This window comes from Ornithodoros turicata, chromosome 3 (genome assembly GCF_037126465.1).
Source record: "Ornithodoros turicata isolate Travis chromosome 3, ASM3712646v1, whole genome shotgun sequence".
Lineage (NCBI taxonomy): Eukaryota > Metazoa > Arthropoda > Arachnida > Ixodida > Argasidae > Ornithodoros > Ornithodoros turicata.
This window is the reverse complement of record NC_088203.1, coordinates 30,897,830-30,964,322: the sequence shown is the minus strand read 5'-3', so window position 1 is coordinate 30,964,322 and position 66,493 is coordinate 30,897,830. Positions and strand designations below refer to the sequence as shown.

General features: G+C 46.5%; 2 protein-coding genes across 3 annotated transcripts; one reads left to right on the top strand and one right to left on the bottom strand.

The window, feature by feature from the left end:
- The first annotated feature begins 45,517 nt into the window (after positions 1 to 45,517).
- LOC135388378 (uncharacterized) lies at positions 45,518 to 52,985 on the top strand. 2 transcript variants are annotated; one of them, XR_010421343.1, is made up of 6 exons: positions 45,518 to 45,590; positions 45,660 to 45,689; positions 45,766 to 45,790; positions 46,937 to 47,043; positions 52,427 to 52,713; positions 52,775 to 52,985. XR_010421343.1 is itself a non-coding variant. In XM_064617917.1 (5 exons), exons 1-5 carry the CDS (start codon positions 45,569 to 45,571, stop codon positions 52,555 to 52,557), a joined length of 315 nt encoding a protein of 104 aa, XP_064473987.1. In that variant the 5' UTR covers positions 45,518 to 45,568; the 3' UTR covers positions 52,558 to 52,985. The 2 variants fall into 2 exon arrangements, 1 of the variants encoding a protein (XP_064473987.1); XM_064617917.1 differs by having other exon boundaries at positions 52,427 to 52,985.
- A 1,939-nt stretch (positions 52,986 to 54,924) lies between these two features.
- On the bottom strand, positions 54,925 to 55,593 carry LOC135389256 (UDP-GalNAc:beta-1,3-N-acetylgalactosaminyltransferase 1-like). Its single transcript, XM_064619321.1, has one exon. It carries the CDS (start codon positions 55,591 to 55,593, stop codon positions 54,925 to 54,927), a length of 669 nt encoding a protein of 222 aa, XP_064475391.1.
- Between the last annotated feature and the right edge of the window lie 10,900 nt (positions 55,594 to 66,493).

Below are 66,493 nucleotides of genomic sequence, written 5' to 3'. Positions count from 1 at the left end.
TGTTAATAACCATCCTACACCCGTTTCTACACATTTTAACCTTCCTGGACACGCTTTAGGTACAGACCTCAAAATCGTTATCCTTGAATCGGGTTATAACAGTGACATGAAGCGCAAAAATCGCGAATCCTTTTTAATTGCAAAATTCCAGTCTCTGAAGCCTCATGGTTTGAACATCCACGCAGGCCCACTACAATTATTGAACCCGTAAATATAATTTTTCAAATAAAAGAAGATAATGATAAACACACACACACTACTCTCCAACTTCCACATTTTTCTTCGTTTGTCTCTCTCCTGAGACCACCTCCGTCTTCACTTTCTCACGGTCCACTGGTCACCTTTGTACTCCGCACCCGTGTCCTCATTCCGTCGCCATAACCCCCCTTTTTATCCTTAATTCCTCGAACGTCACCAACAAGTGTTCTCGTTTCCTGTGTATAAGCCCTTGGGCTCGCGTTGTTTCGCTTCTGATACCCCTGCTTTTGTATTTATGTTCTTGTGATTTTTATCTGTTGTTTGCATCCTTTCCATCAACCTGTTACCCTCTCATGCCAGAACTCCCCCTTCAACTGTATATATGTGCCTGTACCATGTTTACATTTTTGTAACCTGAAGAAGTGCAGTCTCGTGCACGAAAGTCTTGTTTACCATGTGTAAATAAATAAGTTGTTCCTACCGTTTAATATCACTCTTTGATTTACTCACCACCGGCAACTTGACATCGCCTATTTTTTCTGCCTTCGTATCTTCTTGTTCACCATGTCAAGCCCGAACGGAGTGGAACATCTTCCCCGAATCGCCATAATCGGTAACTCCCTAATCAAGCTGGTACCCAAGTTCTTCAGCTCGCAAGACGTCATGATCAAAGCCTTCCCGGGAAGAAAGATTCTGGATTTCATCACCGTCGTGGATAGCCTCCCCCAAGATTTGGACGTAATTATTCTTCAAGCTGGTTCCATCGATGTAGGTGAAGCATCAGTGTTCTCTTGTGTGGAGCATTTTGACCTGTTACTTTCACACATCCAATCTTCCCGACCACACCTTTTCGTGGTATTGTCAAGCGTCCCTCCTCGACTCCCATCTTGGTACGTCCACCAGGACCAACGAGCCTTTATTCATGAAACCAACTACAAAATCCAACTCCTGAACCAACACTTTTGGTACCTGTCGATTGTAAACAACCATGTAGGCTTCATCCGGCACTACACCTTGGATCAGTCCCCATGGGATCTACTTGCGTTGGACGGCCACCATCTGAATTCTCGAGGCGCGAAAGTCCTAGCTTCCCACTATAGGAGTGTAATCAGGCTGCATTTTCCTCCCACCGCTGACACCTCAGCAAGCCCAAACCGCAACTTCAACAGCTCCAGCGGCTTTCACTTCCGTCTCGAAGATTTCCCTCCCATCGGTCAGCCGTCTGCTGCCCCTGCTGCACCAAATGGGAGCTCCAACCCCAGTCAACCATCCCCAGAGGGTAACAGTGCAACGACTACGGAGAACCGCCCAAACTCAGCTAGCCCACACCGCAACCTCAACAGCTCCAGCGGCTTCCACCTCGAAGAATCCCCCCCCTCCATCGGGAACCGTCCTAAGTTGCCACCTTCGTCTACACGGTCACCTACCCGGCGAAATGCTCCCCGTGATCTTTGTGCTACCCAGTCCACGTCCTGTGCCAACCCTGTGCACAGCCCTCATCCCCAAACGCCCGGAGTAGCCCCAAGCAGAAGCCCACCGTGTTCACCTGGCAGCGCGGACGTCACCGTTCGGACTGACACTCCTATCGCCGCCACGACTCCCTCGGTCCGGACACGCCAGCCTAAGAAGCAACGACGTGCGACACGGAGGTACAACACAAGGAGCTCTCACTGACTATGTGCGGACAATGTAAACTCTACAACGTTCCTTAGGGCACGTAAGTTATTAGACAGAAAAACTAGATTTGTTTCTCACTTCCATTTCTACTCTGATTGTATAGCACAGAATGTTGTACCCAAAGGTTTAATGGTTGACGTTCACCCAACATTCAATTTCCACTCACCGCGTAGTTCCAAGAGATGGCGTAACATATTAACGCATGCTTCTATAGAACTGATCAGAATTCTGCGAACAGAAAGTTCTTACATAATCAAAGACATAGACAACCAGCTCCGTCAACTAGCTCACGCTCTAACGCCTAAGAATTGCTCACACTCAATCGTTTTTCTTCCGATAAGCTCGCCCAATTACAGCGCACGAAGTGTAAGAAAGCTTGTCGTGATAATATCCACCTTACAGACATCACCAGCCTTAATCTTTGTTCTGTTTTATTAGACCACCCACAGACTTCTGTAGGTCCACCACTAAGTGTTGTTTTTAACCTATCAGGCGTTACGCTAGGGAAAGCTGAAACCAGCGTTTTATCCAAAGGACTGAGCTTTGTCCCCACTCCCCATGGTGTTGATGAATTTGAAATTCTAAATGATCTCCAAAATTTAGGTAGACGAATGCACTTGCAAACATTTTTTCACGGCAGTGCACGCACTGAAGTAACGCCATTTAAGAAACCTTCCGTCTGGACCCCTGACCCATCAAAAACTAGCCCTATGATCGACAATTATATTAAGGCAGTATCCAATGACATCAAAGGCCTTCTTAACACTTTTGACAACCGGGGATCATTCAATTTATCTAAGCAAGAAAGGATAGCACTACGGAATCTCAAGTCTCGTGATGATATCATAATCAGGCCCGCTGATAAAGGCGGAGGAATTGTCGTGATGAATACTTCAGACTACGTCAGCAAAGCAAATGAGCACCTCAGTGATGCTAGGTTCTACAAGCCTCTTGACTCTGACCCCACCCCACTATTTTGTCGCACAATTAACCAAAAGATCAGCGCGCTAATCGCTAACGATTCTATTCCACGTAACATTGCGGAGTTCATTAGACCCAAAAATGCTACTCCAGGTTCATTTTACCTATTGATTAAGGTACACAAGGAAAATAACCCCGGCAGGCCTATAATATCAGGAATAAACACACCCACCGAAAACATTTCTCTCCTTTTAGACCATTGTATCAAACACGTTCCTCCGCTTCTGCCCTCTTACGTAAAAGACACCAATGACTTTCTCCTCAAAGTCGATTCGATTAATAAGCAGAACAGCGAGTTGAGCAACGTCATCTTGGCTACTATGGATGTTACATCCCTTTATACAAACATACCACACGATGAGGGTCTCGATGCGGTGAAAGTTTTTCTTGAATCTTTCCCGTCTGAATTTCTCCAGACATCAGCTGTCCTCTCGCTCCTTGAGCTTGTGCTCATGTACAACAACTTTATATTTAACGAAAAACATTTTGTCCAAATTCAAGGTGCAGCAATGGGGTCACGCGTGTCTCCCAACTATGCGAATCTTTTCATGGGGCAATTCGAAGAAAAAACATTAGCATCCTTCCCGATCAAACCTTTAGTCTTCTTAAGGTACATTGACGACATTTTCATCGTATGGTCGGGTGATGAACCATCCTTAATTGCGTTTTTCGAGCATTTTAACTCCGTACATCAGGCCATCAAGTTCACGTGTAATCTTTCCCACGCATCAGTGAATTTTCTAGACGTGACTGTCTCTATACAGTCTGGTAAGCTGGTCACGAATCTATACAAGAAACCCACTGACAAACGCCAGTACCTTCATTTTAACAGCTACCATCCTAATACTCAGAAGAGGAACATCCCCTTTGGTCAATTTACACGTCTAAAACGCATATGCTCTAACCCAGAAGATTTTGAGGCATGCGCTGAAGAAATGTCCAACGATTTTAGAAAGCGAAACTACCCTCCCAACCTTATAAACAATGCTCTCTCCGCGTGCAAATCTCTAGATCGGGATAAATTACTTTCACATGAACCGCGGCAGCAACAAAACCCCTTATCCTTCGTTACCGCCTATAACAAAGCACTGAGTGGCGCAGGGTCCATCTTCACCCGCCATCTCAACATACTTCACAGCGACGAAAAACTTAAAATAATTTTTCCTGCTCCCCCCAATATCACATTCCGTCGATCACGTAACATTCGTAACTTACTAGTTTCATCCCGTCTATCCCGACCAAATCCTGGGTGTTCCCCTTGTGGTAACAAACGCTGCCAAACATGCCATTTCATTAGCCCATGTACATTTATCTCGAGCACCTCAAACTCTTTTATTTTCGAAATCCGACAGGGATTGCACTGCAACTCTTTTAACGTATGTTACCTCATTATGTGCACGAAATGTTGTATTCAGTATATTGGAGAAACCTCGAACACCATGAGGGAAAGGTTTTACGGCCATAAATCCGATATTGTTAATAACCATCCTACACCCGTTTCTACACATTTTAACCTTCCTGGACACGCTTTAGGTACAGACCTCAAAATCGTTATCCTTGAATCGGGTTATAACAGTGACATGAAGCGCAAAAATCGCGAATCCTTTTTAATTGCAAAATTCCAGTCTCTGAAGCCTCATGGTTTGAACATCCACGCAGGCCCACTACAATTATTGAACCCGTAAATATAATTTTTCAAATAAAAGAAGATAATGATAAACACACACACACTACTCTCCAACTTCCACATTTTTCTTCGTTTGTCTCTCTCCTGAGACCACCTCCGTCTTCACTTTCTCACGGTCCACTGGTCACCTTTGTACTCCGCACCCGTGTCCTCATTCCGTCGCCATAACCCCCCTTTTTATCCTTAATTCCTCGAACGTCACCAACAAGTGTTCTCGTTTCCTGTGTATAAGCCCTTGGGCTCGCGTTGTTTCGCTTCTGATACCCCTGCTTTTGTATTTATGTTCTTGTGATTTTTATCTGTTGTTTGCATCCTTTCCATCAACCTGTTACCCTCTCATGCCAGAACTCCCCCTTCAACTGTATATATGTGCCTGTACCATGTTTACATTTTTGTAACCTGAAGAAGTGCAGTCTCGTGCACGAAAGTCTTGTTTACCATGTGTAAATAAATAAGTTGTTCCTACCGTTTAATATCACTCTTTGATTTACTCACCACCGGCAACTTGACATCGCCTATTTTTTCTGCCTTCGTATCTTCTTGTTCACCATGTCAAGCCCGAACGGAGTGGAACATCTTCCCCGAATCGCCATAATCGGTAACTCCCTAATCAAGCTGGTACCCAAGTTCTTCAGCTCGCAAGACGTCATGATCAAAGCCTTCCCGGGAAGAAAGATTCTGGATTTCATCACCGTCGTGGATAGCCTCCCCCAAGATTTGGACGTAATTATTCTTCAAGCTGGTTCCATCGATGTAGGTGAAGCATCAGTGTTCTCTTGTGTGGAGCATTTTGACCTGTTACTTTCACACATCCAATCTTCCCGACCACACCTTTTCGTGGTATTGTCAAGCGTCCCTCCTCGACTCCCATCTTGGTACGTCCACCAGGACCAACGAGCCTTTATTCATGAAACCAACTACAAAATCCAACTCCTGAACCAACACTTTTGGTACCTGTCGATTGTAAACAACCATGTAGGCTTCATCCGGCACTACACCTTGGATCAGTCCCCATGGGATCTACTTGCGTTGGACGGCCACCATCTGAATTCTCGAGGCGCGAAAGTCCTAGCTTCCCACTATAGGAGTGTAATCAGGCTGCATTTTCCTCCCACCGCTGACACCTCAGCAAGCCCAAACCGCAACTTCAACAGCTCCAGCGGCTTTCACTTCCGTCTCGAAGATTTCCCTCCCATCGGTCAGCCGTCTGCTGCCCCTGCTGCACCAAATGGGAGCTCCAACCCCAGTCAACCATCCCCAGAGGGTAACAGTGCAACGACTACGGAGAACCGCCCAAACTCAGCTAGCCCACACCGCAACCTCAACAGCTCCAGCGGCTTCCACCTCGAAGAATCCCCCCCCTCCATCGGGAACCGTCCTAAGTTGCCACCTTCGTCTACACGGTCACCTACCCGGCGAAATGCTCCCCGTGATCTTTGTGCTACCCAGTCCACGTCCTGTGCCAACCCTGTGCACAGCCCTCATCCCCAAACGCCCGGAGTAGCCCCAAGCAGAAGCCCACCGTGTTCACCTGGCAGCGCGGACGTCACCGTTCGGACTGACACTCCTATCGCCGCCACGACTCCCTCGGTCCGGACACGCCAGCCTAAGAAGCAACGACGTGCGACACGGAGGTACAACACAAGGAGCTCTCACTGACTATGTGCGGACAATGTAAACTCTACAACGTTCCTTAGGGCACGTAAGTTATTAGACAGAAAAACTAGATTTGTTTCTCACTTCCATTTCTACTCTGATTGTATAGCACAGAATGTTGTACCCAAAGGTTTAATGGTTGACGTTCACCCAACATTCAATTTCCACTCACCGCGTAGTTCCAAGAGATGGCGTAACATATTAACGCATGCTTCTATAGAACTGATCAGAATTCTGCGAACAGAAAGTTCTTACATAATCAAAGACATAGACAACCAGCTCCGTCAACTAGCTCACGCTCTAACGCCAGAAGAATTGCTCACACTCAATCGTTTTTCTTCCGATAAGCTCGCCCAATTACAGCGCACGAAGTGTAAGAAAGCTTGTCGTGATAATATCCACCTTACAGACATCACCAGCCTTAATCTTTGTTCTGTTTTATTAGACCACCCACAGACTTCTGTAGGTCCACCACTAAGTGTTGTTTTTAACCTATCAGGCGTTACGCTAGGGAAAGCTGAAACCAGCGTTTTATCCAAAGGACTGAGCTTTGTCCCCACTCCCCATGGTGTTGATGAATTTGAAATTCTAAATGATCTCCAAAATTTAGGTAGACGAATGCACTTGCAAACATTTTTTCACGGCAGTGCACGCACTGAAGTAACGCCATTTAAGAAACCTTCCGTCTGGACCCCTGACCCATCAAAAACTAGCCCTATGATCGACAATTATATTAAGGCAGTATCCAATGACATCAAAGGCCTTCTTAACACTTTTGACAACCGGGGATCATTCAATTTATCTAAGCAAGAAAGGATAGCACTACGGAATCTCAAGTCTCGTGATGATATCATAATCAGGCCCGCTGATAAAGGCGGAGGAATTGTCGTGATGAATACTTCAGACTACGTCAGCAAAGCAAATGAGCACCTCAGTGATGCTAGGTTCTACAAGCCTCTTGACTCTGACCCCACCCCACTATTTTGTCGCACAATTAACCAAAAGATCAGCGCGCTAATCGCTAACGATTCTATTCCACGTAACATTGCGGAGTTCATTAGACCCAAAAATGCTACTCCAGGTTCATTTTACCTATTGATTAAGGTACACAAGGAAAATAACCCCGGCAGGCCTATAATATCAGGAATAAACACACCCACCGAAAACATTTCTCTCCTTTTAGACCATTGTATCAAACACGTTCCTCCGCTTCTGCCCTCTTACGTAAAAGACACCAATGACTTTCTCCTCAAAGTCGATTCGATTAATAAGCAGAACAGCGAGTTGAGCAACGTCATCTTGGCTACTATGGATGTTACATCCCTTTATACAAACATACCACACGATGAGGGTCTCGATGCGGTGAAAGTTTTTCTTGAATCTTTCCCGTCTGAATTTCTCCAGACATCAGCTGTCCTCTCGCTCCTTGAGCTTGTGCTCATGTACAACAACTTTATATTTAACGAAAAACATTTTGTCCAAATTCAAGGTGCAGCAATGGGGTCACGCGTGTCTCCCAACTATGCGAATCTTTTCATGGGGCAATTCGAAGAAAAAACATTAGCATCCTTCCCGATCAAACCTTTAGTCTTCTTAAGGTACATTGACGACATTTTCATCGTATGGTCGGGTGATGAACCATCCTTAATTGCGTTTTTCGAGCATTTTAACTCCGTACATCAGGCCATCAAGTTCACGTGTAATCTTTCCCACGCATCAGTGAATTTTCTAGACGTGACTGTCTCTATACAGTCTGGTAAGCTGGTCACGAATCTATACAAGAAACCCACTGACAAACGCCAGTACCTTCATTTTAACAGCTACCATCCTAATACTCAGAAGAGGAACATCCCCTTTGGTCAATTTACACGTCTAAAACGCATATGCTCTAACCCAGAAGATTTTGAGGCATGCGCTGAAGAAATGTCCAACGATTTTAGAAAGCGAAACTACCCTCCCAACCTTATAAACAATGCTCTCTCCGCGTGCAAATCTCTAGATCGGGATAAATTACTTTCACATGAACCGCGGCAGCAACAAAACCCCTTATCCTTCGTTACCGCCTATAACAAAGCACTGAGTGGCGCAGGGTCCATCTTCACCCGCCATCTCAACATACTTCACAGCGACGAAAAACTTAAAATAATTTTTCCTGCTCCCCCCAATATCACATTCCGTCGATCACGTAACATTCGTAACTTACTAGTTTCATCCCGTCTATCCCGACCAAATCCTGGGTGTTCCCCTTGTGGTAACAAACGCTGCCAAACATGCCATTTCATTAGCCCATGTACATTTATCTCGAGCACCTCAAACTCTTTTATTTTCGAAATCCGACAGGGATTGCACTGCAACTCTTTTAACGTATGTTACCTCATTATGTGCACGAAATGTTGTATTCAGTATATTGGAGAAACCTCGAACACCATGAGGGAAAGGTTTTACGGCCATAAATCCGATATTGTTAATAACCATCCTACACCCGTTTCTACACATTTTAACCTTCCTGGACACGCTTTAGGTACAGACCTCAAAATCGTTATCCTTGAATCGGGTTATAACAGTGACATGAAGCGCAAAAATCGCGAATCCTTTTTAATTGCAAAATTCCAGTCTCTGAAGCCTCATGGTTTGAACATCCACGCAGGCCCACTACAATTATTGAACCCGTAAATATAATTTTTCAAATAAAAGAAGATAATGATAAACACACACACACTACTCTCCAACTTCCACATTTTTCTTCGTTTGTCTCTCTCCTGAGACCACCTCCGTCTTCACTTTCTCACGGTCCACTGGTCACCTTTGTACTCCGCACCCGTGTCCTCATTCCGTCGCCATAACCCCCCTTTTTATCCTTAATTCCTCGAACGTCACCAACAAGTGTTCTCGTTTCCTGTGTATAAGCCCTTGGGCTCGCGTTGTTTCGCTTCTGATACCCCTGCTTTTGTATTTATGTTCTTGTGATTTTTATCTGTTGTTTGCATCCTTTCCATCAACCTGTTACCCTCTCATGCCAGAACTCCCCCTTCAACTGTATATATGTGCCTGTACCATGTTTACATTTTTGTAACCTGAAGAAGTGCAGTCTCGTGCACGAAAGTCTTGTTTACCATGTGTAAATAAATAAGTTGTTCCTACCGTTTAATATCACTCTTTGATTTACTCACCACCGGCAACTTGACATCGCCTATTTTTTCTGCCCTCGTATCTTCTTGTTCACCATGTCAAGCCCGAACGGAGTGGAACATCTTCCCCGAATCGCCATAATCGGTAACTCCCTAATCAAGCTGGTACCCAAGTTCTTCAGCTCGCAAGACGTCATGATCAAAGCCTTCCCGGGAAGAAAGATTCTGGATTTCATCACCGTCGTGGATAGCCTCCCCCAAGATTTGGACGTAATTATTCTTCAAGCTGGTTCCATCGATGTAGGTGAAGCATCAGTGTTCTCTTGTGTGGAGCATTTTGACCTGTTACTTTCACACATCCAATCTTCCCGACCACACCTTTTCGTGGTATTGTCAAGCGTCCCTCCTCGACTCCCATCTTGGTACGTCCACCAGGACCAACGAGCCTTTATTCATGAAACCAACTACAAAATCCAACTCCTGAACCAACACTTTTGGTACCTGTCGATTGTAAACAACCATGTAGGCTTCATCCGGCACTACACCTTGGATCAGTCCCCATGGGATCTACTTGCGTTGGACGGCCACCATCTGAATTCTCGAGGCGCGAAAGTCCTAGCTTCCCACTATAGGAGTGTAATCAGGCTGCATTTTCCTCCCACCGCTGACACCTCAGCAAGCCCAAACCGCAACTTCAACAGCTCCAGCGGCTTTCACTTCCGTCTCGAAGATTTCCCTCCCATCGGTCAGCCGTCTGCTGCCCCTGCTGCACCAAATGGGAGCTCCAACCCCAGTCAACCATCCCCAGAGGGTAACAGTGCAACGACTACGGAGAACCGCCCAAACTCAGCTAGCCCACACCGCAACCTCAACAGCTCCAGCGGCTTCCACCTCGAAGAATCCCCCCCCTCCATCGGGAACCGTCCTAAGTTGCCACCTTCGTCTACACGGTCACCTACCCGGCGAAATGCTCCCCGTGATCTTTGTGCTACCCAGTCCACGTCCTGTGCCAACCCTGTGCACAGCCCTCATCCCCAAACGCCCGGAGTAGCCCCAAGCAGAAGCCCACCGTGTTCACCTGGCAGCGCGGACGTCACCGTTCGGACTGACACTCCTATCGCCGCCACGACTCCCTCGGTCCGGACACGCCAGCCTAAGAAGCAACGACGTGCGACACGGAGGTACAACACAAGGAGCTCTCACTGACTATGTGCGGACAATGTAAACTCTACAACGTTCCTTAGGGCACGTAAGTTATTAGACAGAAAAACTAGATTTGTTTCTCACTTCCATTTCTACTCTGATTGTATAGCACAGAATGTTGTACCCAAAGGTTTAATGGTTGACGTTCACCCAACATTCAATTTCCACTCACCGCGTAGTTCCAAGAGATGGCGTAACATATTAACGCATGCTTCTATAGAACTGATCAGAATTCTGCGAACAGAAAGTTCTTACATAATCAAAGACATAGACAACCAGCTCCGTCAACTAGCTCACGCTCTAACGCCAGAAGAATTGCTCACACTCAATCGTTTTTCTTCCGATAAGCTCGCCCAATTACAGCGCACGAAGTGTAAGAAAGCTTGTCGTGATAATATCCACCTTACAGACATCACCAGCCTTAATCTTTGTTCTGTTTTATTAGACCACCCACAGACTTCTGTAGGTCCACCACTAAGTGTTGTTTTTAACCTATCAGGCGTTACGCTAGGGAAAGCTGAAACCAGCGTTTTATCCAAAGGACTGAGCTTTGTCCCCACTCCCCATGGTGTTGATGAATTTGAAATTCTAAATGATCTCCAAAATTTAGGTAGACGAATGCACTTGCAAACATTTTTTCACGGCAGTGCACGCACTGAAGTAACGCCATTTAAGAAACCTTCCGTCTGGACCCCTGACCCATCAAAAACTAGCCCTATGATCGACAATTATATTAAGGCAGTATCCAATGACATCAAAGGCCTTCTTAACACTTTTGACAACCGGGGATCATTCAATTTATCTAAGCAAGAAAGGATAGCACTACGGAATCTCAAGTCTCGTGATGATATCATAATCAGGCCCGCTGATAAAGGCGGAGGAATTGTCGTGATGAATACTTCAGACTACGTCAGCAAAGCAAATGAGCACCTCAGTGATGCTAGGTTCTACAAGCCTCTTGACTCTGACCCCACCCCACTATTTTGTCGCACAATTAACCAAAAGATCAGCGCGCTAATCGCTAACGATTCTATTCCACGTAACATTGCGGAGTTCATTAGACCCAAAAATGCTACTCCAGGTTCATTTTACCTATTGATTAAGGTACACAAGGAAAATAACCCCGGCAGGCCTATAATATCAGGAATAAACACACCCACCGAAAACATTTCTCTCCTTTTAGACCATTGTATCAAACACGTTCCTCCGCTTCTGCCCTCTTACGTAAAAGACACCAATGACTTTCTCCTCAAAGTCGATTCGATTAATAAGCAGAACAGCGAGTTGAGCAACGTCATCTTGGCTACTATGGATGTTACATCCCTTTATACAAACATACCACACGATGAGGGTCTCGATGCGGTGAAAGTTTTTCTTGAATCTTTCCCGTCTGAATTTCTCCAGACATCAGCTGTCCTCTCGCTCCTTGAGCTTGTGCTCATGTACAACAACTTTATATTTAACGAAAAACATTTTGTCCAAATTCAAGGTGCAGCAATGGGGTCACGCGTGTCTCCCAACTATGCGAATCTTTTCATGGGGCAATTCGAAGAAAAAACATTAGCATCCTTCCCGATCAAACCTTTAGTCTTCTTAAGGTACATTGACGACATTTTCATCGTATGGTCGGGTGATGAACCATCCTTAATTGCGTTTTTCGAGCATTTTAACTCCGTACATCAGGCCATCAAGTTCACGTGTAATCTTTCCCACGCATCAGTGAATTTTCTAGACGTGACTGTCTCTATACAGTCTGGTAAGCTGGTCACGAATCTATACAAGAAACCCACTGACAAACGCCAGTACCTTCATTTTAACAGCTACCATCCTAATACTCAGAAGAGGAACATCCCCTTTGGTCAATTTACACGTCTAAAACGCATATGCTCTAACCCAGAAGATTTTGAGGCATGCGCTGAAGAAATGTCCAACGATTTTAGAAAGCGAAACTACCCTCCCAACCTTATAAACAATGCTCTCTCCGCGTGCAAATCTCTAGATCGGGATAAATTACTTTCACATGAACCGCGGCAGCAACAAAACCCCTTATCCTTCGTTACCGCCTATAACAAAGCACTGAGTGGCGCAGGGTCCATCTTCACCCGCCATCTCAACATACTTCACAGCGACGAAAAACTTAAAATAATTTTTCCTGCTCCCCCCAATATCACATTCCGTCGATCACGTAACATTCGTAACTTACTAGTTTCATCCCGTCTATCCCGACCAAATCCTGGGTGTTCCCCTTGTGGTAACAAACGCTGCCAAACATGCCATTTCATTAGCCCATGTACATTTATCTCGAGCACCTCAAACTCTTTTATTTTCGAAATCCGACAGGGATTGCACTGCAACTCTTTTAACGTATGTTACCTCATTATGTGCACGAAATGTTGTATTCAGTATATTGGAGAAACCTCGAACACCATGAGGGAAAGGTTTTACGGCCATAAATCCGATATTGTTAATAACCATCCTACACCCGTTTCTACACATTTTAACCTTCCTGGACACGCTTTAGGTACAGACCTCAAAATCGTTATCCTTGAATCGGGTTATAACAGTGACATGAAGCGCAAAAATCGCGAATCCTTTTTAATTGCAAAATTCCAGTCTCTGAAGCCTCATGGTTTGAACATCCACGCAGGCCCACTACAATTATTGAACCCGTAAATATAATTTTTCAAATAAAAGAAGATAATGATAAACACACACACACTACTCTCCAACTTCCACATTTTTCTTCGTTTGTCTCTCTCCTGAGACCACCTCCGTCTTCACTTTCTCACGGTCCACTGGTCACCTTTGTACTCCGCACCCGTGTCCTCATTCCGTCGCCATAACCCCCCTTTTTATCCTTAATTCCTCGAACGTCACCAACAAGTGTTCTCGTTTCCTGTGTATAAGCCCTTGGGCTCGCGTTGTTTCGCTTCTGATACCCCTGCTTTTGTATTTATGTTCTTGTGATTTTTATCTGTTGTTTGCATCCTTTCCATCAACCTGTTACCCTCTCATGCCAGAACTCCCCCTTCAACTGTATATATGTGCCTGTACCATGTTTACATTTTTGTAACCTGAAGAAGTGCAGTCTCGTGCACGAAAGTCTTGTTTACCATGTGTAAATAAATAAGTTGTTCCTACCGTTTAATATCACTCTTTGATTTACTCACCACCGGCAACTTGACATCGCCTATTTTTTCTGCCTTCGTATCTTCTTGTTCACCATGTCAAGCCCGAACGGAGTGGAACATCTTCCCCGAATCGCCATAATCGGTAACTCCCTAATCAAGCTGGTACCCAAGTTCTTCAGCTCGCAAGACGTCATGATCAAAGCCTTCCCGGGAAGAAAGATTCTGGATTTCATCACCGTCGTGGATAGCCTCCCCCAAGATTTGGACGTAATTATTCTTCAAGCTGGTTCCATCGATGTAGGTGAAGCATCAGTGTTCTCTTGTGTGGAGCATTTTGACCTGTTACTTTCACACATCCAATCTTCCCGACCACACCTTTTCGTGGTATTGTCAAGCGTCCCTCCTCGACTCCCATCTTGGTACGTCCACCAGGACCAACGAGCCTTTATTCATGAAACCAACTACAAAATCCAACTCCTGAACCAACACTTTTGGTACCTGTCGATTGTAAACAACCATGTAGGCTTCATCCGGCACTACACCTTGGATCAGTCCCCATGGGATCTACTTGCGTTGGACGGCCACCATCTGAATTCTCGAGGCGCGAAAGTCCTAGCTTCCCACTATAGGAGTGTAATCAGGCTGCATTTTCCTCCCACCGCTGACACCTCAGCAAGCCCAAACCGCAACTTCAACAGCTCCAGCGGCTTTCACTTCCGTCTCGAAGATTTCCCTCCCATCGGTCAGCCGTCTGCTGCCCCTGCTGCACCAAATGGGAGCTCCAACCCCAGTCAACCATCCCCAGAGGGTAACAGTGCAACGACTACGGAGAACCGCCCAAACTCAGCTAGCCCACACCGCAACCTCAACAGCTCCAGCGGCTTCCACCTCGAAGAATCCCCCCCCTCCATCGGGAACCGTCCTAAGTTGCCACCTTCGTCTACACGGTCACCTACCCGGCGAAATGCTCCCCGTGATCTTTGTGCTACCCAGTCCACGTCCTGTGCCAACCCTGTGCACAGCCCTCATCCCCAAACGCCCGGAGTAGCCCCAAGCAGAAGCCCACCGTGTTCACCTGGCAGCGCGGACGTCACCGTTCGGACTGACACTCCTATCGCCGCCACGACTCCCTCGGTCCGGACACGCCAGCCTAAGAAGCAACGACGTGCGACACGGAGGTACAACACAAGGAGCTCTCACTGACTATGTGCGGACAATGTAAACTCTACAACGTTCCTTAGGGCACGTAAGTTATTAGACAGAAAAACTAGATTTGTTTCTCACTTCCATTTCTACTCTGATTGTATAGCACAGAATGTTGTACCCAAAGGTTTAATGGTTGACGTTCACCCAACATTCAATTTCCACTCACCGCGTAGTTCCAAGAGATGGCGTAACATATTAACGCATGCTTCTATAGAACTGATCAGAATTCTGCGAACAGAAAGTTCTTACATAATCAAAGACATAGACAACCAGCTCCGTCAACTAGCTCACGCTCTAACGCCAGAAGAATTGCTCACACTCAATCGTTTTTCTTCCGATAAGCTCGCCCAATTACAGCGCACGAAGTGTAAGAAAGCTTGTCGTGATAATATCCACCTTACAGACATCACCAGCCTTAATCTTTGTTCTGTTTTATTAGACCACCCACAGACTTCTGTAGGTCCACCACTAAGTGTTGTTTTTAACCTATCAGGCGTTACGCTAGGGAAAGCTGAAACCAGCGTTTTATCCAAAGGACTGAGCTTTGTCCCCACTCCCCATGGTGTTGATGAATTTGAAATTCTAAATGATCTCCAAAATTTAGGTAGACGAATGCACTTGCAAACATTTTTTCACGGCAGTGCACGCACTGAAGTAACGCCATTTAAGAAACCTTCCGTCTGGACCCCTGACCCATCAAAAACTAGCCCTATGATCGACAATTATATTAAGGCAGTATCCAATGACATCAAAGGCCTTCTTAACACTTTTGACAACCGGGGATCATTCAATTTATCTAAGCAAGAAAGGATAGCACTACGGAATCTCAAGTCTCGTGATGATATCATAATCAGGCCCGCTGATAAAGGCGGAGGAATTGTCGTGATGAATACTTCAGACTACGTCAGCAAAGCAAATGAGCACCTCAGTGATGCTAGGTTCTACAAGCCTCTTGACTCTGACCCCACCCCACTATTTTGTCGCACAATTAACCAAAAGATCAGCGCGCTAATCGCTAACGATTCTATTCCACGTAACATTGCGGAGTTCATTAGACCCAAAAATGCTACTCCAGGTTCATTTTACCTATTGATTAAGGTACACAAGGAAAATAACCCCGGCAGGCCTATAATATCAGGAATAAACACACCCACCGAAAACATTTCTCTCCTTTTAGACCATTGTATCAAACACGTTCCTCCGCTTCTGCCCTCTTACGTAAAAGACACCAATGACTTTCTCCTCAAAGTCGATTCGATTAATAAGCAGAACAGCGAGTTGAGCAACGTCATCTTGGCTACTATGGATGTTACATCCCTTTATACAAACATACCACACGATGAGGGTCTCGATGCGGTGAAAGTTTTTCTTGAATCTTTCCCGTCTGAATTTCTCCAGACATCAGCTGTCCTCTCGCTCCTTGAGCTTGTGCTCATGTACAACAACTTTATATTTAACGAAAAACATTTTGTCCAAATTCAAGGTGCAGCAATGGGGTCACGCGTGTCTCCCAACTATGCGAATCTTTTCATGGGGCAATTCGAAGAAAAAACATTAGCATCCTTCCCGATCAAACCTTTAGTCTTCTTAAGGTACATTGACGACATTTTCATCGTATGGTCGGGTGATGAACCATCCTTAATTGCGTTTTTCGAGCATTTTAACTCCGTACATCAGGCCATCAAGTTCACGTGTAATCTTTCCCACGCATCAGTGAATTTTCTAGACGTGACTGTCTCTATACAGTCTGGTAAGCTGGTCACGAATCTATACAAGAAACCCACTGACAAACGCCAGTACCTTCATTTTAACAGCTACCATCCTAATACTCAGAAGAGGAACATCCCCTTTGGTCAATTTACACGTCTAAAACGCATATGCTCTAACCCAGAAGATTTTGAGGCATGCGCTGAAGAAATGTCCAACGATTTTAGAAAGCGAAACTACCCTCCCAACCTTATAAACAATGCTCTCTCCGCGTGCAAATCTCTAGATCGGGATAAATTACTTTCACATGAACCGCGGCAGCAACAAAACCCCTTATCCTTCGTTACCGCCTATAACAAAGCACTGAGTGGCGCAGGGTCCATCTTCACCCGCCATCTCAACATACTTCACAGCGACGAAAAACTTAAAATAATTTTTCCTGCTCCCCCCAATATCACATTCCGTCGATCACGTAACATTCGTAACTTACTAGTTTCATCCCGTCTATCCCGACCAAATCCTGGGTGTTCCCCTTGTGGTAACAAACGCTGCCAAACATGCCATTTCATTAGCCCATGTACATTTATCTCGAGCACCTCAAACTCTTTTATTTTCGAAATCCGACAGGGATTGCACTGCAACTCTTTTAACGTATGTTACCTCATTATGTGCACGAAATGTTGTATTCAGTATATTGGAGAAACCTCGAACACCATGAGGGAAAGGTTTTACGGCCATAAATCCGATATTGTTAATAACCATCCTACACCCGTTTCTACACATTTTAACCTTCCTGGACACGCTTTAGGTACAGACCTCAAAATCGTTATCCTTGAATCGGGTTATAACAGTGACATGAAGCGCAAAAATCGCGAATCCTTTTTAATTGCAAAATTCCAGTCTCTGAAGCCTCATGGTTTGAACATCCACGCAGGCCCACTACAATTATTGAACCCGTAAATATAATTTTTCAAATAAAAGAAGATAATGATAAACACACACACACTACTCTCCAACTTCCACATTTTTCTTCGTTTGTCTCTCTCCTGAGACCACCTCCGTCTTCACTTTCTCACGGTCCACTGGTCACCTTTGTACTCCGCACCCGTGTCCTCATTCCGTCGCCATAACCCCCCTTTTTATCCTTAATTCCTCGAACGTCACCAACAAGTGTTCTCGTTTCCTGTGTATAAGCCCTTGGGCTCGCGTTGTTTCGCTTCTGATACCCCTGCTTTTGTATTTATGTTCTTGTGATTTTTATCTGTTGTTTGCATCCTTTCCATCAACCTGTTACCCTCTCATGCCAGAACTCCCCCTTCAACTGTATATATGTGCCTGTACCATGTTTACATTTTTGTAACCTGAAGAAGTGCAGTCTCGTGCACGAAAGTCTTGTTTACCATGTGTAAATAAATAAGTTGTTCCTACCGTTTAATATCACTCTTTGATTTACTCACCACCGGCAACTTGACATCGCCTATTTTTTCTGCCTTCGTATCTTCTTGTTCACCATGTCAAGCCCGAACGGAGTGGAACATCTTCCCCGAATCGCCATAATCGGTAACTCCCTAATCAAGCTGGTACCCAAGTTCTTCAGCTCGCAAGACGTCATGATCAAAGCCTTCCCGGGAAGAAAGATTCTGGATTTCATCACCGTCGTGGATAGCCTCCCCCAAGATTTGGACGTAATTATTCTTCAAGCTGGTTCCATCGATGTAGGTGAAGCATCAGTGTTCTCTTGTGTGGAGCATTTTGACCTGTTACTTTCACACATCCAATCTTCCCGACCACACCTTTTCGTGGTATTGTCAAGCGTCCCTCCTCGACTCCCATCTTGGTACGTCCACCAGGACCAACGAGCCTTTATTCATGAAACCAACTACAAAATCCAACTCCTGAACCAACACTTTTGGTACCTGTCGATTGTAAACAACCATGTAGGCTTCATCCGGCACTACACCTTGGATCAGTCCCCATGGGATCTACTTGCGTTGGACGGCCACCATCTGAATTCTCGAGGCGCGAAAGTCCTAGCTTCCCACTATAGGAGTGTAATCAGGCTGCATTTTCCTCCCACCGCTGACACCTCAGCAAGCCCAAACCGCAACTTCAACAGCTCCAGCGGCTTTCACTTCCGTCTCGAAGATTTCCCTCCCATCGGTCAGCCGTCTGCTGCCCCTGCTGCACCAAATGGGAGCTCCAACCCCAGTCAACCATCCCCAGAGGGTAACAGTGCAACGACTACGGAGAACCGCCCAAACTCAGCTAGCCCACACCGCAACCTCAACAGCTCCAGCGGCTTCCACCTCGAAGAATCCCCCCCCTCCATCGGGAACCGTCCTAAGTTGCCACCTTCGTCTACACGGTCACCTACCCGGCGAAATGCTCCCCGTGATCTTTGTGCTACCCAGTCCACGTCCTGTGCCAACCCTGTGCACAGCCCTCATCCCCAAACGCCCGGAGTAGCCCCAAGCAGAAGCCCACCGTGTTCACCTGGCAGCGCGGACGTCACCGTTCGGACTGACACTCCTATCGCCGCCACGACTCCCTCGGTCCGGACACGCCAGCCTAAGAAGCAACGACGTGCGACACGGAGGTACAACACAAGGAGCTCTCACTGACTATGTGCGGACAATGTAAACTCTACAACGTTCCTTAGGGCACGTAAGTTATTAGACAGAAAAACTAGATTTGTTTCTCACTTCCATTTCTACTCTGATTGTATAGCACAGAATGTTGTACCCAAAGGTTTAATGGTTGACGTTCACCCAACATTCAATTTCCACTCACCGCGTAGTTCCAAGAGATGGCGTAACATATTAACGCATGCTTCTATAGAACTGATCAGAATTCTGCGAACAGAAAGTTCTTACATAATCAAAGACATAGACAACCAGCTCCGTCAACTAGCTCACGCTCTAACGCCAGAAGAATTGCTCACACTCAATCGTTTTTCTTCCGATAAGCTCGCCCAATTACAGCGCACGAAGTGTAAGAAAGCTTGTCGTGATAATATCCACCTTACAGACATCACCAGCCTTAATCTTTGTTCTGTTTTATTAGACCACCCACAGACTTCTGTAGGTCCACCACTAAGTGTTGTTTTTAACCTATCAGGCGTTACGCTAGGGAAAGCTGAAACCAGCGTTTTATCCAAAGGACTGAGCTTTGTCCCCACTCCCCATGGTGTTGATGAATTTGAAATTCTAAATGATCTCCAAAATTTAGGTAGACGAATGCACTTGCAAACATTTTTTCACGGCAGTGCACGCACTGAAGTAACGCCATTTAAGAAACCTTCCGTCTGGACCCCTGACCCATCAAAAACTAGCCCTATGATCGACAATTATATTAAGGCAGTATCCAATGACATCAAAGGCCTTCTTAACACTTTTGACAACCGGGGATCATTCAATTTATCTAAGCAAGAAAGGATAGCACTACGGAATCTCAAGTCTCGTGATGATATCATAATCAGGCCCGCTGATAAAGGCGGAGGAATTGTCGTGATGAATACTTCAGACTACGTCAGCAAAGCAAATGAGCACCTCAGTGATGCTAGGTTCTACAAGCCTCTTGACTCTGACCCCACCCCACTATTTTGTCGCACAATTAACCAAAAGATCAGCGCGCTAATCGCTAACGATTCTATTCCACGTAACATTGCGGAGTTCATTAGACCCAAAAATGCTACTCCAGGTTCATTTTACCTATTGATTAAGGTACACAAGGAAAATAACCCCGGCAGGCCTATAATATCAGGAATAAACACACCCACCGAAAACATTTCTCTCCTTTTAGACCATTGTATCAAACACGTTCCTCCGCTTCTGCCCTCTTACGTAAAAGACACCAATGACTTTCTCCTCAAAGTCGATTCGATTAATAAGCAGAACAGCGAGTTGAGCAACGTCATCTTGGCTACTATGGATGTTACATCCCTTTATACAAACATACCACACGATGAGGGTCTCGATGCGGTGAAAGTTTTTCTTGAATCTTTCCCGTCTGAATTTCTCCAGACATCAGCTGTCCTCTCGCTCCTTGAGCTTGTGCTCATGTACAACAACTTTATATTTAACGAAAAACATTTTGTCCAAATTCAAGGTGCAGCAATGGGGTCACGCGTGTCTCCCAACTATGCGAATCTTTTCATGGGGCAATTCGAAGAAAAAACATTAGCATCCTTCCCGATCAAACCTTTAGTCTTCTTAAGGTACATTGACGACATTTTCATCGTATGGTCGGGTGATGAACCATCCTTAATTGCGTTTTTCGAGCATTTTAACTCCGTACATCAGGCCATCAAGTTCACGTGTAATCTTTCCCACGCATCAGTGAATTTTCTAGACGTGACTGTCTCTATACAGTCTGGTAAGCTGGTCACGAATCTATACAAGAAACCCACTGACAAACGCCAGTACCTTCATTTTAACAGCTACCATCCTAATACTCAGAAGAGGAACATCCCCTTTGGTCAATTTACACGTCTAAAACGCATATGCTCTAACCCAGAAGATTTTGAGGCATGCGCTGAAGAAATGTCCAACGATTTTAGAAAGCGAAACTACCCTCCCAACCTTATAAACAATGCTCTCTCCGCGTGCAAATCTCTAGATCGGGATAAATTACTTTCACATGAACCGCGGCAGCAACAAAACCCCTTATCCTTCGTTACCGCCTATAACAAAGCACTGAGTGGCGCAGGGTCCATCTTCACCCGCCATCTCAACATACTTCACAGCGACGAAAAACTTAAAATAATTTTTCCTGCTCCCCCCAATATCACATTCCGTCGATCACGTAACATTCGTAACTTACTAGTTTCATCCCGTCTATCCCGACCAAATCCTGGGTGTTCCCCTTGTGGTAACAAACGCTGCCAAACATGCCATTTCATTAGCCCATGTACATTTATCTCGAGCACCTCAAACTCTTTTATTTTCGAAATCCGACAGGGATTGCACTGCAACTCTTTTAACGTATGTTACCTCATTATGTGCACGAAATGTTGTATTCAGTATATTGGAGAAACCTCGAACACCATGAGGGAAAGGTTTTACGGCCATAAATCCGATATTGTTAATAACCATCCTACACCCGTTTCTACACATTTTAACCTTCCTGGACACGCTTTAGGTACAGACCTCAAAATCGTTATCCTTGAATCGGGTTATAACAGTGACATGAAGCGCAAAAATCGCGAATCCTTTTTAATTGCAAAATTCCAGTCTCTGAAGCCTCATGGTTTGAACATCCACGCAGGCCCACTACAATTATTGAACCCGTAAATATAATTTTTCAAATAAAAGAAGATAATGATAAACACACACACACTACTCTCCAACTTCCACATTTTTCTTCGTTTGTCTCTCTCCTGAGACCACCTCCGTCTTCACTTTCTCACGGTCCACTGGTCACCTTTGTACTCCGCACCCGTGTCCTCATTCCGTCGCCATAACCCCCCTTTTTATCCTTAATTCCTCGAACGTCACCAACAAGTGTTCTCGTTTCCTGTGTATAAGCCCTTGGGCTCGCGTTGTTTCGCTTCTGATACCCCTGCTTTTGTATTTATGTTCTTGTGATTTTTATCTGTTGTTTGCATCCTTTCCATCAACCTGTTACCCTCTCATGCCAGAACTCCCCCTTCAACTGTATATATGTGCCTGTACCATGTTTACATTTTTGTAACCTGAAGAAGTGCAGTCTCGTGCACGAAAGTCTTGTTTACCATGTGTAAATAAATAAGTTGTTCCTACCGTTTAATATCACTAGAATGAAAATTGTATAGCGTTCCATTAGATTAAGTCACAAGGATGATTTTATGATAGTTAAAATGATATATTATTCTCCTCTGTTGTTTACGTGGCGCCGCTTAGAGTGTTCCTCTGTTCTTCAGCACTAAGCCTGTGATAGTCACTGTATTAAATTTGTAAGGTTTCTCATTTTGATAGATTGTTTAGCTATTATTTTCCTGCCTGTATCTGTTGTTTACGTGTTGAATGATGCGCGGGTTCGGCTCTCTACTAATGCTATCTGTTGATCGTATTGTTTCTCATTATTTCCTTACGTCACCGCTATTCACTTAAAGGGATAGCCGCATCCGGAAGCGTGTTCCGGAACTGTTATGGTCATGTTCCCTGTCCTCCATAATGTACGCCGGCAAATTTTCTCCGCACATATCCACTTGGTTGACTCAGAAACGATTTTTAAATGTTCGCGCTTCCGGCGCGCACGGCAATCCCCGCAAGGCGCCGACACTGGATGACGTCACCGGGATAAACCAACCATCAGGAGGCGCTCCTTCCCGCCGGAGTTCGGTGTGTGTTTGAGCGTGCGTCTGTCCCTTTTTATTGTTGTCTTGTCGCGTTTGCTTTGAAGTATTTTGAACCACAGCGTGTGCCTTTGGATTTCACGCCGTTGACGTGCGATGTCACAGCCAGGAAACCGGTGCTACGTGCCCGGGTGCACAAAGACTTATAACGCGAATCCCGAGCTTACATTTCACCGACCTCGCAATGGCGAGACGAAACGAAAGTGGGAGGCAGCGATCGCCAGCCACTATACTGTGGTGTGGCCCAAGGATTGAATGTTTCACGCGTCTGTTCCTGTCATTTCGCCGACGACGCCTATTTTGATGAAGATGTATTTCAAGTTCGGCTCGGGCTACGGCAGAAACAGAAGCGGCTGAAGATTGACGCCGTGCCTACCATATTCGATCAGGAACAAGGGCAGGAACCAGTAACGGAGGTAAGTGAAAATCCTGCGTGGTCACAGCTACGCTGCAATGAAAAATATCAGTTGTCGCAGTAAACATCATCGCGAACACCTGGCCTCGCCGCCGATTGTAAAGTCACAGTCACACCGGCTACTAATGTACACAAATTATTACTGATTGCAGTATCGTGACGCAATAGTACGCGTACTCTCGAGAAAAAAGATCGATGTGTTGTTGCTGTGCTAATTGTCGCCTGTATTATGCAGGAGTAACGTAACACTCCCACATGACAGCGTTATTCTAATGTTATTGCAGCTAGTGGATGTTTCTACAGTTCATAGTGTAAGCCTGATGGCAGCATTCAGGGATGTGAAAACATCGCAATCTGTGTTTGGCTACGTCCGAGACACTTCACATTGCATCAGTATTCTACTGCAGCCTTGTTGCTAATTTCTGGCTCTATTTCAGGCGGCAGCAAACACGTCAACGGAATCAACTGCATTTGGTATGTTTTGTCAAGCCACGAAAATTTTGCAGTTCTTTTTGCACGTCCCACAAAATAATGGATATGTACGAGCCCTGAAAATTGTCGAGTTCTGTGAAAGGAATCTTGTGTGCTGCCAGCGTTTATAACGTAATGTCTACAGGAAAATAACTGTGCCAGTGAAACAGGGACCGCAAAGGGGACGATTTATTTGCATAGTCATTTTTTTGTTTGTTATTGTACCCGCTAGGCCCTGAACGTATTCTTTTGAGTGTTAACACTCAAGGCCATATTTCAGATGCGGAGGTCATGGCTGAAGCAAGTGCTGGGGACCCACTTCCTACTTCACGGCGCATCTCACAAGGGGGTTGTTATCCCCTGATTCCAGGAAGAGGAAAACGATGGACACAGACTTGCATAGCGTATTAGTACACCAGATATGGATCTGCCAACATGAACCCTCCTAACATCCCTGTGGCGGCATACCTGTAACCACCCAGACTTCACACCACATTAATTTAGAACCACAGCACAACATAATAAAATTGCTTAGGTTTATTTGCCTCCCATACATAATGGGAGGCAAATAAACCTAAGCTATTTTGTTATTCCCACTCCGTCATACTCCACTGTACAATAAATCGATACAATTATAAGGTCATTCTTTATTCCCGTCACTACACCGCATTGACAATATGTACAGGATTCAAAATATTCCCACCTCGGCACTAAGTTGGATTTGATGCCAGAGCTAATACCGCCATGTGTAGTAGCTTTTGCTGTACAGACGGGTAGCCAGTCTGTTGAATGCAACTGGAGATACAAACTGACAAGACAAAACATCTCCACACTGCAATGACGAAAAGACGAAAATTGCTGCAAGACGAAAATTTTGCTGCCATATAGGCACACTTCGTGTAAATGAGCCCTTGGTCATTTACACGAAATGTGCCTATGGCAGCAAAATTTTTGTCTTGCCGCTACATGTCTTCCGTTCCGGCCATCAGTATGCACCATCTTGTCTCTCTTGTCAAGACACCCTTGTTTCGATGGGCCTAACGCTGATAGCCTTGATAAGACGTAGACGGGAACTTTCTCCTGATTGCTCGGACAACGCATCCAGGAACCTGTCGTCTGTTCCTTGGACCAAAGTATCCCCAGACCCACCTTGTGAATGACGAGTATGCCGTGAACCTCAGGCAGCTGGAAGAGACAACTCCACATGACATTTCTTTTTGTTTAGCATCATATCTTGTGGGCATTTGCATACCTGCCAAATCTCCCGCAGCGTTGGGAAGACAGACACGGCCAGAACAGAAGAACAGACACTATCCCAACCTTGGAGTTCAAAGCCTGTGCATTCCTTCCTTAGTTCCAGGGTCTCCCGCATTTTGAATGTGGAAGGTTGGCAGGTGTGCAACATAGTACAACAGAAAAATGTCCACCTCTTCCAGGATGAGCCGGATTCGAACTGCTAACTCCCTCCCAAACCAGCTTCCCTCCAATTTCGGCAAATCCAATTTCTCCCAAAATATGTTACTCTTACATTCTTCAGTAACATGCTTCCCCCCTTCATTGGCACCTCAAATGCTTCTGTTTTCAGACTTGTAAGACTTTCCTTCAGAGTTCAAAATTCCCACTGCATATCTGTCAATCAATCAGGGTTTTGTATTGCCAATCAGGCCATGGCTAACTGGCATAATTGAGAGCATGTCGAGACTAGCTGAGGCGGCTGTGTTGCTTCACTTTTCCTAATGGAATTGTTGGACCAGCATTCTCTGGATCGTTCCACGGCTGTCGTCCACGCTTATGATTTTTGAGGGACAAACTCTTGTAGGCCAAAAAGCTGCTGAGAATAGTCGCCCTTTTGTATACAGCCCTTGTCCACTTTAGGTGCGACAATTTGCATAACCAACAACACCCGACTAGCACCCGAGTTTACCCTTCCGAATCTTGATTGGGTGGGGGAGGGGGTCATTTAAACCTAAAAATTCATTACGGTCGTAATCATATCGCAAACGGGAGAGCACTGCAGCAGGCTTACCTGTGGTCCTGAGGATTGAGTCGCCTAAAATGTTGAGTCGCGCGTACACCCACTGGAAGCTCTCTACAGAGGCAGATGTCCCTGAGTAATGGGTGTTGTGTTATGCACTGCACGGCGGCACTGTTGCACATTTCTACCCACCTGGCTACAGAATGGCAACACAGGCGCCCGTCGGGCTCCTGTGGGTCGCAGGTTCCACACAGACACCTGCCGATTTCAACATTCTAAGCTGTTTCGCACATCCGACGGCAACCATGCAAAGAGATACGTCACCTAAAAATGTCATCCTGCGGGTTAGCCGCAGCCACATCTCGTGGATGGTCAGCGGGTTCCAGAGGCATTGGGTCCGTAGAGTATGGGTCATAATCCAGCATTAACTCGTCGCCGCTACCGCTAACATATTCGTCAGAATCTCCCCCAGACGGAGAAACATCACTCTCGTTTTCCGACTCCATGTTTGCTCCCTTCGCTTCGCGATTGCCAAACAGGCGCGCGGCTCGCATTTACCCAAAGCGCGCGCTGATTGGCCTTATCCGTGTGACGTTTGCTCCCACTTTTAGAGAGCGAGGGCGCAAGGATTCCGATTTCCTTTTCATCGGATTGCGCGGAAAGCAGAAAGCACGCCGCGGATTGAAATGGTATTTTCGGGCCCGCTTCAGTGGTCGGCAAGGAATTAGAATTCGCATTAGTTTCGAAATTGACCTCGGAGAATGCGACTGTCCCTTTAATAAGAAATTGAATAATTGTGTCATGTGGGAATATTAAACTTAGCTTCCATATTGTGCTTGGAATTACTTAAAATACTTAATAAGAAAAATAATAATGAGGAAATTATTAGTGTTGCGATAATAGTGATCGTGACCCAGACTTGTTTTAATAAAACTTGTAATTTTGATTGCAATCGTATTGATTAAGAATATCTTCTTTGATTAAATATAGCGTCCTTTGTTATAGATTTTATTTCCTCTTGTGTTCGTGCTGTTCTTGTCGTTCGTGTCCCATGGTCTTCCAGGGTCCCTGCTGTTCACAATTAATTACATACATCTATCGGCACTTGTCATTAAAATCCCACTATTGCAATGGTTGTGGTCACGTGTAAGACTTTTTATAATACAACTTGTAATTTTGGTTGTAATCATATTGATTAGGAATATCTTCTTTGATTAAATGTGGTGTCCGTTTCTCGTTTTGATACGGTATGGTTCAGCTATTATTTGCCTACATGTTGGAGGATATGTCGGTTTGGTTCTGGGCCATTCCAGCCAAAACCAGCCAGAGGTGTAGCTCGACCCTCTTAAATTTCGCTGATAAAGAAATGTATGCATTCCCTTATGTGTGTGTATGTAGGATATAAACTTCTTTTCTAGAGGTTTTGCTTTCTTGAGCATTGGGGGCGCGGAGGATATATCGATTTGGTTCTATATTAATGCTATCTGTTGATCGTGTTGATTCGAATTATTTCCTTATGTCTGCACTATTCACTTCATAAGAAACTGATTAATTACATTTGCGTCATGTTGGAATATTAAACTTAGCTTCCATATTGTGTTCAAAATTACTTACGTCTATCAGAACTTGTAATTAAAACACCACTGTTGCAATGATGGTGCTCGCGTCTCAGACATTTTACAACTAAACTCGTAAATTTGATTGTAATCATATTGATTAAGAATATCTTCTTTGATGAAATGTGCTATTCCATATTAATTCCGATTCATTGAAAACTTGTGTGTATGATTACCGTTAATAAAAAATATTGTGTTTGATCTGTGATACCTATTCAATATATTGTATCGTACCCGTAATAAGTATAATCTTTGATACGTGCATTGTGTTTCTCCTGCTTCAGGTTTTTTGACTGGGTTTTTCTCCTCCACAGAGAGTCACAACATAATTCCTGACGCTATTGACTTTAATAAATATATTTTCACTTGCACTTTTGTGTACGGCTATCCTTTGCACGTTTATACTTGCATGTAAACCGCCCACCGCACACCTGTTGTAGCGTAAAAAAATTGTGAGCGAAGCTGGCCCAGGCGGAAAAATGGTGAAAGAAGTCGGCCCAGGGTTGAAAAATACGCAACGATAAGCGCACGCGCAGCGCATCCCCCGCCGGTAAGCGCACGGACAACCCTCCGCACACGCGCCGCCGATGCGCGAGTAAACTCGGGCCAGGGCCATGTGGCTACGTTGCGAACTCTCATCGCCGACCATACGACATGTAACACTACTACTACCGGGACAGATGCTTAGCGTGCGTTCCTGCTGCACCCACCATATTTCGAAACTTTACTGCGAGCCGCCCTCCGGCACCGCCGACACGGCGCCATCGCTTACGCGCTCCACGGAAAGTTTATAATTTCAAACCGACCAATGAGCGCTCGCATACCGGGGGAGCGGCCGCAGGAGCCAATGGGCTGGTGATGGCAGAGAACTCGCTCTTCGACGTAAAAAAATTGACGTTGACATTTGATGACGCGAAAAGCTCGCAGCGCCTCACTTTAGTCCGCAAAGGAAGTTGCGAGTTTCATCCGCTTGGTATGACTGTTATGTGATAATCCATGTATTGTCCGCCTAGAGCGTCCCGAGGATGTCAAGGTGAGCCGTCTACTGCTGCTTGTAAACGAAAGGAATAACTCAACCGCGCACGATAGATGACATCGTGCGTTAAAGTGCGCGTGCGCGTGGGTAGCGTGGCGCCGAAAGAAGTTGGCGCATGCTCGCTCTTGGAACTCAGTGTCAACACTTTTGAAGCGTAGCTTATTTAGTGACTCTAGTACGGACGGCGCCTCTCCTCCTGAGCACCTCTCTCCCTCTACTCACCCTACCCTCTCACGCCACGCCGGAGGAGCTCCTGCGACCGCGGAAGCACCGCGGATCTTTAAATTTCATTTATTTCATATCTAAGCACTTTTTGCGTGAAAAAAATTAGCCAGGTAGATTGTCGCCCGATGGGTACTGATATCGATAGTGCTATCCGTTTCATATAGATGGGTTCTCAGATGCGACTGTCCTTTTAAAGCAACTGTAAAGTGAATGGCAATCCTCCAGAAATCGCATGGCTTTCTGGAGGGTTGTAACTTGGACACTTGATATACGTAATAGTTCTGCTATTGAGCATTTTTTCAGCAGTCGAATTTCAAAGATTGCTATGGAAAGCAAGCTAGCGGACTCCAGAAGTGCCCAAACCCTGAGGCAACGCGCGCGCCATTCATTAAGAACACAAGCAATTACAGCGAGCAGACGACACAGAGGCGGAGAGAGAGAGAAAGGCCAACGGATGGCACTGATCTTCTCGCATGCACGGGACTCGGACGTAATTAGTAAGTCGATAAATTAGTAAATTGGTAATTAGTAGCCTCTCTCAAATGCGTTACGTTTTACTTCATTAACACGGGATGTCTGTCCGCCAATCCGGGATCGACTTCAACTTTGTTCTTTGCGAACGATGAGGATCGTCACCTTTCAGTTTCTAAAAGTGTTCCTAATTAATTTGTGCGACAAGCACGAAGAAATGAGAGGTGATAACTTGTGTGTGTGTGATCACACAACCAAGCTCTACATGATGGTAGCATGAAACATTGTGGTTATATTTCACTTTATAGTTTCTTTAGTAGTTCCTTTTACAGTTCCTTTAACACCCGGTCCCGAACGGTTCTGGAAATAACCGTTACTTCATTTCCATCATCTTGGTAAGGCAGCGCAAAACAGATGCCAGAGTGGCGTAATTGGTTGGCGCACTCGGCCGGCGATCGAGAGGTACGTGGTTGAAGTCCCGGCACTATCTGGCTTTTTCGGCGACTACCATATCTCCTCTGAAAACCCGCATAGTCCGCAGTGTCCGTATCGAGCAAAAGAGCTGAGGGTCGCCAGGCTTTGTGTCTCCCCAGAAGCAGTTTGCCCTAGAGTCATATACGAGGGGCGTTCAAGTCAAACCGGGACTTTCTATCTCCTGAGTCTACAAATGGCTCGCGCTACTTCTTTTTCGTCATTTTCACACGGGACAGGCCTCCGCGTTTACTACGTGGTGGTCCAAAGTTTGTGCAAAACAGAAGACACGTGCTGGACAAGATGGCCGACAACGAGGTGAGCGCACACATCGAACAGCGAATTGTCATGAAGTTTCTCGTGAATGAAGGCGTAAAGTCATCTCAAATTCACAGACGACTTCAGGCTCAGTATGGCCACGATACACTTAGCCGCAGCAAAGCGTTTGAGTGGTGCAAACGGTTCCGAGACGGGCGTACATCAGTGCAGGACGATCCCGACCGGGGCGGCTCAGAGCCCAGTGTCAGAGTTCCTGAGAACATCCAACTTGTGGAGCGCCTAATCCTCAAGGACCGACGGTTAACATGTCTCGAACTGGCTCGAAAGACGAACCTTTGTTTGGGAACGTTGAACACTATCATTCATGAACACCTCCAGTTTCGGAAAGCCGGGCCTCGTCACCAAAGGAGTCCTCCTCCTACAGGACAATGCACGCCCGAATACCGCGCATCTCGCACCTTACAGGAACTAGGCTGGGAGTTGCTGCCACATCCCCCTTCAGTCCAAACCTCGCCCCCTGCGACTCCCATCTCTTTAGGCCACTGAAGGCGTTCCTTGGGGGGCCGCCATTTCAGCTGCGACGACGAGGTCAAGAATGCGGTCCGATCATGGCTGCTACGCGCCGGTAAGGATTTCTACGCTATACTGGCATCCAAGCCCTCGTGAAACGCTGGGACAAGTGCATTAGTGCAGCTGGAGATTACGTTGAAAAATAAAACTAATTTCTCGCCTATAAGTCATTCTACTTTTGCGAAAAATGAAAAGTCCCGGTTTGACTTGAACACCCCACGTAAATAGAGGTACAGAGAATCGCATTCCTTTTCCGCGCCGGAGCCGTCGTTCGGTGTCCGCGATTGGACAGACTGTGTCACGTGGTTTTTCCTTCCAAGAACGCGCCATCCATGTTGAGTCCCCTTCATCCAAAACCGGTTTCCTCGATGAAAGACGAAAGTCACTGAAAAGGTTAGCCAGCTGTAGGGATCGAATCCACATCTTCTGGATTATCTGGATCTTCTGGTTCTCGGTTGCGAGCTGGCTCGACTGCGCGCTGTTCTCTGGCGGAGAAGGGGGAGAGTGGTGTCCCTTGCTAGGCGACGCAGTCGCACCGGACCCAATATGGCGGTCTCGCGGTCCGGCGTGGCTCAGTGTCTCTACCAAGGGGATGAAACTCGCGAGTTCACTTGCGGACTAAAGTGAGGCGCTGCGAGCCTTTCGCGTCATGAAACGTCATGAAACGTCAAAATTTTTACGTCGAAGCGCGAGTTCTCTACCGAGAGCATCCCATTGGCTCCTGCGGCCGCTCCCCTGGTATGCGAGCGCTAATTTGTCGGTTTGAAATTTTAACCTTTTCGTGGCGCGCGTAAGCCGGCACCGCCGTGTCTGGGGTGCCGGAGAAGCTCGCCGTAAAGTTTCGAAATATGGTGCATCGAGGACGCACGCAAAGCATCAGTTGGGTTATGATGTTCCGTTGATGAAAGGACTCGATGTCAAGTAGATACATCCGGCCTGTTGAGCACCGCCGGATCCTTTCTGCGCCGGACACCTTGCGAGGAAGACGCTCAGACAACCGCCGTGTGAATGAGTATATACATTTATTGCAGGAAACTGGTGGACCGGAAGGTTCCACTTCGAGCCCGTGCCAGAGACATCTTTAATCCCCTCGTGCTGGGGTTTTTAAGGACAAAATTTGCGGGACACATCCCTAACGTTCTCCAACCAATGGTGCATTCAAAACCCTTTCCCCCAGTTCTTATTAGCTGCACAGTAATTAAGCCTACCAATAAGAGTTACCAAACACTCTTTCCTAGGTGGATGATAGGCCGGAGCAACACATCTGTGTTTCATTCCAAAACATCGTTAGGGCCCCGACGTTATTCCTAGAACTCGTCAAGGTTCCTTTAATTGTAGAATAATTTGCCCAGCGTTCAATGGGTACATTTGGTAGCGCCGCCGCCACAGTCGGTGTTGTCCCAACAAGAACGACGACGCTCCAAGGTTGCGTTCGGCGGTAGAGCTTTCATCCCCAGAAAACCGTGTCCCAAGGCTAACCGGCTTCCGCATGCCGTCGTTCCGCGGGAAGCCGTCCCCAGAGTATTACAATAGGGAAGGGTTATCTTCGGGAACTTTGTCAAGCGGCTTCGACTAAGACGAGCTGTGCCCGACACCCCCACACCAAGTGTGATGCATACCCCTAATGTGGTATGCAGCACTACAACAAGAACAGGCACAGTCAAGCACAATTCACAGTTGTTTCACTATTTTGTCACAGACAGTCATGTGTCAGTTCTTGTCCATATCACAAACACCCACCGCGGATGTCTCTGCCCTAACGTCCCCTCAAGCATTATGACCAGGAACGTAGATTCAAATGGCACCCTAGCCTACACAATGTCATAAAGAGAGGCCTCATTGGCAGTCATTAATCTAGATAGAGCATCAGCATTTGCATTTAATGCACCTTTCTTATGTACAATAGTGATATTGAATTTTTGCAGAGCCAATGCCCATCGAGTCAACCGAGCACTATGTGGAGTAGTTAGCGTGAGATACTTTAGTGGGTCATGATCCGTAATCACCGTGATAGCTGTCCCGAAAAGCCATGTTTCCAGTCGCTGTAGCGCCCAAATTATTGCGAAGGCCTCGCGTTCAATAGTTGCCCAGCGAGTCTGGGTTGGTGACAACTTTTTGCTCAGGAATGCTATCGGGTGTTCTTTCCCGTCATCCCCCAATTGCGCTAAGCACGCGCCGATTGCGTATTCAGAAGCATCGGTGGCAAGGATGTATCCCTTCTTTGGATCCGGTGCGTATAGTAAGGACGCGCGAACTAGGCACCTTTTGATTTCACAGAAGGCCCTTTCTGCTTCAGCATTCCACGGTAGTTTTTGTGGTATACATTTACCAGTTAACTGAGTCAAGGGTAGCACTACCTCAGCGAAGTTCGCCACATATTCACGATAATAATTACAGAGGCCCAAGAAACTTCGGAGGTCTCTTTTGTTTTCTGGTCTGGGTATATCATTTACCGCTTTGATACGATCTGGGTCGGGTGCATGGGTACCTGATCCTACAACATGTCCCAAATAGTGTACTTGCTTCTGTGCAAATTTACACTTGTTCATATTGATAACCAGCCCAGACTTTGCGATTGCGTCGAGTACCTTGTCCAGGTGTCGAATGTGATCATCCCAGGTTTCCGAAAATACTGCCACATCATCGATGTAGGCACATGCGTATTCACGGTGAGGATACAAGATTTCATTGATCACTCTTTGAAATGTGGAGGCGGAATTCCGTAACCCGTAGGGCATCACACGCCATGCGTACTGTCCCTGATGCGTGACGAACGCTGTGCACTCTCGCGCATTCTGCTCGAGGGGAATCTGCCAATAGCCTCTTAGCATATCGACTACAGTGACATATTTCGCCCTCGCCACTTGAAACAGAATGTCACTAGCATGACCCATAGGGAATGCATCGGGTTCTGTAATCGCGTTTAACTTCCGGTAATCCACGCAGAGACGCATTCCGCCATCCCTTTTAGCCACACAGACCACAGGATGTGCAAATTTGCTCTCTACTGGATAAATCAAACCCCATTCCAAAAGTTCCGCTATCTGCTTCTCCACTTCCCTGCGCAGTGCTACAGGTATTTTGTACGGGTACGTTCTCTGTGGCGTCGCGCCGTCTTTAAGCCTGATGGAGTGGTATCCTACGTTACATTGTCCAGGTACGTCCCCAAATACTCCTCTATATTTAGCAATGATTTGCGTGAGCTCCTCTCGCTGTTGCAGGGACAAATGCTCAAGTTTAATAACCGCTTCTTGGGATCCATTCCACCTCTCCAAAATCATCGTCGTCTTCAAATATTACACCGACTGTGTTTACTCTTGAGTAGTATGGCCTTAGTTTATTGGCATGTACCGTCTTAGGATTGCCGCCATCTAGTTCAATCACGTAAGTATAAGGGCGTACGCGCCTTACTACGGTAGCGGGTCCCGTCCATTTTGGCTTCAATTTGCCCGTGACCTCATCGTTGAACCACAGTACCTGATCCCCTTCGGTGAAGTCCTTATCTCTGGTCCGCAGATTATAGTGTCTCCCGTACTGCTCCTGTCTTTCATCGCATACCCCACGAGCCCGCTCCTCTACCGTTGCCATCTTTTGTCTAAGCTCTGCCAGATACTCGCCCGCAGGCCTGTTCAGCGCATCCGGGACGGTCCAATCCTCAGTCCAGGTCTTTTGCAGTATAGATAAAGGCCCCGTTGGACTTCTGCCATACATCATCTCAAACGGAGATTCCCCGGTAGTTGCATTCCGGACTTCCCGATACGCCCATAACAGAAAGGGCACATGCTTATCCCAATCTCGTCCGAATTCCTCCACTACATGAAATAACATGGACTTAAATGTCCCGTTCCATCTTTCCACCAAGCCGTTGCTTTGTGGGTGATCTGGCGTGGAAAATCGCGGAGTAACACCCATTCGCTCCAAAAACTCCTTCATGAGATTAGCTGTGAAGTTACTTCCATTATCACAACATATCGTTTCGGGTACGCCTAGGCGTGAGAATATCTCAAGCAAAGCATTACATGTTGCTTTAGTTGTTAGTGTTTTTAGGCACACCACTTCGGGCCATCGGGTGCACAAATCAACTACACACAGTGCGTATTTATGCACTCTATAGACGATGGCGGTTCGATGGGTCCAATGCAATCCATATTAACCACCTGGAATGGCACACTGGGCCTGCTAATGGGCGCTATTGGGACCTTATCCGACCACCGTGCTGGTGACTTTACTTGACAACCGTGACAGCCCTGACAGTACCGTGTTACATCGCGACCTATCCCGGGCCAGTAAAACGAACCCTTAATCCTTTGCAATGTCTTCTTCCCTGATAAATGGCCAGCCCACGGACTATCGTGTGCCAGCTGCATAACTTCGTTACGTTTTTCCTTTGGAAGTACTAGCTGTGTACACGTTTGCCCATTTATGACGTCACGATGGTAAAGCAACTCATCTCTAACTATCATCCCGTGGGTTCTTTCCCGCGCTTGCTGCCAAGCTTCGTCCAATGTCGGATCGTGTTTTTGTTTTCCTATGAATTGCATTCGATTTCCATGTGTCACGGTCTCCTCGCCCTCTACTATTCGCAGATTATGAATTACTGCCGCTCCGTTTCCTTCCTCGTCACTCATGGTGTCCTCCTGGCATTGTATTTGTGATTCTCCTCCTAATCCTACCACCGCTTCACCTGTTGGTTTCATTACATCCCCTGAAATGCCCTCACTACTACAGCTACTCGGAGGCGCAGACGTATCTTTCAACTGCTGGTACACATCCGGAGTTATAAGCGCGGCGGTGCCTTCGGCTAGGGTATCAACAAGTGCGCACAGAAAGACAGGTTCTGTGCGTTCAATCGACATGTAAGTACCGTTACCCTTCAGACTTAACGGTACATAGGCTAGTTCTGCTCTCGTTTCTCCTCCAAAGGCACCCACTAACTTGATGATCGAGCCAGAAGGGTCATAGTCACTTAACAGTGACCTCCTAATAACCGAGATTTCAGTTCCTGAATCTACGAATGCCGGAAAAGTAGATTGGTTATTCCTAAGCTGAACTAGTTGTAGTTTATTCAACTGTGGTATTAGCGAGCTCACTAGGACTTATTAGACCTTCTCCTCCGTTTAGGACTACATGAGCACGAGCCTCAGGTGTCAAACACTCTCTTAGCCTGTCTGCAACCATCAGTTGCTGTAACTCTTCCAGAGTCTTTACGTTACAGCTGCGTATGTAGTAGCTAAAATAGTTTTCGATCCGTACTGCAAATTGGTCCCAGGATTCCTTGCCACTGCGCCTTGAATGTAGAAACAATCGTCGGTATTCGGCCGTGGATAATCGTAGGCCCTCAAGGATTTTGGTTTTCAGAGCATCGTACTGTGTTCTCTCCACTGACGACAATCTAACAAGTAATGCCCTTGCTCTGTCATTTAAAAGTGGTAACACCAACCCCGCTCTCCACTCTTTGGGAACATTGTACGCTTCCAAAGTGGCCTCGACCTCCTCAAACCAGATGGGCACCAGCGACTCTTGGCCTGGCATTGGCGAAAGCACACCCTTCATTAAATTTGCAAATTTGAGCATTTTATCCTCCTCTCCACAGAGAACTATGTTGTCCTGACGTGCATTGGCTCCTTCTCTTGCTAACCGTTGCGTCTCTAAAACGAGCCGTTGTCGCTCCATTTCTACTTCGGCTACTCTCAACCTGAGCTCCATCAGCCTGATCTCATCATTTCCTGACGCCACTGAGCCTGTCTCACTCGAACTCGTCTCCGTAACAACTACCAACTGAGCCTCTCTTTGCTGTTCATCCATTCTCTCTGTGCTACCTCTATCACTTCGCAAATTATACCCTCCGGTCATAACGCCTGTAGAGTACGTAGCGAATCAGAGACACCCACCTGTGTATTGGGTCGATGAAAGCCTTCCAGCGATGCTGCAGTTACGTCGCCACGTTCAGAAACGGTCCCTTTTCTCTGAGATCCTCCAGTGTCAGCGTCCCCTTGGAGCCTTTTGACGATCGTTGCCGATGAGCCCGTTGATCCCGCAGATCCAAGACCTTTGTTCGACGCCCTTTTTAGCTGTTCAAGGACAGCGCCAACGTCGCCTGTCTTGCAATCCTACGGAGACGTAGTCAATCACCTCGTCTTTGGCTCCCTGTCTTCCCTCGCAGTAAGTCCGGTCGCATCCTGTCGACTGCGCCAGTTGGGTTATGATGTTCCGTTGATGAAAAGACTCGATGTCAAGTAGATACATCCGGCCTGTTGAGCACCGCCGGATCCTTTCTGCGCCGGACACCTTGCGAGGAAGACGCTCAGACAACCGCCGTGTGAATGAGTATATACATTTATTGCAGGAAACTGGTGGACCGGAAGGTTCCACTTCAAGCCCGTGCCAGAGACATCTTTAATCCCCTCGTGCTGGGGTTTTTAAGGACAAAATTTGCGGGACACATCCCTAACGTTCTCCAACCAATGGTGCATTCAAAACCCTTTCCCCCAGTTCTTATTAGCTGCACAGTAATTAAGCCTACCAATAAGAGTTACCAAACACTTTTTCCTAGGTGGATGATAGGCCGGAGCAACACATCTGTGTTTCATTCCAAAACATCGTTAGGGCCCCGACGTTATTCCTAGAACTCGTCAAGGTTCCTTTAATTGTAGAATAATTTGCCCAGCGTTCAATGGGTACATTTGGTAGCGCCGCCGCCACAGTCGGTGTTGTCCCAACAAGAACGACGCTCCAAGGTTGCGTTCGGCGGTAGAGCTTTCATCCCCAGAAAACCGTGTCCCAAGGCTAACCGGCTTCCGCATGCCGTCGTTCCGCGGGAAGCCGTCCCCAGAGTATTACAATAGGGAAGGGTTATCTTCGGGAACTTTGTCAAGCGGCTTCGACTAAGACGAGCTGTGCCCGACAGCATCTTTGGTGGTACCGCTTTGGATGGTTTTTAGTGCCCGTCGATACCGACTCTGCAAAACTCGAATCCTCTTGGATACTTCTGCAAGTAAATTCAGTGATACATAAGTGGAAGGCAGGTCTGCTTCGCTTGCTTGGCGCGACAACGATTCAAGAAGGATCAATACTGTGTTTTTCCACTCGATGGCAGGTAAGTCAGTTCCTATTCCATTCTGCCGCTATGCTATAGCGTAGCATAACATAGCACCGCAACTGTGGCGTATACGCAACATTTCGGCCGGTAGAATTTTTAGTTTTCACGTTTTCTGATCCTCGTTCTGGTCTTTCTTGCTCAGGTATCAACTAGGTACTGCTCAACTAATATCTGCTTCAGAAAAGCATCTGCATGGACGCAATAGAATGGATATGCCACCCTGAGTGGTTGGAACATCATCTTTCGGCTTAGCAGCTGCACAGGTTCCTTTGTGACGGGTCAGCCTTGACATGTGACACTACACAAGCAGCAAAGGGATATGGACATGTTTTCTGTCATGCTAGATTTGTGAATGTGTGTGCCTGTGCAGTGAATTTACTGATCTACTGTGAAATCTTCCACGTGAGACATATCAGCTAACAGTGAATACGAAGTTGCTTTGGCATATTACTCGAACTTCAGAAACAATGTTCATGTGAAGTTTGTGTTTGGCGCAGATACAGAAGACTGCATATGTGTGATTTGGAAATACCAATCCCGAAAAATAAAGCACCTTGTGCAACAGAAAGAGCCAACGCTTCCGCGTTTTATTTATTTCACTGGATGCGAACGAAAATCCAGAACCGCCAAAGCGGGGGAGAGAACAGAGGGGAAAGGGAAAAAGAACCCGTCGGCAGCGTCGCTTTAAGTCACCGGTCACCCAGGGAGACAAAATAAAACAAAGCAAAAACCTACTCTACCGAGGCCCAACGATTGGCCCGACGTCAGAGGTCACGTGAGTTTTTCCCGACAATAGAAATATACTACACGTTCATTCCCCCTGTCTCTACTCTGCTCCCTATTTACTGACTCTAGCTCCGCACTGAAAGAAAATCCGGGGAACGCCCATGTGTACGACAGCTATCAGCGGTCCAGTAACACTCTCTAAGGCTACGCCAAAGCAGTTCGGCAGCTGGCACTGGTAGCTCGAATTTTGTAGTGCTCTATAAAACGGTCCAGAGTACCACCAACAATTTGCGCCGGTTTCGCTTCGCCTCGCGTAACCAGGCAATGTCGCAATTTCCCTTCTACGCCAGTTGGGTCCGCTGTGCTACCGCTCTGCGACAAATGTAATTTTATGTAAAATCGCGTCAGATTTCCTTGTCAAGGTGATCCTTAACACGATAAGTACGTTCGATTAGGCCTGTACTGCATGAACCGGTTCCGGTGGTGCTGCACTCGACCGTTCGTTTCGCCAGTGCAGCCGAACTTCCCCTGCGCCGTCTCGTTCGTCCCAAACCAGTGCACGCCAAGTGTAGCCCTAGTGTAAGGAAACTCTGCACCCGCGCAGGTGTCAGTTCAACGGTAGTGCAGAGTAATGGCGGCAATGGCAGCAGACGACACAAGGCGCATAATAGTTAATGTAAATTCTCGAACGTATCCCGAGAGAGTCGGAAGAGACGTTTGAATTCGAAGTCGAAATAACGATTCACTACAGTTTCGGTGTACATTGGTAGACGGTTCCTGTCAGTTCGCAGAGGATTCAACGCTATCACGGTTACCAGGTCGTCGAAGTCTTCGTCCCCGTTGTCAGAATCCACGAGTTCCAATGCTGTTTGCACAATTGTTGAACTGTTCATTTGTTCGAAATTAAAAAGCAGCAATGCATATGTGATTGAAGTGTCACACGCGTTCTTACAATCCATAGCGGTGTTAAGACTCGCGGAGAGCAGAAGGCCTGCACTAGCGCTGCACTTCGATATTCGTTTCGCGGCGGCACTAGTGTTGCATCGTTGACCTGGAGCTGACCTAGTGCTGCGCTAGTTCAGAACTGTCCCTGCACCGCCAGGAACTGGTTCGGGGAGTGCAGGCCTAATCGAACGTACCTGATTTAAAAACACACACGTCAGGCTGTAGTACTTCAATCAACAGCGCGAGTGATCTACGGCAGTATGTTACCTGTACAAGAGATAATAAAATAAATAAATAAACGGAACGGATGTGGTGAAATACGGTCACGTCAGCCAATAACCAGTGCGGCGATTATATTATACTATAATAGATATATTATAGCACATAACGGCGATTAGATAACATTCGGCGAAGCGAAAACGCTGCATGGCGGTGCTCTGAAACTTGTTTTTTCTACACTCAGAGAAAAATCGATACCTTTAGAGGTATAGATCGCCTGCTCAATAACTTAGCCCTTCTTAGGTATTATTTTATACCTCGGTTACAGGTATAAAAAATAGTCCTCAACAAAGGACTATATACCATACCTTTAGGGGTATAGCTCTATACCCCTGTGAAGGTCTGCACGAGTACCATCATGGTGTTACATCACACCTAGGCATAGGTATTGTTGACATCATAGGTGGGGAGTAACGCGTTACAAAGTAGTGCGTTACCGGTAACGCGTTACATTCGAGTAGTGACATGTGGTAACGCATTACATTTGGGAGAAAAGTAATGAGTAACGTAACGTCATTACATTTTTAATAACTAACGCGTAACAGCGTTATGCGTTACTGCGTGTTCGGGAACATTGCTTCATCGTCTAAACTTGAAAGGTTGAGCGAGGACCGTGCCTGCAGAAACCACGAAAATTCACTTTTTTTTTTTTTTTTCTATTCACCATCAACAATGACAATACGGTCACGTCGGAACCCAGAAAGAACGCAAAGAAGGGTTGTTGGCCTACCCTGGTTGAGATGTCACCTTTGCTTACCACCTCTGTTTTTCACCCCCTTTAGTATTTTTCGGACGAATGGGGCAAAAGCGGCAGAAAAATAGCCTCTACCCTCTGAACAAGTAGCAAAGTACCAAGGGATTGGCTGTTTGGATATGTACTGTGTAAGATAAAAGGTCGCCGTCTCTATCAACCTTCACAAGGGGAACTCACTGGTCATTGGGCGTCCTCTCAGCTCAACGGGCGAAGCTCACAGATGAAAAATTTGAACATCAACTACTTCTGCGTTGCAATAAATCGTACATATAAGTTGTGTACATGCATGACCCTTGTTTGTGCCCAACATTGCTTGTATTGATTTGAGGAATGCACTTATGTGACTCAACCAAAAATTGTACATATTATAAGGACAACTGGTGAAGTAATGCAAAAGTAACGGCATTAGTAACGCGTTACCTACTACCGCAACAGTAACGAATAACGTAACGCGTTACTTTTTGAAAAAGTAGTGAGTAACGGTAGTGCACTACGAAATAAAAGTAACTTCCACACCTATGGTTGACATACACACACACACGTACTACAACCACACGCAAACGCATGGTTGGCACGCACGCAAACGCATATGGTTGTGAAGTAGGACGAAAACCTCGTGCACATTACTCGGCATATAAAAAAAAAATAAAAAATGTGGAGTTGAAATCTAAAGAAATTCAAGGAGCAAGACGCTCTGCGCAGTCATCATGTGTGTATCACGATGTATCGTGAGACAGACATTTACAGAGCAACATATACTGATATACTTGTGGCGACTTGACAAACTGTGGAGCAGCTTTCGTCTGGTACGCAACCCTAAGGGTGAGGACATCTAGATTCAACATTCCAGCAATGAAGATTTTATGCAGCCATAAACTAACCATGTGGATTTAGATAGTAGTGTACTGATGTGTATGTTTCTTAGTTAAATATCCGTTTAACTTAGCTGATACCGTCTGAAGAAAAAATAATGATGATGTGATACAGCACGTTGCGGAAGTAAAGGTATAAAAAACCATAAAGGTATAAAGAAACAGAAGGTATAAGCAGCCTCATCGTATCCGTGAAAGGCATAGCCTGGTGATCTATTGCTGGTACTGGATATGAACACATGGTGATGAGGTCTAAATATGGTACGTTAGCTCTCCGTTATACCTCTTTCATACCCTTGAGAAGGGTTGGAGGTATAAATAGGAAATGTGTACCTCTTCTATACCCTCCAAAGGTATATATGTGAAGCAGAAGGTATAAAAGAGGTATAAGAGCACATTATTATACCTTATTAATACCTTTTTTTCTAACAGTGATAGTGCTCGAGAGATCATGCCAAGATTAATTGCCCTCACAGAAAATAGAAGAACGACATTCGTCACCAGACTGTTTGAGCTACCTGTGCGAGATAAGTTCTGTAGATAGAGCATCCTCTAGGGTCCCGTTCAGAGCCCTAGCTTGTTTCCCTGTCTAGTTCTCTAATGTTGACTGTGTTGCACGGAGCGAAATATTTGTTCAACGATGGTCAAAATGATTCCCTGCATGCCGATGCTGTCCATAATAAACAGAATAGATGTACACGTAAGGTGCGTCAAGAACGAGACAGAAACACATTTAGCTCTGTATAGGTTTGCGCAGCCTCCAGTCTCACCCACATTTTGTGATGGCATTTTATGGACTTCCTTTGAACCAGGAGGACACGACAGCCTATTCCAAAGGGTAAATATTCAATAGGTTCTGATACGAGTTGATGGCAATGCTCGAATGCGCTTCGGAATCGTCGGTGCGACGTTGAAAATTATTCTTCAAGTTGTGACAGGACAAGGACAGTGTCTTGGTTATAACTTTTCTGTGTTTCTGCGTTGGTGATGGTGAAAGGGCTCGCCGTTGTCTACCTCACAGATGTGGGCAACGTCACGAGGACGCCCTGGGGAATGTGCGTCCTGGGCCTACTTCAAAGGAAAGTCTGCCGACATATGTCTGAAAGCGTCTGAGGAAAACCCAGGAGAAACCCCAGACAGCACAGGCGGCACTATAGGATTCGAACCCGGGTACCTCCCAGTCGCGACGTGACATGGCCAGCACGCTAACCACTGCTACCGCTAACCACACACGCAACAACCACGCACGCTAACCACCGCTAGCCACGCGAGCTGGCTATGTCTCTGCGTTCATCCGTGCGTTCATCTCTGCGTTCATCCATGATGATCATTTACGTTCTGTGTCCATGTCTGGCTGCTTCGTGAACATTTTAGACGGAAAGACCATAACCAGAGGTCCCCGAAGAGAGCAAGCAACCGTTTCATGCTCCTCTTCGAACTAGAAGCCACGGAGCCACGGACAGAATACGGAAGGACACTGTTCCGTGTTGTGTCCGCACCCTAATTACTCCTGATCCGTACAAATGTATTACCACTACCGAGCCAATACACCCGTTTTTTGTTCGTTTCATATAGTCGCCAACCATAGAGCAATTTCCAATTTCGTTTGGATGGTCCTATTTATGGTTCGGGTGACGGACATCTCGGTGCAGGACAATTCGGTGCAGGACATCTCGGTGCGGACATCTCGGTGCAGGGGCATTTCGGTGCAAGACATCTCGGTGCACGGACATCTCGGTGCACGGACATTTCGGTGCACGGACATTTCGGTGCACGGACATTTCGGTGCGCGGACACTTCGGTGCACGGACATCTCGGTGCACGGACATTTCGGTGCACGGGCAACAGGGAAGAAAAAGACGAAAAGGGTGTTGGGGCTGTGTCATAGCGCTGAAAGTGATGATTTGCGTGGTATCTCTAGCAAATAATTATTAGTGCACCGGCAAACATACATTGCAAGCATAAAGACAATTATGCAGCAAGTTTTGCACATTCGTAAAATGTGCAAACGCGGATTCGATATTATGACGTCTAAAAGTACTAAAACAAAGACGAAAGACGACACACACAGGTACCGCTACCTGTGTATCTCGTCCTTCGTCTTGGTTTTAGAGCTTTTATCCGTCCTATCTTAAAAACAGGCCCAACTTGATGTTTTACGTCGATATCCTTGTTCATTTGAATATAGAGGGTGTCTTTAAAAACTGTATTTAAACCGTGTCTTTAAAAACGACAAGATGCTCTGCATGAACAAAAGAGAGAGAGAGAGACGTTGGAGCGCTCTCTGGTACTTTTCGTGTCTTGCGCGTTTTCTTTTTTTTTTTTTCTTGTACCAAAAGTAAAAGTCTACGTGAGGCGCACGTCGCTGGGAAACAATTGGGATGCCCGATTAATTAATAAAGTGTGATTAAAACGTTACTGGAGGTTAGGAACCGCGGCTGGAAATAACACCCAGCAAATTTCATCGCGAAGGGCGCCTCGTTTGTTTTTGTTTTTTAACCCTTGGTGAGTGGTGCTCGGTTCCCCCAATTTAAACTCCCCCGTCCCGATTCCTCCGCCACGAAACAACCGGCTCATCTCCACCGCCCCGATGCACCCGTTGTATTTCCCCCGCCTTAGTGCAGTGACCCGCAAAGGTCACAAAAGAAGAATGTCTTGGAAGTCTAAACACTTTTTCATCTCTTATTTTTAAATAGCGAGGCTAAAGCGTATCATGTCTATATGCCGCAAAAAATGCAGAATTTTGTTGTGGAACTCAATCACTGCGTTAGTGCTTGTTTTGATATGAACGCCGCTATTGGGGTAGGGTTACCACATCGCGGCGGTGAAACACTCCACGTGGACAGCCGGCACCGGGATTCGAACCCGGGTACCTCCCTCACGTCGAGACTGGGAGGTACCCGGGTTCGAATCCCGGTGCCGGCTGTGCTGTCTGGGGTTTTTCCTGCGTTTTCCTCAGACGCTTTCAGACATATGTCGGCACAGTTCCCTTAGAAGTCGGCCCAGGACGCACATCACACCCCCAGGGCGTGAGTCGTGACGTTGCCCACATACGTGAGGCCGACAACGGCAAGCCCTATCACCACCACCACCTCCACGTCATCGTCATCATTTACGTTGTTGTTACAACCTCTTAATTTGCACTTCGTCCCTAAAGCGCACAATTAAAAAGACACATACGAGTCGAAGATCTATGGACTCGTAATTGCGTATAACGGGTTCCGGAAAGAATGTGTCTGCAAAAAGTGTCCCCGGAAGGAAAGTCTCCGGGAAGGATGACCCCGGAGAAAATGTCCCCATAAGGAGGGCTGCGGGTGAACGGTATGAAAAAATGTCCTCGGACCCGAATATAACTAAGTACTGACTACTAAGTACTGACTGCCGGTAATGAGATGAAGTACCTTTTCGGACTATGTGACCTTTGTTTTTAATAATTTATTTATTATTTACAAACCCAAAAGACCACGAAGGCCATTACATGAGTGAAAAAGAGAAGCAATACAACACAATGTCAATGCTTATCTGAGATTATTAATCGTTTTTCATTAATTTGGTAAGATTCTTCAATTTTTTGCGAATACGATGGAAATCCGCTGTTGGGTCTGCACTAAACATGTGGCGCTGTAACGACGTGAAACGACGACTAAACGTGTGACGCATACACCGAAATGTCCGTGCACCGAGATGTCCGCGCACCGAAATGTCCGTGCAGCGGGATGTCCGCGAACCGAGATATCCGTGCACCGAAATATCCGCGCACCGAAATGTCCGCGCACCGAGATGTCCGTGCACCGAGATGTCCGCGCACCGAAATGTCCGCGCACCGAGATGTCCGTGCACCGAATTGTCCCACACCGAATTGTCCCACACCGAATTGTCCTGCACCGAGATGTCCTAGACCCTTATGGTTCATCTTCAGGACTAACGTTGTGTATCAAGCGGCTGTCTTATTTTTATGTAGATTCTGGCTTTTCAATTTAATTGAATTCAATTTTATTTCATCCTTAGGATGGGGAGATGGAAAAAAAGCTGTAGGGCAGCTTGAGCAGCTTTTCGCAGCTGAAACCCTATACCGTGCAAATCACTTTTCGTCTAAGTCGATTTTGAGGTTTTTCTACGAATTTAACTTTCGACATTACAGTCCTAGTATACACCATAGGAGCACGTACACCTATTATATCCAACAGCCGTACACCAGCATATACCTACAAGCTATGCCAGCACACAAACGCGGCGAAGTGATAACAGCTAAATGGGGGGGCATATGTTTATTAAAAAAGGAAAGGGTAGCCAAATGGGCAATTAAGTGATAATAATGGGGCCGTGATGTTATACGCCTGGTTTGTTAAAAGATAGTCATCGGTTAACATTTAACCATCGATGTATGGAGTTGGCAAGCAGCACAATCGTCGTCAGCCGGAGTACCACGAGCGCATTTTGATTCTAACTGCATGTCATGCACAGTTCGAAGGATGCGCGTAAGTAAAAACATCGCTGGAATAGCAGCATATTATAATTTTTTTCTTAAACGTCTCCTTCTGTTGTAGTACACGGTGGACGGCACTTCCAGAGCCACGGTGAGTACATGAAATACAAAACGACGTGTAAATACCTTAGACCATCTGTAAGTTGATACCGGTCAATGCTCCACAGAATGGACGGAGAAGACGAGCGACAGGTAAGACGTGACCATCACTCTACTGAGTGGCTGTCGCTCCTGTATCGAAAGCTAAAGACGGTTTATATGTACTGATCCATCGCTGGTGCATGGTTGCACTTGCGCGGCAGAGTGTGAGTGCCCACGCTACATATCAAAGCTATACCTCACGTGGCTGTCTACATTGTAATCTATCATCCATCTTCATTGTGGGTCCACAGTGTAATGTGTCTTCGGGGTGCTTTTGCCGTGACGTACGGACACTTCAATCAGTTTTTAGTCGCGAGAAATTTGACGTGAATTTTTTGACGTGAATTTCGAAATTTACCAAGCAGATATAGCTTTTTCTTTGTTTTGCCGTCAACAGAACGCGCATGCATGTCGGATATATCCCACTACATCACAAACAGGGTGTGTGCAGTTAAACCTAACCGGCATTTGCACACGTGACTCGTTGTCTACTTACCCGACGAACTTCCGGTGGCGCACGATGGCGTACGCCTGCGAAAGCTACAACTAAATACTCAGCGTACAAAAATAAACAGAGCGCGAAAACGTCGGCTTCCATGCATTACAATAGGGCAACATGGCGGTCTAAGGTGAGCTGTGTGCAGGTAATGCGAGGGGCACCACCGTTGAGCATCCAAGTGGGACATCGTTTCGGTTTCTGCAGCGATAACTCCCCTAGCCGTACCAGCACACAACTCATCTAAGACCGCGATGTTGCCCCTATTCTAACGCATGGAAGCCGACGTTTTCGCGCACAGTTTATTTTTTATACTGTGTATGACTTCCAGGATTTCTTTTAGATTTCTTACACCATCGTGCGCCACCGGAAATTCCTCAGGACACTGCGCCTGTCGAAACGGCAGTTTCCGCAAATTTTTCCCAGCTTCGGTACGGAATGTATCTTGTGACGCAATGGGATAAATTAAACACGCGCTTTGTGTTTCCGACGAAAATGTGACATTTATTTGGAAAATTTCAAAGTTCAATTAAAAAAATTCAAATTTTCACGGTTGAAAATTGATCGAAACGTTGCCTACGTCATAACAAAGTTCACAGAGGATAAACAACGTTGGCCCCATAAGTTTCAAACAAGTAGCTTGTTGGCATGTTAGGCGACCTTGTAGAGTGTTTTGCTATCTGTAACTTTCGTCTTTCCAGCGCCACAATCCACAAGAAGGGCTTCCTACAAGACTACATGTTGCTCCTTGTCGTCAGCATCATTTTCCTTCTTCTCCTGTTCCTCTTCTTCCTAATGTTCAATGAACGTAAGCTTTCTCCACACGATGCCATTGGCCGAAATATTTTTACCGAAATAGTTTTTGGTATAGCCAGTGGGAAATATTTGTCCCACATGTGTCATGACGACACATGTCTTGTATTTCCAAAACTCAGCTCTTAATTATGAACTGCGCAACTTGTGAATGAACTCCAAGATCCCAAGCTTCGACAAAGTGTGTGCTACTATCCTACAGCTAAGCAGCACCAGATGTCGGGCCAATGTCCACACGAAGTTGGGTATGTCAGCTGGATGTATTTCCGACGTAGCACACTTGTGGCCAATATGACAGAAGTTGGTAATGTCTGCTTGATATTGACGGATAGGAGCGACATGATGCTGAGAGTACCAACTCGCGGCCCACGTTCTCCAAAAGTTGGCAATGTCCGCTTGATGTTGACGCATACGAGCCACATGATGCTGACAGTGCCAACTTGCAGCAGTGCCAACTTCAGACCGACATCCCGCAGAAGTTGGCAATGTCCGTTTGATGTTGACGCGTACGAGCGACATGATGCTGACAGTGCCAACTTGCAGCAGTGCCAACTTCAGACCGACATCCCGCAGAAGTTGACCATGTCCGCTTGATGTTGACGCATACGAGCCACATGATGCTGACAGTGCCAACTTGCAGCAGTGCCAACTTCAGACCGACATCCCCCAGAAGTTGGCAATGTCCGTTTGATGTTGACGCGTACGAGCGACATGATGCTGACAGTGCCAACTTGCAGCAGTGCCAACTTCAGACCGACATCCCGCAGAAGTTGACCATGTCCGCTTGATGTTGACGCATACGAGCCACATGATGCTGACAGTGCCAACTTGCAGCAGTGCCAACTTCAGACCGACATCCCGCAGAAGTTGGCAATGTCCGTTTGATGTTGACGCGTACGAGTGACATGATGCTGACAGTGCCAACTTGCAGCAGTGCCAACTTCAGACCGACATCCCGCAGAAGTTGGCCATGTCCGCTTGATGTTGACGCATACGAGCGGCATGATGCTGACAGTGCCAATTTGCAGCAGTGCCAACTTCAGACCGACATCCCGCAGAAGTTGGCAATGTCCGTTTGATGTTGACGCATACGAGCGACATCATTCTGACAGTACCAACTTGAGACCGACGTCCTGCAGAATTTGGCAATGTCGGCTTGATATTAGCAGATATGAGCAACATGATGCTGACAATGCCAACTAACTTTTCGACCGACGTCCCACAGAAGTTGACAATGTCGGCTTGATGAGGACGGATACGAGCGACATGATGCTGACAGTGCCAACTTGCAGCAGTGCCAACTTCAGACCGACATCCCGCAGAAGTTGGCAATGTCCGTTTGATGTTGACGCATACGAGCGACATCATTCTGACAGTGCCAACTTGAGACCGACGTCCTGCAGAATTTGGCAATGTCGGCTTGATATTAGCAGATATGAGCAACATGATGCTGGCAATGCCAACTAACTTTTCGACCGACGTCCCACAGAAGTTGACAATGTCGGCTTGATGAGGACGGATACGAGCGACACGATGCTGACAGTGCCAACTTGCAGCAGTGCCAACTTTAGACCGACATCCCGCAGAAGTTGGCCATGTCCGCTTGATGTTGACGCATACGAGCGACATGATGCTGACAGTGCCAACTTGCAGCAGTGCCAACTTCAGACCGACATCCCGCAGAAGTTGGCCATGTCCGCTTGATGTTGACGCATACGAGCGACATGATGCTGACAGTGCCAACTTGCAGCAGTGCCAACTTCAGACCGACATCCCGCAGAAGTTGGCAATGTCCGTTTGATGTTGACGCATCCGAGCGACATCATTCTGACAGTGCCAACTTGAGACCGACGTCCTGCAGAATTTGGCAATGTCGGCTTGATATTAGCAGATATGAGCAACATGATGCTGACAATGCCAACTAACTTTTCGACCGACGTCCCACAGAAGTTGACAATGTCGGCTTGATGAGGACGGATACGAGCGACATGATGCTGACAGTGCGAACTTCAGGCCGACACCCGGCAGAAGTTGGCAATGTCGGCTTGATGTTGATGGAAACGAGCGACATGATGCTGACAATGCCAACTAACTTTTCGACCGACATCTCACAGAAGTTGACAATGTCGGCTTGATGAGGACGGATACGAGCGACATGATGCTGACAGTGCCAACTTGCAGCAGTGCCAACTTCAGACCGACATCCCGCAGAAGTTGGCCATGTCCGCTTGATCTTGACGCATACGAGCGACATGATGCTGACAGTGCCAACTTGCAGCAGTGCCAACTTCAGACCGACATCCCGCAGAAGTTGGCAATGTCCGTTTGATGTTGACGCATCCGAGCGACATCATTCTGACAGTGCCAACTTGAGACCGACGTCCTGCAGAATTTGGCAATGTCGGCTTGATATTAGCAGATATGAGCAACATGATGCTGACAATGCCAACTAACTTTTCGACCGACGTCCCACAGAAGTTGACAATGTCCGTTTGATGTTGACGCATACGAGCGACATCATTCTGACAGTGCCAACTTGAGACCGACGTCCTGCAGAATTTGGCAATGTCGGCTTGATATTAGCAGATATGAGCAACATGATGCTGACAATGCCAACTAACTTTTCGACCGACGTCCCACAGAAGTTGACAATGCCGGCTTGATGAGGACGGATACGAGCGACATGATGCTGACAGTGCCAACTTGCAGCAGTGCCAACTTCAGACCGACATCCCGCAGAAGTTGGCCATGTCCGCTTGATGTTGACGCATACGAGCGACATGATGCTGACAGTGCCAACTTGCAGCAGTGCCAACTTCAGACCGACATCCCGCAGAAGTTGGCCATGTCCGCTTGATGTTGACGCATACGAGCAACATGATGCTGACAGTGCCAACTTGCAGCAGTGCCAACTTCAGACCGACATCCCGCAGAAGTTGGCAATGTCCGTTTGATGTTGACGCATACGAGCGACATCATTCTGACAGTGCCAACTTGAGACTGACGTCCTGCAGAATTTGGCAATGTCGGCTTGATATTAGCAGATATGAGCAACATGATGCTGACAATGCCAACTAACTTTTCGACCGACGTCCCACAGAAGTTGACAATGTCGGCTTGATGAGGACGGATACGAGCGACATGATGCTGACAGTGCCAACTTGCAGCAGTGCCAACTTCAGACCGACATCCCGCAGAAGTTGGCCATGTCCGCTCGATGTTGACGCATACGAGCGACGTGATGCTGACAGTGCCAACTTCAGACCGACATCCCGCAGAAGTTGGCAATGTCCGTTTGATGTTGACGCATCCGAGCGACATCATTCTGACAGTGCCAACTTGAGACCGACGTCCTGCAGAAGTTGGCAATGTCCGTTTGATGTTGACGCATACGAGCGACATCATTCTGACAGTGCCAACTTGAGACCGACGTCCTGCAGAAGTTGGCAATGTCCGTTTGATGTTGACGCATCCGAGCGACATCATTCTGACAGTGCCAACTTCAGACCGACATCCCGCAGAAGTTGGCAATGTCCGTTTGATGTTGACGCATCCGAGCGACATCATTCTGACAGTGCCAACTTGAGACCGACGTCCTGCAGAAGTTGGCAATGTCCGTTTGATGTTGACGCATACGAGCGACATCATTCTGACAGTGCCAACTTGAGACCGACGTCCTGCAGAATTTGGCAATGTCGGCTTGATATTAGCAGATATGAGCAACATGATGCTGACAATGCCAACTAACTTTTCGACCGACATCTCACAGAAGTTGAGAATGTCGGCTTGATGAGGACGGATACGAGCGACATGATGCTGACAGTGCCAACTTGCAGCAGTGCCAACTTCAGACCGACATCCCGCAGAAGTTGGCCATGTCCGCTTGATGTTGACGCATACGAGCGACATGATGCTGACAGTGCCAACTTCAGACCGACATCCCGCAGAAGTTGGCAATGTCCGTTTGATGTTGACGCATCCGAGCAACATCATTCTGACAGTGCCAACTTGAGACCGACGTCCTGCAGAATTTGGCAATGTCGGCTTGATATTAGCAGATATGAGCAACATGATGTTGACAATGCCAACTAACTTTTCGACCGACGTCCCACAGAAGCTGACAATGTCGGCTTGATGAGGACGGATACGAGCGACATGATGCTGACAGTGCGAACTTCAGGCCGACACCCGGCAGAAGTTGGCAATGTCGGCTTGATGTTGATGGAAACGAGCGACATGATGCTGACAATGCCAACTAACTTTTCGACCGACGTCCCACAGAAGTTGACAATGTCGGTTTGATGAGGACGGATACGAGCGACATGATGCTGACAGTGCCAACTTGCAGCAGTGCCAACTTCAGACCGACATCCCGCAGAAGTTGGCAATGTCCGTTTGATGTTGACGCATACGAGCGACATCATTCTGACAGTGCCAACTTGAGACCGACGTCCTGCAGAATTTGGCAACGTCGGCTTGATATTAGCAGATATGAGCAACATGATGCTGACAATGCCAACTAACTTTTCGACCGACGTCCCACAGAAGTTGACAATGTCGGCTTGATGAGGACGGATACGAGCGACATGATGCTGACAGTGCCAACTTGAGGCCGACACCCGGCAGAAGTTGGAAATGTAGGCTCGCTGTTGACGGAAACGAGCGACATGATGCTGACAGTGCGAACTTGAGGCCGACACCCGGCAGAAGTTGGCAATGTCGGCTTGATGTTGATGGAAACGAGCGACATGATGCGGACAGTGCCAACTTGAGACCGACATCCTGCAGAAGTTGGCAATGTAGGCTTGATGTTGACGGATACGAGCGACATGATGCTGACAGTGCCAACTTGAGACCGACATCCCGCACAAGCAGGGGCGGATTTAGGGGTCTGTCATGGGGGGGCGGTCTTAAGGAAATTTCGTGCTTTGCGGCGCAGCATCGTCCAGGAGATTTTTACATAGGGAACACGACCGTAAGGGAGGGGGCGGTCGCCCCTCCCGCCCCCCCTTGAATCCGCCCCTGCGCACAAGTTGGCAACGTAGGCTTGATGATGACGCATACGAGCGATATAATTCTGACAGTGCCAAATTGGACCGACATCCTGCAGAACTTGGCAATGTCGGCTTGATATTGACGAATATGAGCAACATAAATGCTGATAATGCCAACTAACTTTCGACCGACACCCCACAGAAGTTGCAATGTCGGCTTGATGAGGACGGATACGAGCGACATGATGCTGCTTGAAAACCTGCTACAGGAGATTCCAGTATACTACTGTTAATGACGTCCTTCACAGCTTTGAGTACCATATGGAAGCGATTGTGACAGAGTTTTTCTTACTGGTTCGCTATTTCTCTCTCTTTGCCTTGCAGTGAAATATAGAGCAAGAGTACGCACAGGCCATTCGACTGGCGAATCAGGCTCGCATTCTGGCCGATCTTTTCTCAGGGCCAACGCAGGTAACAGGGTTCGTCAACAGATGCGTTATCATAACAGTGCATGAAACCACGAGGGCTTGCTCAGTGTGCAGGTTTTTGTGCGATGTTACATGCCTTAATTTGTTCGCGATGTTACGTGTAACTAGGCTTTGGTGAGGTCATATTGAGGTAAGTGAAGGACGGCACTTGGGAATTTTGACAGAAGAGCTGGACTGTGCAAGGTATGTCGTAGCCTTTATTTCTTCGCTTCCTTTGTAGAAAATTAACGTTATGCTATAACAGGTCTGCACTGTTGTCAACGGATGTGGGAAAACCTGGACATGTTTAGGACACCGCTACACTGTAACACCGCTGTGTGCGTAGGGAAGCAGCAGGCCAGCGGCAACTCTGTGCGGGAGTATACTGTCTGAGCTAGAATTAGCGAATAAGCTACCTGGGCGTCCTGACGGCTGGGTTTAGACCAGAATATCAATTAAACAGGTTGAGACACTTACATCTGTACTTCTCACTTCCTCTTTCTTGTACCGTCTACGTCTGCACCGGTTTGATGGGTTTCGATGTAAAGATGTACACACATTAAAGTATGGACAATTGTGGCGATGAGTGTCCGCATATAGGTGTGATATCTATATACGAAGAAAAATGTTAATACTCTGTAGCCGGGTTGTATAGGACAGGGTTAAAATTTTTTTTTGATAAAACCGGGATATTTTTGGAGAATATATACAAGGCTAGAAAGGTGACACAGTAAAAACAAATGTGCTTTGCTGTTCTTGATTCTGGGTGTCCTATCATAGTTTGTCTACGGAACTGCCTGTCCCAGCAACATTGTATCAGTTTCTATTGTTTTCCGAAAAGGAGTTCCATGCCCGCGTGATTGAATGGTGTGGATCCAACACACCTGGATTAGCTGTCTTGTTTCGGCGCACGTCAGTTACAGTGCCTCCAGAGAGCGGAAGAAAGTTTCTCCCTGAATGGGCAGAAGTAGAAGAAAGCGGGAAAAAGCGCGTACCTGCTTTTGCAAACAGCAAACACTACAACAAAATGAACCGGGAGTTTTCCGTGTGACGTTGAGTTCAGATTGTCTTTCACATCAAACCTGGACAAAATCTCTAAAAAAATCCGGATAAAATTGTGTGGCTGAAGTTTTAAAAATCCACCGGATAAAATCTAAGTGGATTAAATCCAAACAGTCCCGGTATAGGACGACCGGCGATTGCGTTGCCCGAGTAATAGTCTGTTCTCAAAGAACCTGCACTCGTTTTGGCAGGAAACTGAACAAACTGCACACAGGTGGGATTTTACAGCTGCAGTACGACTAGCAGAGTTACGAGGCAGTGTTTTGCATGAATCGCTCTTGTTTGTACATTGTAAGATATATCAGTTTCGAATCGAATGAAATTATCCAGAATTTTATAACTCGGGGTCTGTCTGGATCCGCAGGGGGTAGGTGACATCAAACGCCTATGTGAGCAGAAAACTGGGCTTTAGAAAAACGGCATTTTAATGCGTTAGCATTGGGAGTGTCAAAGTCCAAAAAGCTGTGTGTATGTGCGTGAAACCTAATCCAGGGAAAGGTATAAGTGGAGATGTAGGGGGAGATAAGAGGGTAAATGTAGGCAAATGATATGCCATTGGAGCAGTTGAAGGTATAAGAGAATGAAAGATAAGATTTAATCAAATTAAAGGAACATTGAGGGTGATTAAAGGGAATGAAATGAAATTCAAGGTTTTTCTTTGGTAATTAAAGGGCCATTTAAAGTGATTGAGGCTAACTAAAGGTTAATTAAATGCCCTATAGTAATTGAAAGTGTCGAACCAGAAGTATATTCCGAAGGTGGACAAACGGAAGTAGTGTTCGACAGGAAGTGGATACCCCGAAGACAAGTATAGACCACAAAAGGCGCTTAATGCTAATGCATACATCTCTTATTCACCGCTAAACCGTTAAAGCTTAAGTTTGTGCTAAAATTTAAAGCTCTGTTCCCGCGGACTTAATTATAAGCCTATTCAAGCACTTATTTTTCCGGAAAAAAATACGTCTTTTTTTTTTTGCCAAAATTTGTCGAAGTATATTTAAATCCTCGAAAGGCAATTGATATTCTTTATTCGTTCTATTGGTGCACTCGAACCCGATTCTATTGGTGAACTCTACTGGTCCCGAAAAGTATTGTCAGTGTGATACTTGTGGAAAGATGAAAGAATACCATCATGTTCAGTGTGATACTTGTACATTCGGCTCAGTAAACAGGTACAAAATGGTCGTATTCGTTAAATGCACAATACTATCTTTGCGAATTCCTCCTAGGACATCTTCCATAAGTGCCAGAGACCACAACGCTCGACGAAGCACATTACCTATCTGGGAGTAATAATGGATGAATATGATGTCCTTATTCAGCAATAGCTCGCCGAGTTTATCCTCAGAGAAGCTAATTTTCTTCGCAATATTCTCGTGCCCCACTCCAATAGCGAGCACCAGCTGACCGGTAACATAGGCATCGTGGGCATAGGTGGGGTATCCTCAAAGACATCTGGTACACCTCCGGTAATATCCAACCCTGCATGATGATAACACGACCGGAACGGTACGGATAAAAGGCGGAATCCGGATACACTTGATAAGGAACATAGGAAAGATGATTGACTTCTCTATAAATGTGCATTTGATTCCAGACGAAACAGTTCACTGTTTCGTCTATGGATTCACTTTCGTCCTGTGGATTCACTCGCTTTCGGAGGCAGTTGCGCAGCTGAACGGGACGAATGGAAATATCGTCATCGTGCTTGATAACGTGCTTGACATTGGGACAGTGAGCGGACATCCAATGAAGTCCCATTGTAAACTTGTAAATGAGGTTAGCGGAGACGTCTTTGAATGGAAGGGTGACAGCATCTCCAAAAGCCTCCATTTCCAACTTGTTCCACGCTGCCAGTGTAGGAGCCTCTGTACCGGCCAGGACGAAGACGATGGTCGAGTTCCAGACGCCTAACATGGCGGCATGCGCTAACGTGTCGCGGCGGACAGTACGGCGAGCAAAGCGTTTCCGTGCCGAGTAGATGAAGAAGAGGATGTCTACTCCTCGGCGACAGGCTTCCATGGTGGCCCAACCCCCGACGTACTGGAAGTCTCCCGCGATGGAGTACTTCAGCGATTACTTCTGTGAACGTAGCAGGAAGGAGTCTTGGATAGTGTTGCAAACCCATTATAAGAAACATGTTTTTTTTGTAAAAAAACTTTTTATCATGTTTTTTTCAAGCGCCTTAAGTGAAAAAAAAAACTGTCGTCGCAAAACCACACGAATTATACAAGGCACATCCTGTACCTGTTACAATTCCCTTCTATAATTGACGGCTTGTTCATTATAGCGTTACCCCATAGTTTCGTTTTTGAGGTCAAGCTGAGCAACATTGAGTTTCGCAAAGTTTCGGATTACGTCGTTGTTGTGACGTTAGGATTTCTGCTGACATTATTCACCAGCGTTAGTCCGCTGCTCCCCTGTGAATGTCAAGCAACATCAAGATATCAAGATATGGTTCGGCCAAGATCGGACATTTAGCAGTACTTCAGCACAGGGCATGACTGACATGAGTGACAGCTCTGCTCCCAAAGCAACATGCAAGTACTGCGGGGCGATGTACGCATTTCCAAAACGCAATGCGGATGCGAAGCGATATCCTCCCCTGTGTGAGGTGCCCATCTGACAAGTTGATTCAAGTCACAAAGTACGTTCTCGCAGCAGATGCCCGGCGGCTTCTAATGAAAAATTCACCGATGGCGAATATGACGGGTGAGAATAGTCAGCAGGCCTCGGCTAGCAGCGGCATAGATCGATTCATAGATAAGGTGTCTTCAGCGGCACAGGAGGATGCCGATTCTGCCTTTACGAGAGCAGTTTACTCAAGTAATATCTCTCTTCGACTGACTAACAATGAGCACTGGAGGGCTCTGTTTCGAATGATCAGGCCCTCGTTCAAAATGCCGACGCGATATATGCTGATGTCGCAGCTACTCATAGACATTGCGTCTCGCCTTCTGAAGATCCTGCCCTCGTCAGCCGCATGTGAACGTTACTGGTCAGAGTTTGGCAACATCCACACAGCAGTTAAGAACCGACTGAAGAATGACAGAGTTGAAGAGTTGGTGTTTGTTCACTCCTACCTGAACTTCAACAAGAAGAGGGAACACGCACGTGATGTCAGAGACACTGGAAACATTTCCTCAGATAGCGAGGGATCGGAATAATGCAGCCTGATTCCTGAACGTGTATGTGTGCGTGTGTTGATTTTATCTTTTGTTTGCTGTTTTCTGACAGAAAATAAACACCATTCGTTGCGCACGACATACCTTTTTATATTTTTCCAATTCTTCCGGGAAAAAACAGGAAAATAACGGTTTTTTTCACGCCCAATCAATTTTTCCGGCTTTTTTGCAACTCTATAGTCTTGGAGCTTGCTCTGGTCTTGCCCGCTTAGCTTGTCGGATTTTACACAAATGCGATTCGCGTTGCTCCGAGTCTTTCTTGCTCTCGCATGCAATTGAACCTCTGTATGCAATAAGGGGATAAGTCGAAAAATCGTAAACCGAGAAAACTTCAAGTGAATAGTTACTAAAGTGATTGCAGCTGGGTTACGTCGAATAATGCAAATGCAGAATGTGGAACATATAGGCATGTGTCTACTCTACATGAATGTCCTGTTAGCATCGTTTTTAGGTGTGTGACATGGCAGAAATTGAACAAAATCCAAGAGCACGACATATCCCCTTTTTCCAATGTAACACCGCGTGCACAGCGTTATCGCGCAGAGAAAAATAAGTTTTCGTGAGTCGGAGAATGATGGCTGAACCATGGTGATGCCAGGTAGGGTGAAGTAACCTGTGTGTATTGGAGCAGCCTTGACCGGGCTCGTCGTGCTGCAAAACAAGCACAATCTTGAAAATAACGTCCTAGATTACCAGCGTCGTATGACTTATTAGCGTAGGGCACGTGCTTTTTTTTTAATTACAATGCTCGGTAGCATTGCTGACACGGTGAGGTGAGGTAGGACGTAGGAGGACTGTGTTGTTCTGGACTGTGGAAGTAGAAGTTCATTTCCGCATCGTAGCAAAATCTGAGATACACCATTTGTATGTATCTGTAGAAAGGCGACTTGATCGGAAAGTCCATCCCATTGACAGGCATGCATTTCCCGTTCCTGACCCCCCTGTAGCGCGTCAGTAAATTCTAATTCGGTCCTAAAATTCCTTTTAGCAGGTACATACTTGTGTGTAGATGTCATTGCAACAAAAATACTCGAAAGGGGTTAAGTCGACTTTTTTTTTTCTTATTGCATACAGAGGCTCAGTTGTCGCCGCGCCTCGACACACTCACTTGATGGAGTAGTTCCGCAGCCGAGAACTGCTTGCGCCGTTACATCAACGGTGTGACGTTTGAAGCTCGCCTTCTCTCACGTCAGTGGTGGACGTGATGGAACTGCTGGCCGTAATCAGCCACGCTCATGCGGGCAACGCCACGATTATCAGGGTAGGGTGGGATCATGCGTTCTGAGCCGACTTCACAGGTAATTATGCCGACATTTCTCTTGAAATTCAGGGGAAACACCCAGACAGCACAGCCTGCACACGGCTTCGACCCGGGTCACCGTTCTTCGGCCCGGTACGTTGCACATTTTCGTCTAAAAATTCCTTCTCCTGTATGGACATCTCATCAAGGATTAAATAGCAATAGAAAGCTCAGTTCCTCCATCTCTACTTTCAGTCGTTGCGTGATCAGTGGTGTCACACTAGTCCCATCGCAAGACTATCCAGTAAATTTCTGCAACGTTCATCTTGTTGGTAGTTTGAGCAGCTGCTGATCCTTCACATTGGTGGAGAACAAGCTTTCCACAGGACACATTCTCGAATCGCATATCGCACATATTTCCACCCCACAGAGGCGACGTCGTGCCGAAATTCTGCACTTGTTGAACAAGAAACGTTGCACACCTTTCTTCTTTCTCCAACAAGTCCACTAACGCACGGACACGTGCGTCGTTCTTGTACGCGGCAATTTTTCGCTGCGAGTCGTCTTTTTCTGACTGCATCCAAAGTATATCTAAACTGGTAGCGAAAATTAGCAAAAATACCAAATCAGACCCATCGGCAAGGCCACCAGCAAGAGTCGCGAGCGATCCTGGGTGTTGACAGTAGAGGTACGGTTGTAAACAGAAAAACTTTACAACATGGGCTTGGCTTGTGTGTGTACTAATAGGTTATTCATAATTTCAATGTAGAAAAATCTTTCTGTTGCCCCGCTCGTGCACATATTCGAGATCATCTACCACTCGAGTACATTTCCGTATCCTGCTCCTTTGCGCATGTGTCACAGTTGGGGGTGTTTATGCGTGCGTCTTTGTATCCGTACCGTGTGTCCGTGCATTGTAATACGGAGTTCGTACACTCTTTGGGTTAAACAGAAAGCGACGTTCACATCTCCGTGCTGTAGACCAAGATTAATACGTGTGAACAGATGAATACAATGCATCCCCTGTTACTGGACCCGCGACAAAAAAGGTTTCGTCATGGAGCGAGCGGCCATGATAGTGTGAGTGTTAGCAGGAACCAACTGTGCACCAACGATGTCGTGTTTTGTTGCAATGGACCTATAACGGCCACTCATTAAATAAATGCAAATGTCTAATCACTAGCTGTAGGTATAGCTCTAGGCGAGAAATCAACCCTATGTGAGCCTTCCTAATTTCTGTATGGTCATCACGATGCCTTTCTGTTTGGAGTTGTCAAAATCGTGATAACCGTATGTACTTGGAATTGATATGATTCATTAAACCTGATATGCTTTATTTTTCTGTGTTCTCGTCTGGGACTGGGCACGGAAAAGGGAATGCAGAGCACGCGAAGTGGGCCAATGTAAACGTGCATGGTTAATTATGCACTACTTATTATTCATACTCGCGACGTCGTCTCTGACGACATTTGTTTACAATCATAGTAGTCCGCGCAACGGATGGATGGCGCTGACCGTCTCAATCATGGCGTCATTCTGAAGACACTGGGGCCTATGGGAGTTGCGCTACCTGTTTAAATATACCTTGCTGCATCTCTGCCGAATTTTCCATTTTGCCGGCTGACCTGCATTTACGGCCGATGTGTCATTTATGAAGCTCTAGAGATGAAACTCCGTGTGTGACGCCTCGTCTATATTACGGGACACAACGTCGGCTTCAGCACCATGTTCGGCACTCAGTGTCGGTCGCACGTTGGATGCTTCTTCATTCAACTACGCGCACAAGTTTCCTATGTTTTGGGGCTAGGTCGGCTGTGTGTGTTTATGGGAAGGGTAGGCATGAAAAACCGATGGGACCGCTGCAGGCAGCAAAGTTCTTTTTCCTCCTGGCCTGAAGTCGTCTTCTTTGAAGTTCCCTTTCGCTCACGCTATACTGCGCTGAGTCATGCATCACGAACTGCCGGGTTTGACAGTATTTCGGCACGATAAGCCTGATCTTGTCCTCTTTGTTGACGGACACAGCGGCACCGAACAGTTTTCGGAATAGTGGTCCCCAAAGCGGATCACTGTTGCCACACTTCCGTTTCGTCGTACATCACGTAAGTTACCGTCACATACAAGCAGGCTCCCGCAGTACAGACGCAACATGATTCGGAAGCTGATCGATTTGCCCGGGTACGCTACCGAGTTGCGCTCTTTCTGCCATATGTGACGCTGAACGACATGGTTCGGAGTGCCCCCAAATGTCGCACAACAGGCCTATTGGGCGCAGCTTGACGTCGCGATGTGTCGTCTGAAGCCACGTGCTGGCAGGAAAGCAACATTCTCATGGCGATTTCGGGTGAAGCATCTGGTAATCCGAGCGAGAGCGCCCAGGTCCAGTGCACGTCACGGAAGTCGCTCTGGAGCAGTCATCACCCGAATTTGCTCTACCGCTCTTCTACGAGTGTCGCTGCGCTCGCTACGCATTGTGCGTTCGTCGTGTTCGTGAACTTCCGGCAGCGTCGTTGGCGTCGTCGCGCACTTTCGCCTGATCACAAGCACAGCTTGCGAGAAGCAGGTCACATCATCCTCTTTGTCGTTCGCATTATCGGTGTCAATTGAACTTTCATCGCTACTACTTTCGTAAAGATCCATGCCGGCAATGGTGAACACAACAAAGAAACCGATGACAGCAGACAGCCGCAGGAGCAATACGTAGCAGACGACACTCGCGAGGCGCATATATGCGCATGCTCGCCGTCGAGAGCGGAAGAAGAGGGGGAGACTCTTTTCGGCTGTAGTTCGAGTCACACGCGGGCTCCGCCTCTCGGCGAACGTCATATGTCACGTGAGAAGGTCGCTTCTGCCCGCGCGCTGGGGATTCTTCTAGCTGCGGAGAGATGTGGAATGTGGACATGTGCTCGTAGTTTTATAAGGTAAATGTGTTTTACGCGCACTACTGCATAGCCTTGCTGGATGGACATGAGATGAGTTTGTGTAAAACCGACAGAGGTTCGCTACACTAAGTACATTCAGGTGGTTCTTCCTCTCGAGCGAAACGGGGAAGTGTCTAAAGTTTCACCGCTTCCCTGGGCAAAATAGTAAAGCCGACCCGTGACAGCGCTGGGTGTTTGTCACTCAAAATAATTCATTCGACAAGGAAAGCTTTTGTTCGTTTATTAAACCAAGCATATCATTCCGGATTGCAAGAAGAAGAGTAACTCGTTCACCAGTCTTCGCGGGCAAGATGGGTGGGGGGATATATTAGACCAAATAAAAAAGGGGAGGAAACGCAAGATGGGGATCAGTGTTTGCCGAACGGCAACACACCTGCTGTTCAGCCTGCTGCTGAACTTCGGAAAATTTTGCGATCAACAACTACAAATCGCAAGAGGACTGTTCTGAACTCCCTGAACTTTCGTCTTCTATCACGTCACCTAAACACCCGGACAACTGCAGTATAACACAATTTAGAATAAGTGCGACAGGTGTGAGCAAGCAGTTGCGTCTGTGATGTGTGATTCAAATGTGTGCTCAAATCGCTGGAAACATAAAATAAAATAAACGAGCAAAATAATAGACTGAGAGCAATATACATGTGATTATTGTATCTGTGACTCTGTATGTTCTTGTTAATATCTATATCTCGAAATTCGGAAGCACGTACAACAACAATAATAAATGATAGTGAAGTTGTGATGATGTGCGATGTTTACCCCTGGTAGCCTCAGGACCCTACCCTACTTCACAGAGGCTAATATGAGAGTAAACACGTTACACGTACAAAAGTTACACATAGCCATGATAATTTTACTATTTTGTGAAGTAAGATAAATGTGAAAATCGCCGTGCATCGAATACATAATGCTGAATTCGAGAAGCCGTAATGGGGTAACACGCCTCGGACAGCAGTACACAGGCAACAGCGTAAATAATATTTCATGACGTGCTGAAGTGCTGACTGTTTCAACGTGTTCTCAGTCTGACGGGCTGTGTACATATAACCGCTCTTAATACCTTTTTTGAAGTTAGAACTCCCAAAAAATCGCATAAATTGCCCTATTTGCGAACAATTCTGCCGCCATGCACATACCAATCTTACCACCCCGCCTTTGCTCTTCCCGCCATTCCCGCCTCTCCCTTGCTCTCTCTGTCCCTCCTAACGTGACATATGACGCACGCCATGAGGCGGAGCCTGTGTGACACGAACTACAGCCGAAAAGAGTCTCCCGAAGAAGGGAGTTGAGGGGTGGTTTCGGCTTTCGGACACCCCTCACCCACCTACTTGCATGTAAACCACTCACGCACCACCTGAAAAAAAAAATTGAGAATGAAGTCGGCCCAGGGGGAAAAATCGCCAAAGAAGTCGGCCCGATGTTGTCAGTGTGCATTCCCCTACTTGCATGTAATGTGCCCACACGCCACCTGAAAAAAAATGCGAATGAAGTCGGCCCAGGTTGAAAAATAGCCAAAGAAGTCAGCCCAGGGTGTAAGTGTACGCTCAGCTCTTCGGCCCGTTGGTAAGCACACAGACAGCCCCTCACCTGCGCGCCACCCACCGCACGCTGTAAAAAAAAATCGCTAGAGAATTCGGCCCAGCTATTGTTCTTGAAGTTACAGACATCTATCAGAACTTTGTAATTAAAACTCCACTATGGTGCTCACGTATAATAATGTTTGGCTTTTTATAATAAAACTTGTAATTTTAATTGTAATCATATTGATTAAAAATATCTTCTTTAATTAAAATGTGCTACCCTTCTGATTAATTGAAAACTTCCATTAATAAAAAATATTGTGTTTGATGTGTGATGTGTGCAGTGCTATTGCATCATGCCTGTAATAAGTATAACTTTTGTTACGAGTATTGTGTTTCTTCTGATTCAGCTTTGGGCTTGGTTTTTCTCTTTCGCATGAAGTCATAACATAATTTCCGACACTAATGACTTTAATAAATATATTTTCACATGTACTTTTGTGTATGGCAATCTTTTGCATACAAACCGCCTACTGCACACCTATTGTAGCATGAAAAAATTTGCGATTCAAGTCAGCCCAGGCATGAAAAATGTGAGAGGGTAAGCGCGCACACAGCCCTCCGGCCACGCTCCGCCCACCGGTAAGGCGGCAACCGCATGGGGCAACTTTTGCCAACTGAATCGGGCCAACGGAGCGCCAACTCAGCGTGAACGGAACGGTATCGAAGCTATGCAACCGCATGGAGCAGAATGTCCACGTTGAGGTTGTCATGGTGAAGCGTCGGCCTAGCGTTTACCACCGCTTGTTGCACGCGATGTGGCAATGCTCACTGTAGTAAACTGCTGTACGCATTGTTTAGTAACATAAATGATATTTTGGTGGTTCTTGAAAAAGTACGGTGCTAATAACATCTAGAAATCAGGTGTTTACAAGAAATTTTGAAATACGAAGAGAATGTTGGCTTATGAGTTTTTCTACCAATGCTGCAATGCTGACTAAGGAAATATCAGACTGCATTTTTGTTACCGTTATCTCCTCACACATTTCCGATTTGCCATGTGCCACAAATAATATTTTGACGTTCCAAAGGAGTGGCCTCCTTGAAACCTCCGATATTAATATATCCACGTCGAAGTCCGCGCGACGGGCCATCTGCGTGTCCTTCTAGGAGGCAGAGCGAAAAGTGCAAAGCCCGAGAAAAAAAAAAGCCGTCACAGGCATGGTCACAGGTGACTTTGTCACGTGCTTGTGCATTTCCTGTGAAGCGTGTTTTCATTGGCGCACACGATTCCTTCGGGTGGTGTCACTTCCTCTCCTCAGACTAAATATCTATCCTTGGCAGAAACCGGCTCATCGGTCCGTCGTCTACTGTTCGCTTAGTAGGTCACCGTTCCTTTCAAGTTCTGCTGCCATTCAGTTGGCAAAAGTGCTCCATGCGGTTGCCGCCTAAGAGCCTCCATACGAGCGCCGCCCGCTAGGTGGGGGAAAAAATACGCGAGTGAAGTCGGCCCAGACGCTGTGGGGATTCGAACCAGGCACCTATGTTCCGTACTGACCCCCTATCTATACTACTAGTGCATCATGATATTCGAATGCAGCTGTTAGCATAGTTTGCACAAGTCTGACTTTTAACATTGACAGCCTGTGAGTTATCATCTTTTCTAGCGTATATCTTTCCCTCGCGCGTCCACATGTACTTCCATTGTTTTTCTTTTTTGCGATAGTCAGGCCTAGTAGTTTTTTCAAAGCAGGACAAAGCTGCTCGTTGGTAAATACAGAGGCTTAGTTTGAGAAGCCGAGATCAGTTGTGCACAGCCTGATCATTCTTGCTTTCTGATGGACAGTATCACGCTTATCGCGTCTGCTGAATTGTACGATGCTATTACTTTTATTATGTCCCCGAAAAGTTTTCACTCGGTGACATGAAAGAATGTCGTCATTACTAATGGGTTCATTCAGTTTTTAACATATCGATTTCAGTAGTTCCATGACGTCGCCCTCGCTGCTTTCCGGAACACCCTTGATCTCGATATTTGAGCGTCGGCTGTACTGCTCAAGGGCAGTAATTCTTAGTTCTTTGTCTTTTATTTGTTCTTTCAGCGTAGTGCATTCTTCTGCCAGAGATCTGTTAATTTTCTTTAGCTCATTATTTTCCTCAAGTAGCTCAAGTAGTTTCGAGTTGATTTCATCGAGTTGCTTTTCCATGTGTCCTTTCATATCGCGCGTGTCGTTACGCACTTCTCTGTCGAAACCTTCGCGGAGTTGTTTAAATTCCGCGGGAATCTCTTAGCTCAGTTCAGAGCACAATTTGTTGATGTCTTTAGACATGTTTCTTTGGAGCACACAGAGTGTCTCAGCAGCAGCACTGTATATATATAACAGAATAAAAAGGTATAGACCGGCCTGTAGATTGATATACAGAGACTTGTTAGATGCAATCTACAATCGCGGCTGCTGCTCAATGAAGTGGTTCGGAAGCTGCGTTGCTTTTAAAGATCCGTGATCCAGGTTAAGGCCAATCACTGACAACCAGTTCTGTTGGTCGTCATACGTGTCACGCTGCGGTTGCTTCCGGGATGCTCAGCACAAGTCTGAGCTGTGGAAACTTCACCCGTGTAGCAGATAGGAGAGAAATGCTAACGAACCTGTAGATTGATATACAGATACTTGTTAGATGCAGTCGACAAGCGCTGCTGCTGCTGCTATATTGATTTATCATCTCGTAACAGTATACGTATATGGCTTTGTAGGGCTGCCTCTGCGAAAGACACTACAGAGCCTAAAAGAGGCTGCAAACCTTTTTGAAGCATCATTACTTTTGGATGCTGGTGGTGGTGGTGGTGGCGACGTAAACCGGCTTGCCGTTGTTGGCCTCACGAATGTGGGCTGCGTCACGACTGTACCCAGGATGAGATGAGATGATGTGATAACAGATGAAGGAATGATGACGGGCGAAAGGCGGACGGATGTTAACTATTGCAGTCACATAACCATGACCAGCCACTGACAACGCTTGTGCATTGTATAAGCACAGATCTTCTGGAGATCCTTTCTTAAAAATTATCTTTTATGAATTCATTTCATCACAGCAACTTTGTATTTGTGAGCTTTTTGTTTATATTCAGACAATATAGGCTACTACGTGGTACCACAAGGATGACCTTTTTCATAGAAGCGTGCACTCTCGATATCCTGCTCATTTAGTTGCCAAGGTCACATGAGAAGATAAGTGAGCAATGGCGCACAAGGGAAAAAAATGCTTGCACAAGAGAAGTTGCTCAGCCGACAACCGCTTATGCCATTGTGGCGTCATTGCGACCACGGCGGCCAAGGGCTGTACACGGTGTGACATCTGAAGGCGCGCCCTCTCTCACGGCTAAAGGTGGTGGTGGTGGACACTGATTCCCATAGTTAGCAACACTCAGGGGACGTCACAACTATCGCAGGGGGGAGCGTGCATCCTGGGACGACTTCACAAGGAACTGTGCTGACATTCATTGTGAAGCATCTTAGGAATTCAACCAACTCAGGGGAAAGAGGTATTTTCCCTGAGTTATTGAATTCGTTAATTTCTGGATGTGTGAGGCTTACGTGTCTGAGACGTCCCTAATTGCGATCTACCTCGGCCAATTCTTGTTTATTATATCTAAGGAAAACCCACGCAAAACCTCCAGAAAGCAGAGCCGGCGCCCGGATTCGAACCTGGGTCGCCTCAGAGTCTCAGTGTGGAATGCCGTCATTGTAGGAAGTTAACTAGGCCACTGGACCTGGCCGTGGGATATCTCTCACGGCAGTTTTTAGCCGCGCTTGAACACGTGATCTAAAAGTCGATCTCCATTTGTCAGTTGAGTCTGGGGCTATCTAGGCCTCAGAACTAGACCCCAGAAATAGAGATACCCTGGTGCGCTGTTCGTGTAATTAGAAAAGAATACCCATAATAATCATATCAATAACGAGAGGATATAGAGGTAGCAAGCGAGCTGCTGGTATAGATCCATAACTTAAACCTCAACTATAACTTCGTTTTTTGTCCACT

Coding starts and splice junctions, on each gene's coding strand:
- LOC135388378 (XM_064617917.1), top strand. CDS start 45,569: ATGCACAGTTCGAAGGATGCGC. Junction 45,591..45,659: donor GCACAGTTCGAAGGATGCGC/GTAAGTAAAAAC, acceptor CTTCTGTTGTAG/TACACGGTGGACGGCACTTC. Junction 45,690..45,765: donor ACGGCACTTCCAGAGCCACG/GTGAGTACATGA, acceptor AATGCTCCACAG/AATGGACGGAGAAGACGAGC.
- LOC135389256 (XM_064619321.1), bottom strand. CDS start 55,593: ATGGAAGCCTGTCGCCGAGGAGTAGACATCCTCTTCTTCATCTACTCG.